This window comes from Petromyzon marinus (genome assembly GCF_048934315.1).
Source record: "Petromyzon marinus isolate PM22_M1 ecotype Great Lakes invasive population chromosome 84 unlocalized genomic scaffold, UKy_Petmar_22M1.pri1.0 chr84_unloc.4, whole genome shotgun sequence".
In the NCBI taxonomy this organism is placed as follows: domain Eukaryota; kingdom Metazoa; phylum Chordata; class Hyperoartia; order Petromyzontiformes; family Petromyzontidae; genus Petromyzon; species Petromyzon marinus.
Genome location: NW_027422641.1, coordinates 1,468,137 through 1,540,225, shown reverse-complemented (window position 1 = coordinate 1,540,225; position 72,089 = coordinate 1,468,137). Strand labels below are relative to the sequence as shown.

Sequence of the window (72,089 nt, the reverse complement as noted above, 5' to 3'; positions counted from 1 at the left end):
ACATCAGCAATTTGGAGAGACAAAGGTGGCCGCGTGCATGGTGTTGGCCACATCACATTCCCACAGCGAATTTTGTCGAACCATCGAACAAAGGCGGTCGCTGCATCGCACTTTCAGAAGCGCTTCTGCGGCCGTCTCGAACGCTCTTCCTTCTGATATTAGAAGCCACTGGAGCTGTGCACTTTTACATCTAGATTGAAAACTCATTTCTTTAGAACTACTTTTTGTGCTTACTTTGTTGCCCTTCCCCTGCACCTCCGATTAGCACGGTTGGCTACGTACCGTGCAAAAGAAGTTCAACATACAAAATACATACCACCCCCTCGTGTGTTCCACAGCACAAGGCTCCACAACTTGCCCTAACATGTCTATTGAGGCTACTTTGGTGACCTGTGTGTGTGTGCATAATTAATTATCATTATTTTATTAAATGGCCTTCATCAACAAAGGACACGAGTCCATTGAGGGACGGGGACAGCGTGGGACCCTTCGTGGAGCCGATTCTCGCAATGGCGGAGGAAGAGTTGGAGGGATGCAGCAGAGGAGGGGGTGGCACCGCACGATGTTCGTGCTGAGAGTGAACGTGGCACTGGGGGAGGCTCCGGAGTTGGGCCTCTTCAGGGCGACTGGCGATAGAGTGGAGAAGTCGAGGTGAGAGTGACTCGGGGAATGGGGGTGAGGTGAGTGGAGGGGTGACTCGGGGAGTGAGATTAGTGGAGGGGTGATTAGGGGAGTGGACGTGCACCTGATTATGCACGAATGTGAGTGGACTGCCCATGCATTCATCATCATTATGGGCATCATCACCAGTGGTAAATCCACTGTTTGATGAAGGCCTCCCCAAACCAACGTCACTTCTCGTGACGCCTGCGCTGTGACAATCGGCCCCAGCACCTCCTGTGCATGAGCTTCCCACCTCCTCCCCTCCAAGTTACTCTTGATCATCAGCCATCGTCACTTCCAGAAACGTTTTCATCTGCGTGTTGCTCTTTCCTTCTCATCATGGTCAACATGAGGAGGGATCTTACCTCTGTGTATGTTCTCTCATCTGCGCGTTCCTCTGTCTTGGTGTAATTTCGAGCACACGTCTCTGCATGCTTCTCTGCGCAGGGTTTGTTCTGTACGTGTTTTTTGAGCTGGTGGCCGCGTCTGAACCGTGTCGTACCCGTCAGGATGCCACTCAATACAAAACAAATGGAAGGAGTGAAATTATCTTGGGACCACAGCCTTGTCTCAGTTCTTCACCCCTGGTGTACAAGTCAGCTGCTGGGACCATCACTGCTATCCATTAATATGTACGGGCTGCTAAGGATTCTCTTCATCTCTGGGTCTCTACCTCTAAATGATGACTCTGAGTATTGACCGCAGTGCATTTCTCAGCTCTATCGAGTACCCGGTAAGATCGAGAAACTCTCAGCTCACATGGTGGCTTCGGGTGATCATCCAGTGAATACATCAGGATGTGCACCCTCATGAATAACAAACGTGCATTGCGGAAGGTGCCGACTGACTGCCATACTGCATACTGCTGTATAAATAACCCACCCACACATGCACAAGCCTGTGTGGGTATGCGTATTATCCGGTAATTGTATAGTGTTTCGCGTATTGCGCTATGAACTTGGCAACACCAGTACCGATGAACTAAAGTGGTTTTGGGCTAACCCGAGGTCGACTCAGCCTCCAATGAGTACCTGGTGCGGTGTGTAAACATCACTACTCGGGAGATAAAGGTGGCCAGGCATGGTGCTGGCCACCCTCCCCATTGTGTACCATGCTGGCTTTCATAGTTGCTCGCTAAAAGCACTTGCCTCAAGAGTCCGTTGAGGTTATACAGACAACCTTTGTGTTTGTGTTTAATGTTTTAATTGGTGGCGGTGTAATTTTAAATGTAAATTTTTTTCATGGCCGACTTGCACTTTGGCCACTTCCAGACCCAACAAATAAATCTGTTCCTTTTCTTGGTGGCGGTGGTGGCTTTGGTGTATATTTATAGAGTGCCTTCTCTCTTGACATAACAAGCACAAGGCGGTGACAGAATGGAATGATTTAGATGGCAGGGGTGTACAAAGTTTGAGGAATAAGTGACAGCGATAGACAGCAATGGGATCGGAGAAGAGTAGGGACGAGAAGGAGTTGAGGCTTAAGGGGAGAGAAGAGGTAGAGAATGGGCAATGGAGAAGAGGTGGGGCTTTATGGGAGGAATGGAAGAAGGTTAAGTAGATGGACCATAAATGAGGTTTGGCACAAAGAGGAGGGACAGAGACATAAGATTGGGAACAAAGAGGACGAGAGAGGACATGGAAGGAGATGAAAGAGGCAAAATTATGTAGGGCAAGTCCATGGAGAGGTTTAAAGACCAGCGACAGGTATTTTAAAAGACAGTGGTAGTGAACGAGAAGCCATTGGAGTTGAAGGAGGAGAGGCAAAGTGTGAGAATTAAAGGGGAGATAGAAAATAACTCGTGCAGAATATTTTTTTATTTGGTGGAGGGGAATGAGGGCAGATGCGGGGAAATCAAGAAGAAAATTACATTTGTAATTAGAGGTAGCTCTGTTATATCAACTTCTGTGGGTGACTGTCTAATACATATGTGGTTCATAAAGCAGTGCGCCAACCACAAATAACTCTGTCCGCGTGTGATTTTTTTCTCACAATTTAAAGGATTTCAACTGCACGGCAGTGCGTACAGCTATAGACCCCTAAGTCGTATGCGCTGTGCAACTTTTAGGCCTTGTAAATATTCCCACACACATCTTCTTAATGCGATGTTTTTTTCAATTGTAGAGGATTATCATCGTTAAAATGTTTACTCAGGCACGTGTATATGCATAAACACGATTTGATCAAGACTTGTCACACTAGACTTTTGCGACTACAAAGTAAAGCATGGTGCTGTTTTTGTTTTATTTTAATTACTTAGATTCGCTCGGGGAGGGTACATGCGGAGTGTTTTTGTATCTGAACGTGTAAACGTGACTTTACCGTAAAAAAACAAGTATACTATTTTCACTGATACCATTGTGAAATCTATTGTTTCCAGCCTGCATAATTTATATTTGTTGTGATTGGTTTTCTCATCATTTACAGATTTGATTACTGTTACCTTTAGACAACTGTCTATGGGGTCACCATAGTGTAAAGGTCATCTCCATATATGGGGCTGCCAGAGGCATATGGCAAGAGAAAGTATTGATTACCATCCTGCACTAATGAGTCCTAATTAGACGAAACCGGTCCACAGTTGTCTTTGTCTTACTGCTGCCTGTTGCTGGGACGGCCACGTGTTCTCAACGCTTTGAGTCTGTGGTCTAAACCAGGGGTCGCCAACCCCCGGGCCGCGGACCGGTACCGGTCCGTGGCCTGTTAGGAACCGGGCCGCACAGCAGGAGGCGAGCGGTGGGTGAGCGAGTGAAGCTTCATCTGTATTTACAGCCGCTCCCCATCGCTTGCATTACCGTCTGAGATCCGCCTCCTGTCAGATCAGCGGCGGCATTAGATTCTCATAGGAGCGCGAACCCTACTGTCAACTGCGCATGCCAGGGATCTAGGTTGCGCGCTCCTTATGAGAAGTCGGAATCCGTAACTTATTATAGTCTGTGCGTGGCCTGCCCATTATTGTATTTACCACTTCCGTTCGCGCCTCCCTCCCACACTGCGCACTTGTCTCAGTCACAGTTTTGGTATAAAGCCCACAAGCTAACCCTCGTCAAAATGAGCAAAAAACAAACGTCGCTGGAGAGTTTCTTTGAAAAGGGGGAAAGGCCCAATGATGACCCCCCCTCCAGTCCGTAAAAAAATGTCTTCCACGAAACCGGTCCCTGGTGCCAAAAAGGTTGGGGACCGCCGGTCTAAACGACAACTTGGTCACAAATTCAGTTTTTCTGAGCTGTTGGTCTAGATAAGTTGGAGAGGGTGGGTGCATGCATGCTGCACACCTATGTATGATTTTTCATCTAATATTACTCCCCGTCCCTTCAAATTCCGTGAATCCTACACGTGGAGGGTGATGGTGGTAACGATGGTGTGGGTGGTGACGTTGGTGACGGTGGTAACCATGGTGAAAGTGGTGACGGTGGTAACGATGGTGTGGGTGGTGATGATAGTGACGGTGGTGACGATAGTCACGGTGGTGACGATGGTGACGGTGGTGACAGCGCTGACACTGGGACGCCTGCACGGCGCGACTGCCTCTCAAAGGCAAAGCTGGGCCACGTGGTTTGCGAGGAATGCAATCCCCTTTGCACTTCTAAAGGGCACCCCCAGTGGCAACGGTTTCTTTTTTTGCACAATAAGAAGGCGACTCAGCATTTCACCTGCAAGCGGCTTTGCTCTGCACGTAGGGGTGCTGATTGCTCGATGTAAAATACAATTGAGTAATGTCCGATTATCACGGTTGGCTAAGCACGGTGCAACAGAAGGTCGACATACATACAAGGATCTTATTGCAGCCTCGTAATTTAATAACACACCGATCCACATTCTCGCATTTAGCCACAAACACACGCGCAGTTGAGCACACCCACAGCTAGACGATAACGCGTGCTTCTCTCGAGTTATCTGCTGTCATCTGGCTCTCGTGATCGCCGGCCTTGCCTCGCCACAGCTGCTGTGGAGTCGCCTTTGTGCAGAATATAAATTACAACGTAGAAACGCATACAGCCCCTGTCTACTGATCTATTTTATCATCTGTAAAACAAGTAATCCTGATTTGTTTACAGATGTTTTACTAACTAAAAGTCTATCCTCCCAAGAGCGGGTGAGTGAGCGGATGGGTGTGGGTGGGTGAGCGGATGAATGTGTGGATGGGTGAGCGGGTGAATGTGTGGATGGATGGGTGGGTGAGCAGGTGGATGTGGGTGGGTGGTGAGTGGGTGGATGAATGGGTGGGTGGTGAGTGGTTGGGTGGATGTGTGAGTGAGTGGATGAGCGAATGGGTGAGTGGGTGGGTGGTTGAGCAGGTGGCAGGTGTGTGAGTGGGTGGGTGAGTGAGCAGGTGGGTGTTTGAGCACTTGGGTTGGTGAGCGGGTATGGTTGGTGAGTGGGTGGGCGGGTGGGCAGGAGGGTGGTGAGTGAGTGGGTAAGCGATTGGGTGAGTGGATGGGTGGGTAAGCAAGATGGTGGGTGTGTGAGTAGGTGAATGAGCGAGTGAGCGGGTGGGTGGAAGAGCGGGTGGGTGGGTGGGTAAGCAGATGGCAGGTGTGTGAGTGGGTGAGTGAGCGGGTATGTGAGTGGGTGGGTGAGTGGGTGGGTAGGTGAGCGGGTGGGTTGGTGAGTGGATGGGCGGGTGAGTAGGTGGTTGGTGAGTGTGTGAATGAAGGAATGGGTGGATGGTGAGTGAGTGGTTGAGAGCGTGGGTGACCGAGTGAGTGGGTGGACGAGTTGGTGGACGAGTGAGTGGTGAGCAAATCGGCGAGCGAGTTGGTGAGCCGGTGGTGAGTGGGTGAGCGAGCAAGCGGGTAGGTGTATGAGTGGTGGGTGGGTTAGGAGGTGAGTGGCTGGGTGAGCGAGTGGGTGAGCAGGCGGTTGAGTGGTTGGGTGGTGAAGGGGTAGGTGAATTGCCGGATGGTGAATGGGTAACTGGCTGGTGGGTGAGTGGGAGGGTGAGTGAGTGGATGAGCGGGTGGGCGAGTTGTGAGCGAGTGGCAGCGCTGCTCGTGAAGCTGTGAGTCTGTGTGTCTCTGTTTAAGCCTCCGTGTCTCTGTGCGAGTCTGTGAATCATGAGGTGAGTTTATTTGCGAGTCTTAGCGTGCATCTTTGTGCGAGTTCACGAGTCTCCGTGTCTCTCTCAGGACCCCCTGGATGCGTTGAGGCAGCTCTGATCGCGTAACTGTGAATCTCTCAAGGCGGAGTTCTCCAGCGGCGAGTCTCGCGTCTCGTCCTGGACTCGCACCCAGGAGTCCTTCGCCCAGGAGCTCCTGGATCTGCTCCACTGCCAGGACCACTGCGTGCATCTCCACGGCAACCGCCGTAGCAATCGCGGCAACCAACATCACCGCGATGGTCACCGTAGAGACCGCCATGATTATAACAACTTCCATCGCCATAGCAGCAACCACCATCACCACAGTAATCACCGTAGTTACCACCATCACTGCCGCAGCAACCACAGCGTAGAAACCACAATCAGTCTAGCAACAACCACCATCACCACAGCCACCAATATGGCAATGACAACACAGCAATCACCATCAACATAGTTGCAATCACAGCATATAAACCACATTCACTCTAGCAGCAAACCACCATCACCACAGCAATCATCGTAGTAACCACCGTCACCAAAGCAACCACCATAACTGGAACCCAATAGGAATGAGTCATTATGTTGATGATGTTGACGATGATGTTTTTGTTGCTGCAAGTTGCCAATCAACTTTTTTCTAAACTCAAATGAAGAAACACCATCTCTACCCCCCTTTCCTCGCGCTCGGTTGCCTAGCGACGCCGTGTGTGCTGTAAGTACCAATAATAAGTTCATAGTTCATTTATTTGGTATAGCCCTGTGAGCCATTCGGCTCTTGAATCGGGTGCAACCGCAACAAACAAAAAACATGAACAAGAAAACGTCTTAAAGTGATTATGTGACTGTGCAAACAGAAAATACAGGAAAAAAATATCAAAACATTCCTGAAATAGCACCGTACACCAACGCTGTGCGCAAAAATCCCAGTGGGATGCAAGTCAAAATAACAACAACAACAACCACAAGACAACTAAGATTAAGGCCATCAGTCAACTCCATACTACAATAAAAAACATGGCCAAAACAAAAAAAAACATTTCGAAATCACCAAAATAAAAGCCATAAATCCAATGTAACAGTGATCATAGGGACTGTGACCGAATTTTTTACAATAAACTACATAAATTAATTATAACACCAAAATCTAGAGCCATATTTTAGGCCACTGAATAGCAGTGGCAGCTAGGGTTGTACAACTCCTCTAGAGCAGTTTTGAGTGAAGATCTCATAGGTAGTGATTCAAGTTGCAGTTTATTGGCAATAGCATTCCAGACCCTACGGGCATCAATAGCAAAGGCCCTTCCTCCAGTTTTAGTACGGCAATAGGGAATGTGAAGCTGGTAAATAAACACCGAGTTGTCTCCAAAGTCCGTGTCTCCGCGATCTCTCTCCCTGCTATACTAAGGTTTTTAAATTTTCCCCCCCTGATTCTGCTGAAGATTTCCTCTTCATACTTCCTCGTCTCCTTGTTCTCGAGTGCCTCTTCTCATTGCGTTCTGGATGTCCATTTTAATTTTAGTCGTAGGTTGCATAGTACCAACCACTGAGGCATGGACAGTCCTAAACATGGGATTGGAAACTGCAAAACAGGGAGTAACTCTTCTTTTGAATAAAACAATGAATGCGGTGTGGGAAGCTGCGAATCTCAAGTAACGGTGGGCTCACCTCCCCATTATCGGGAGTCAGGTAATGGTGGCTTGGTCACAGGAAGATGCGCTTGAGAGTCTTCCACTCTGGTGGTGGGTGTCCATCTCGGACCCCATTAAAACCGACAGTGGCCTGGTTTCAGCCAGCTGATGAAAGTTGTAATACATAATTTCATCATCGCTTGCAGTTGGGGTTGGCATCGTCCCCCTCTCCTACTTATGCCCATCCATCCTGGGTTTAACCAGGCTGGATTGTGAGCTCACATCACGTGAGCTCTTCCAACGGGCAATGCTTGAGTTGACTGGGTCATCTAGCCAACATACCCAGCCTCCACATGCTCAAGTAGCTTATGTTGGGGCAGATAGAGAGTTATAAACGGACATCACACAGGCTGGAAAAGAGATGGATTGATGCAGTAAAGGAGAATGTGGAGCCGAGTGTATTTGCTAAAGACGGCGCTCAGGGGAGAGCTGCATTTTGGGGACATGGGTGTTACGAGATAAGAAATAGGCTGAGCCATTTTCCCAAAGAGCACTTGACTCTAGAGCCTGTATGGCTATTAGGGGTTCTTTGTCTCAGCTTTTTGTGTGGAGGAGAGGGAAAGAGTGCTCTTAGCAGAGAGAGAGAATTTCAAATATGATAATAACAATGTTGTCCATCTATCTGCGATAACATCACCGGCATCCCAAGACTTTTTTTTAAGCCTGCCCTGGAACGGCTGACCATTTCCATGAAACAGGTGTTTGGCTTTGTGTGGGAGGGAACCGGAGTACCGGGAGAAACTCCACCTTGCACATGAGAGAATAACACTCAGTTCTGCAACCAGATGGAATTCACAGACCCACTTGCTGTACTGCTAGATAAAGGCCTTCCTATGTATTATCTGTAGTAATGCTTTTTTTTCTAGATTTGAAGCTTTCGTGACTGCAAGGATCCATACTCTGGTTCAATTCGGTAAAGTCACGTAGGTAAAAAAGAAAATAACAAAAATCACGACGTTTCGGCCACAACACAAGTGGCCTTCATCAGGTGAAGGGACCGTGCTGTCATGAGGACAGCGTTGGAGTGAAAACAGCCAAGCCCAGGTCGCGTCATTTAAGCTGTGTGGGAGGAAGAAAAACGCTTGACAAAGGAATTAGCATAAAAATGAGCATGATGTACGTAGGAGGTGCATGGGCCATGATGGACCAGCACCGTGGGGGGGAGGGGGGGAGTAGAGTGAGTGAGTGGAGTGAGTGAGTGAGTGGAGTGAGTGGAGTGAGTGAGTAAGTGGAGTGAGTGAGTGAGTGGAGTGAGTGAGTGGAGTGAGTGATTTAGAACATCTTTCCAATGATTGCTTAATTTGAAACCATCCTCTTGGTTGAAATTGTGTCTGTGTTTGTAAATCTGAATTGCCTCGTGGACAAATCTCTGATAAAAACCCGTGGGTTTGCAGAGAACCTTGGTATCGGAGAAAACTATATCGTGATCACCCACAGCATTGTAACAGTGGTCAGCTACGGCAGAATAATGCGTTCTGCCGTGTTTCAAATCTGATTTGTACTCGCGAATTCTGTCAGACATGTCGCTTCGTCTCCCCGATATAGCAATCACCACAAGTGCAGCTCAATTTGTAAACCGCGGGGTACTGTAAGTCAGGAACGACATCCTTCACGGATGGGATCAGGTCACGGATTTTGTGCACTGTATTGAACCGGACCAGGATCTTGTGTTTGTTTGGAATTTTGGAGAACTTTTTAGTAACGCCTGCTATATATGGTAGAGTGATGGTTTTGACCGGAGTATCAAGTGGTTGTTTCTGTATGGAGGGAGAAACAGCTTGGCGGATGGTATGGTCAGAGTATCCGTTTCTCTTGAGGGCCAGGTGTACATGTTTTAATTCACTGGTCAGGTGTTGTTGGTCCGAAATGCAATGTGCCCTGTGGTATAACGTTTTGATGAGATAATTATTTTGATCTGGGTGGTGGTGGGAATCAGGTTTCAAGTAGGAATCTGTGTGGGTGGGTTTCCTGTAGACAGAATGCCCCAGTGAGCCATCAGGTCTCCTCTCAAACAGAACATCCAAGAATGGTAGCTTGCCATTTTTCTCCACTTCCATGGTGAATTTGATGGCGGGATGTCTAGAATTGATGTGGTGTAGAAAAAGGTTCAAAGCTGGGAGGCCATGAGGCCAAATGACGAAAGTGTCATCCACATATCTCTTCCACAGGGAAGGTCTGAGGGTGGAAGTCTGGATGGCGTCTGATTCAAATTTCTCCATGAAAACATTGGCTATCACTGGTGATAAGGGAGAACCCATGGGGGTACCCTCATTTTGTTTGTAGAAGCTGCCATTCCAAGTAAAGTAGGTAGGTATTGGTGAGGCAGTGTCTAATCAGCGCAGGTGTATCGGGGTCTAGTTCATGTTGGACCAAATTTTCAATTATTTCAATAGTATCAGGTACCGGGACCTTGGTGAACAGAGAGACCACATCGAAGCTTGACAAGGATATCGTCAGGGGACAGTACAACGTCTTTGACCATAGAGACCAAATGAGCTGAGTTAAGTACTGCTGAGGAGGTCTTGCCAGTGAAAGGTAGCAAGGTATCTGACAGAAAACGTGCTAGCTTATAGGTAGGGGAGTTGATCGTGGATACGATGGGTTGTAGTGGAGTGCATTCTTTATGAATCTTGGGGAGACCATAGAATCTAGGGGGTCTTGCAGCAGGTTTTAAGGAGGGACGTTTAGTTGGTTCGATTAGGGAGGTCGAACTTGTTGGTTTTTATAGTTAGGCTATTAGTAGGCTCATTTTTAATGTTTGAGTAACTTCAATCGTTGAGTAGGTTCTGGATTTTGTTGTTGTACAATCTTTATCCATAATTACAGTAGCGTTGCCTTTGTCGGCTGAGAGGATGACTATATCACTTCTGGTTTTTAAATTCGCGAGTTCAGAGCGTTCATTTTTGCCTATGTTGCTAATGGGTTTCTTAGCATTATTCTTAGCTCTTTCGGTAAAGTCACGTTGAAGGGAAACAATAAATAATAAAATATATATAAAACAATAAAAAAAATTCTCACGACGTTTTGACCATAACACAAACGGTCGTCATCAGGGGTGGCGGTTTGCATAAATTTATTTATTTTTAAACGGTGCATTTATATATTTATAAAAAAAACGTCAGCGCCACGCGCAGCGATTTGGCAGTTTATTTAGAAGGAGTAGTCCATCTATGTTCTGAAAAGAGGAGGGGGGAGACGAACAATTAATGTATGCTGTCTGAAAGCCACTGTAAGCGTGAACAATCAATTAAGACCTGAAATGGTTTATCAAATCTTTACAATGATTGCTAAGCCATAATCCATTTTCTCGGTTGAAATTGTCTCTGTGCTTGTATATGTGGATAGCCTCATGAACGAATCTCTCATGGTAGCCAGATGGCTTACAAAGAACACCGTTTAAAAATAAATAAATTGATGCAAACCAACACACCTGATGACGACGGTTTGTGTTATGGTCGAAACGTCGTGAGATTTTTTTTATTGTTTTATATATTTTATTGTTTCCCTTCAACGTGACTTTACCGAAAGAGCTAAGAATATGAATTACTGCAGGCACGAAAGCTTTAAATCAAAATTTCTTAGCATTCTTAAGAATAGTGGCTATTTCAGCTCTCGCAACGTATGCTTGGATATGTCCTATGCCTTTAAGGGCCGCATCGACCTGAGAGATGATATCTACAGGAATATGTTTCGGGGTGACAGCAAAATTTAGCCCTCTAGCCAGTACTGTTTTCAGATTGTCCGAAATCGGGGTGCTACTCTGATTAATGACGATTTTGTTAACGTCTAGTTTTGTTATATGTGGGACTGGGTTCTTCTTCGATAGGTGGTTGAATTAAGAAATCAGGTTAGCTTTGTATTTGACTGAAAGTGAATCGGCAGAAGAAGCAGTCATGTTGTCTACGTGGTTCCAATCAGCAGGTGACATTTTTTGTGTTAGCGTTAAATGAGCTTGTAGGAGAGTCCTGTCTAAAGTATCGAGTCAAAACGGAGTAGTCTTATCCTCTCTGAGATTAAAGATAGGCTGGCCTTAAACAGAATCTGTTTAGAATTCGGTGAGGATACAGCAGCAGATGTTAGTGTGAAAGCGATGGGTATTACCTTGTTTTCGCGGAATCTTTTGAGGAAGGTCAGCGTCTCGATGAGCTTTGACTTATTGTCCCGTTGTCTGTTGAAAGCTCTAACAGATAGGTGAAAGCCCTCCCCGTAGAGGTTATCAATTCTAGATTTGAAGCTTTCGTGGCTGCAAGGATCCATACTCTTTGGCTCTATTCGGTAAAGTCACGTAGGTAAAAAAGAAAATAACAAAAATCACGACGTTTCGGCCACAACACAAGTGGCCTTCATCAGGTGAAGGGACCGTGCTGTCATGAGGACAGCGTTGGAGTGAAAACAGCCAAGCCCAGGTCGCGTCCTTTAAGCTATATGGGAGGAAGCAAAACGCTTGACAAAGGAATTAGCATAAAAATGAGCATGATGTACGTAGGAGGTGCATGGGCCATGATGGACCAGGAGCGGGTGGGGACCATGACGGACCAGCAGCGGGGGGGGGGGGAGTAGAGTGAGTGAGTGGAGTTAGTGAGTGGAGTGAGTGGAGTGAGTGAGTGGAGTGAGTGAGTGGAGTGAGTGGAGTGAGTGAGTGGAGTGAGTGAACGGAGTGAGTGTGTGGAGTGAAATAAGCAGCTGTGAAAGTTTGGAATACCACTACTTGAAGAAAAAAAATTACTGTACCATTGAAAATTAGTTTAATGTGTGGTTTGATTTAGAACATCTTTCCAATGATTGCTTAATTTGAAACCATCCTCTCGGTTGAAATTGTGTCTGTGTTTGTAAATCTGAATTGCCTCGTGGACAAATCTCTGATAAAAACCCGTGGGTTTGCAGAGAATCTTGGTATCGGAGAAAACTATGTCGTGATCACCCACAGCTTTGGCAGAATTCGTTCTGCCGTGTTTCAAATCTGATTTGTGCACGCGAATTTGGTCAGAGACAAACATTAAACTAATTTTCAATGGTACAGTATTTTTTTTCAAGTAGTGGTATCCCAAACTTTCACAGCTGCTTATATCTCTCCACTCACTCCACCCACTCACTCTCCACCCACTCCACTCTCCACCCACTCCTCCACTCTCCGCCCACTCCTCCACTCTCCACCCACTCCTCCACTCTCCACCCACTCCTCCACTCTCCACCCACCCACTCCTCCACTCTCCACCCACCCACTCCTCCACTCTCCACCCACCCACTCCTCCACTCTCCACCCACCCACTCCTCCACTCTCCACCCACCCACTCCTCCACTCTCCACCCACCCACTCCTCCACTCTCCACCCACCCACTCCTCCACTCTCCACCCAGCCACTCCTCCACTCTCCACCCACCCACTCCTCCACTCTCCACCCACCCACTGCTCCACTCTCCACCCACCCACTCCTCCACTCTCCACCCACTCCTCCACTCTCCACCCACTCCTCCACTCTCCACTCTCCACCCACTCCTCCACTCTCCACTCTCCACCCACTCCTGCACTCTCCACCCACTCCTCCACTCTCAACTCTCCACCCACTCCTCCACTCTCCACTCTCCACCCACTCCTCCACTCTCCACCCACTCCTCCACTCTCCACTCTCCACCCACTCCTCCACTCTCCACTCTCCACCAACTCCTCCACTCTCCACCAACTCCTCCACTCTCCACTCTCCACCCACTCCTCCACTCTCCACCCACTCCTCCACTCTCCACCCACTCCTCCACTCTCCACCCACTCCTCCACTCTCCACTCTCCACCCACTCCTCCACCCTCCACTCTCCACCCACTCCTCCACCCTCCACTCTCCACCCACTCCTCCACTCTCCACTCTCCACCCACTCCTCCACTCTCCACCCACTCCTCCACTCTCCACCCACTCCTCCACTCTCCACTCTCCACCCACTCCTCCACTCTCCACTCTCCACCCACTCCTCCACTCTCCACTCTCCACCCACTCCTCCACTCTCCACCCACTCCTCCACTCTCCACCCACTCCTCCACTCTCCACTCTCCAGCCACTCTCCACTCTCCACCCACTCCTCCACTCTCCACCCACTCCTCCACTCTCCACTCTCCACCCACTCCTCCACTCTCCACTCTCCACCCACTCCTCCACTCTCCACTCTCCACCCACTCCTCCACTCTCCACCCACTCCTCCACTCTCCACTCTCCACCCACTCCTCCACTCTCCACTCTCCACCCACTCCTCCACTCTCCACTCTTCACCCACTCCTCCACTCTCCACTCTCCACCCACTCCTCCACTCTCCACTTTCCACCCACTCCTCCACTCTCCACTCTCCACCCACTCCTCCACTCTCCACTCTCCACCCACTCCTCCACTCTCCACTCTCCACCCACTCCTCCACTCTCCACTCTCCACCCACTCCTCCACTCTCCACCCACTCCTCCACTCTCCACCCACTCCTCCACTCTCCACTCTCCACCCACTCCTCCACTCTCCACCCACTCCTCCACTCTCCACTCTCCACCCACTCCTCCACTCTCCACTCTCCACCCACTCCTCCACCCTCCACTCTCCACCCACTCCTCCACTCTCCACTCTCCACCCACTCCTCCACTCTCCACCCACTCCTCCACTCTCCACTCTCCACCCACTCCTCCACTCTCCACCCACTCCTCCACTCTCCACTCTCCACCCACTCCTCCACTCTCCACTCTCCAGCCACTCCTCCACTCTCCACTCTCCACCCACTCCTCCACTCTCCACCCACTCCTCCACTCTCCACCCACTCCTCCACTCTCCACTCTCCACCCACTCCTCCACTCTCCACTCTCCACCCACTCCTCCACTCTCCACTCTCCACCCACTCCTCCACCCTCCACTCTCCACCCACTCCTCCACTCTCCACTCTCCACCCACTCCTCCACTCTCCACTCTCCACCCACTCCTCCACTCTCCACTCTCCACCCACTCCTCCACTCTCCTCCCACTCCTCCACTCTCCACTCTCCACCCACTCCTCCACTCTCCACCCACTCCTCCACTCTCCACTCTCCACCCACTCCTCCACTCTCCACTCTCCAGCCACTCCTCCACTCTCCACTCACTCCTCCACTCTCCACCCACTCCTCCACTCTCCACCCACTCCTCCACTCTTTGAACAAGGCGAGAACTAAAGCGACAAGGATGAGTTTCATTTGCAAGAGAGACCTGGATCACCCAAATTACCAAAGCTAAATAAAACACAGAGTTACAGTAATTAAAGCAAATATACTATTTTCTTCTTTCGATAAAGCATATATAAACAATAGAAAGACAACTGCTGTCTCATGAAAAATCGACGTAATGGAGCTAAGGGATGATAGAATGTGAGTAATGTGCGACATGGATGTCCTCTGCCCCCTACACGACTGAACATTTTCTTTGACTACGTAGTTTGAGACGATTTCCATGGATGTACCAGTAGAATTTATCTGGTATAGATATAATGGGAGGCTGATCGATGCTTGAGCCGGTCATGGTATGGCTCTCTATTGTTAAACCATATTATGAATGCGGATGATCTGGTGATTACTGCCCACTCTAAGGAGAAGTTGGAGACACTACAGCTAAACATGAAGCATGCTACTAAAATATGGGCCGTTACCATCAGCCCCACGAAAACAAATCACCTCCCTGGGTATTTTACATCATAAAAATGCTCCCTTCCTCAATTCCTCATGTATTTGGGGCACCTGAGGAGAGAGTGGAGTGGGCAGTGTGCTGATGATCAAGTCCGTTTTGGGAGCCGAGGTCTCATTTAAAATAATTCGAGCAGCATTATATTTTCATCAGCTGCTCAACAGTGTGGAAGCTACCTGGCATGTCACTCCATAAAAATCTTCATGTCTTCTCGGCCACAGTTATACCCTCCCTTATCTCTCTCGAAAGGAACATTAAGGTTAGCTTGCCCACGATCTATTCAGGGTTTAACCAGACTGGACTTTGTAAGCTCACAGATTCCTAGAATATCTGGACAAATGCCCATCTGTGGGCTCCTCCAGCAAGCGAGGCTGCGTTGATTGTGTCATGCAGTCCGTATGCAGTCACGGCATCCCCAAGCAGCTTCAATTTGGCTGGATAGATGGTGCTAAATGGGCGTGGTACGGGGTAGAGAAGAGATGGACTGATGTGGTGCAGAAGGATGTGGAGCTGATTGGTCTTATTGATGACTGGTATCAGCAGTGTCACGATCGGCTTCTGTGGAGGTTCATGAAAGGCGCTGCTGGGGAGGTGGAGGCAGTTGCCCTCCAGCAACAGCATAGGGCAGAGGAGCGAGGCTCAAAACAACGAGCAGAGCGCCAAACAACTGACACAAATAAAGTTGGCACAGTGGGGAGCACGGCTCTTGCATCTGCCCATCATCTTCCTAAGTCAATCCATGGCACCTGCGTCTATTACATGACCTCCTGCCAGCCAGCCTTCGACACTTCACGTGGCCTCAAAATGCACCGAGCATGGCACAAGTGCTGTGGTGATGTCACCGCCACTTAGGGGTGAACGACGGTTGTTGCGTTGTTGTTGTGCGTGTGTGCACGGACGCATGTACGCCTGTGAGTCTCGTGTATGGAGAGATAAAGAGGCAGCCGGGCGGGGTGCTGGCCATTCACCCCGTGTGCCATTCAGAGCTTCATAGGCGCTTGCCCCAACATTCTGGTAAGGCTATACAGCGGATGATTGTCGCTGTTGTGTGTGTGTATGGACGTTCACCCCCCTGCCACCGCCCCCGTGTGTGCAGAGACTCATTACGCCCCCTCCCGACAAGCAGACCGGCATCCGGACTAAAGGTAAGTGACAATAACAGATTTTTTTTCCATTTAAGTAACTTTATGTTTTGCTCACAATACAGTATTTATTAGAGTGTTGCATGCAAATGTACGATATTTTGTCTTATATATGACTTTGTTGATGTTCTATGGGGTATGTTTGTCTTTCTGAGTAATGTTTTAATTAGGGTGGTGTCATTTTCACAATTTCCCCAATATTTTTAAATGGCCGACTTGCGCTTCAGCAATTTTCGGAACCAATGGCTAAATCTCTTCATCTTCTTGGGCTTGGTGGTGGTGGCAGAAGTGGTGGTGGAAACGGTTGCGGTGGTGGAAGCTGTGGCAGCGGCGGTGGAAGTGGCGTCGGTGGTGGTGGCATCATTGTACATTTGAGACACGGTCCATATTAGCTCTTTCAGCTGGCTACGGAGATGCAGGTTCTCTTCTTGCAGCCTCTTTTCCCCATGCCACATGTCCTCGTGACGCACCAGCTTCCCGCGCAGCCTAAACTGTTCCTGCCCTCTCTGCGGATTCAGGAAGTTCAACTTCCTCAGGTGGGCATGCAGCGACCTCCGGAGATCTTCGTTTTCAGAGCGCAGCGACATTTGCCGCTGTGCTGCATTGCAGTCTCGGAGAAAATCCGCATGGAGAGACTTGCTCTCCCTGCAAGGCACTCTCGTGGGCTCCAGCTCCAACTGGCGCTCTTTAAGCTGTTGAACCAGGCTCCTGATCTCTCTCTGGAGAGTCTCTCGGTTCTCCATGAACTCCTCCAGCTGATGCTGTAGCTCCAGACGGAGCATCTTGCTCTTCTGACAGAGCTCCACATTCTGCAGGCCCATCCTCTCCGTAGACAGCGTCGTGGTCTCATGGTCAAAGTCTGAAATGGAAAGCGTAAAAAGAAGATATATGAAGATCCCCATCCCAAGCATGGCCAAGACCAGAACGCCAACGATCAGCAGCACCATGCTCAGTTCGAGTTGACGGCACGCGGGACAGAAGCAAGTGTGAGACACGTCATGAAGGGGCGTGTTATTTATCGTGACGTCATTACCGGATGTGACGTACACTATGACGTAACAGCCATCTCTGCCCACTTATTGTCAATCATTGCCCACCACGTGACTCCACGGCCCTGCCCCTAACCACACAGCTCCTCCCCCATACTCTTCTTCCGCCTTCCCCACGTGACGCGAGCCAATCACGCGAGAGGCGGCGCGCGGTCGGCCCCGCGTCCGCTTCCCGCCATTCTTGCAATGGGCGGCGGGGCCGCTCAGGGTGGGGCGCGGGGCGCGGGGGCGAGTTCACTCCACGTCGCGAGTCGGGAGGAGGGACGAGGGGGAGGGGCCAGGAGGGACGAGGGGGAGGGGCCAGGAGGGACGAGGGGGAGGGGCCAGGAGCGGGAGGGGGGGGGAGCTGAGAGCTGCGAAAGTTTGGGGTACCACTACTTGAAAAATATACTGTACCACAGAAATGAGTTTATGTTTAGTTCGATTTAGAACATCTTTCCAATGGTTGCTTAATTTGAAACCAACTTCTCGATTGAAATTGTGTCTGTGTTTGTAGATCTGAATTGCCTCGTGAACAAATCTCTGATAAAAACCCGTGGGTTTGCAAAGAACCTTGGTATCGGAGAAAATTATATCGTGATCACCCACATGGTTGTAACAGTGATCAGCAAAGAATTCGTTTTGCTGTGTTTCAAATCTGATTTGTGCTCGCGAATTCGGTCAGAGACATGTCGCTTTGTCTCCCCGATATAGCAATCACCGCAGGTACAACTCAATTTGTAAACCCCAGGGTACTGTAAGTCAGGAATGCCATCCTTCACGGATGGGATCAGATCACGAATTTTGTGTACTGTATTGAACCGGACCTGGATCTTGTGTTTGTTTAGAATTTTTGAAATCTTTTTAGTAACGCCTGCTATATATGGTAGTGTGATGGTTTTGGCCGGAGTATCAAGTGGTTGTTTCTGTATGGAGGGAGAAACAGCTTGGCGGATGGTACGGTCAGAGTAACCATTCCTTTTGAGGGCCAGGTGTACATGTTTTAATTCACTGGTCAAGTGGTGTTGGTCCGAAATGCAATGAGCCCTATGGTATGAAGTTTTGATGAGAGAATTCTTTTGGGCTGGGTGGTGGTGGGAATCAGGTTTCAAGTAGGAATCTGTGTGGGTGGGTTTCCTGTAGACAGAATGCCCCAATGAGCCATCAGGTCTCCTCTCAAACAGAACATCTAAGAATGGTAGCTTAAATTTCGATTTAAAGTTTTCGTGACTGCAAGGATTCATCTTCTTTGGTTCTTTCGGTAAAGTCACGTAGAATGAGAATAAAATAATAAATTGATAAAATAAAATAACACAATAATATTCTCACGACGTTTCGGCCACAACACAAGCGGCCTTCATCAGGTGAAGGGAACGAGACTGTCTGGAGGACAGCGCTGGAGTGAGAAAGCCACGCTGAGATCACGACCTTTAAGCTGTGTGAGAAGAAACAAAGCGCCTGACAAAGGAATTAGCATTTAATTTAGCATTGAAATGGCTGAGTGATTAGCTTGTGACTGGTCACAGAAAATGCTATATTAAAGTTAAAGCATACACATCCGCAAAGGCACCCCTTGACAAAGGAATTAGCATAGAATTTAGCATTGAAATAGCTAAGTTAAAGTATACACATCCGCAGAGGCACTCCTTGACAAAGGAATTAGCATAGAATTTAGCATTGAAATAGCTGAATGATTAGCTTGTAACTGGTCACAGAAATAGCTATGTTAAAGTCAGAGCATATACATTCACCGAGGCACCTAGTACAAATCAAACAGGAGAATTTAGCATTGAACTAGGCGAATTTAGCATTGAAATAACTGAGTGATTAGCTTGTGACTGGTCACAGAAATGGCTGTTGAAGTTAAGGCCTACACATCCGAGCTATTCACTGTAACTGGGTATACAATACAATATATAATGAATACTATATCATGAACCAAAAAAAATACTAAAATATAAATTACCTCAATGTTATCAATAAACTCTATATTCTCCAATCAGCTAAGCTACCAACAATAAGTCGTTATATATCACAATGCTATATGGCGAAAAATGGGTGGATTCTTACCCTCAACTTTAGCAACACGGATAGCTTAACCGTGGTTAATGGTATGGTTTACAACATGGAGTATAACAGCGCCTCGCAGCTGTCTCTCTCCCCCTCCTCTGTTCCGACCATCGATGAACTCGTCCGTCTGAACGGGACCCGTAGCTATCCGTGGTGCTAAAGTTGAGGGTAAGAATCCACCCATTTTTCGCCATATAGCATTGTGATATATAACGACTTATTGTTGGTAGCTTAGCTGATTGGAGAATATAGAGTTTATTGATAACATTGAGGTAATTTAAATTTTTGTGTTTTTTATTGGTTCAGTATATAGTATTCATTATATATTGTATACCCAGTTACTGTGAATAGCTCAGATGTGTAGGCCTTAACTTCAACATAGCCATTTCTGTGACCAGTCACAAGCTAATCACTCAGTTATATCAATGCTAAATTCGCCTAGTTATTTCAATGCTAAATTCTCCTGTTTGATTTGTACTAGGTGACTCGGTGAATGTATATGCTCTGACTTTAACATAGCTATTTCTGTGACCAGTTACAAGCTAATCACTCAGCTATTTCAATGCTAAATTCTACGCTAATTCCTTTGTCAAGGGGTGCCTTTGCGGATGTGTATGCTTTAACTTTAACATAGCCTTTTCTGTGACCAGTCACAAGCTAATCACTCAGCCATTTCAATGCTAAATTATGTTAATTCCTTTGTCAAGGCGCTTTGTTTCTTCTCACACAGCTTAAAGATCGCGATCTCAGCGTGGCTTTCTCACTCCAGCGCTGTCCTCCAGACAGTCTCGTCCCCTTCACCTGATGAAGGCCGCTTGTATTGTGGCCGAAACGTCGTGAGAATATTATTGTGTTATTTTATTTTATCAATTTATTATTTTATTCTCATTCTACGTGACTTTACCGAAAGAACCAAAGAAAATGGTAGCTTACCATCTTTCTCCACTTCCATGGTCTTGTTCTTCTGACAGAGCTCCACATTCTGCAGGCCCATCCTCTCCGTTTGCAGCGTCGTGGTCTCGCGGTAAAAGTATGAGATGGAAAGCTTAAAACGAAGATAAATGAAGATCTCCATCCCAAGCATGGCCAAGAGCGGAACGCCAACGGTCAACAGCGCCATGCTGAGCTCGTGTTGACGGCACGCGGGACGGAAGGAAGTGTGAGGCACGTCACGAAGGGGCGTGTCCTATAGCACCGGATGTGACGTACAGCCATCCCTGCCCACTTATTGGCAATCATTGCCCACCACGTGACTCCACGGCCCCGCCCTTTACCGCGCAGCTCCTCCCCCATACCCTTCTTCCGCCTTCCCCACGTGACGCGAAGCGAGCCAATCACGCGAGAGGCGGCGCGCGGTAGGCCCCGCGACCGCTTCCCGCCATTCTTGCAATGGGCAGCGGGGCCGCGCAGGGGGGGGCGGTGGGGGCGGGGGTGGCGGGGCTGAGTTCACTCCACGTCGCGAACGGGAGGAGGATTGACGAGGGGGAGGGGCCAGGAGGGACGAGGGGGAGGGGCCAGGAAGGACGAGGGGGAGGGGCCAGGAGGGACGAGGGGGAGGGGCCAGGAGCGGGAGGGGGGGCGCCGTGGCGCCGCTCTTGGGCCGCGAGGCCTCCCCCTGGACCCGCGGCGCCACGCGGAGACCGCGACAGCAGCAGCAGCAGGAGGTGGTGGTGGTGGTGTTTGTGGTTGTAGGCACGGGAGAGGTGGTGGTGTTTGTGTTTGTAGGCACGGGAGAGGTGGTGGTGGTGTTTGTGGTTGTAGGCACGGGAGAGGTGGTGGTGGTGTTTGTGGTTGTAGGCACGGGAGAGGTGGTGGTGTTTGTGGTTGTAGGCACGGGAGAGGTGGTGGTGGTGTTTGTGGTTGTAGGCACGGGAGAGGTGGTGGTGGTGTTTGTGGTTGTAGGCACGGGAGAGGTGGTGGTGGTGTTTGTGGTTGTAGGCACGGGAGAGGTGGTGGTGGTGTTTGTGGTTGTAGGCACGGGAGAGGTGGTGGTGGTGTTTGTGGTTGTAGGCACGGGAGAGGTGGTCACGGACTGGTGGTGAGTGCCGGGTGATGGAGGGGGGGTGAGGGAGTGGATTGCAGGGTGAGTGAGTTAATGAGGAGAATTAATAGGTGAGGAGGGTGAGTGAGTTGAAGGGTGAGGTGAGTGAGTGGGTGAGTGGTGAGTTCACGACAGGGAGATTGGGGCTGAGTGAGTGAACGCAGCGCACGGTAAAGATCCCCTGAGAGCATTCGCAAGAGTTGGACATTGAGTGCCGCTGTCAGGGTCCACACGCAAATTACTCACTTGGCATGATATACAAATTAACCATTGTAAACGATAACTTTAAAAAAAGTCCGCTATTTGTCAGAGCTAATGCGATGTGCGTTTTGCATATTTGTAGCACGTTATAACCATCGTCAACATCGTCATTTAGAGTAACCATTAGTCCATACGTGTCACTTGCTAATAGTCCCCGGGTCAATCACAACTTTGCCGTGCGTGCAGGCTTTGTCTCTGGCTGCTCGCTAGGGCTGCGATGCCTTTCCATGCCACAAGATGACGTTCATTGCTCCTTCCACACCGCGACAATATTTACTGCAGTGTTCTATAACGCGGCAGTTGCGTTGCTGAATAACACCGCGTTGTGTAAACTCCCTCGTTACAATGACTAATACAGGGTAAAGCACAGTCCGTGATAACAGCGTGAGATGCGTGTGTCGGCTGAACAAAGACTGAGGCGCGTGGGGAGCATCAGGAAGCATCCAGCAGCATCCCAATGCCTCGTGTGACGCTGTGCCCAGGCAGCCGTACAACCGCACATTCCTACTCGCGCGACGTGGTTCTGTTGACTCAATCGCGTTATATCCATTTAGCATCTGCGTTATAAAACGTGTTCCCTATTACATCCATCGTTCCATATCCAAATGGCGTTATGAAAACACGCGTTGAGGCAGAACGAACTCTATAAACTATTTTTATTTTACCAGGTGAGACCCACTGAGCTATGTGGCTGTTTTCCAGAAGCGACCTTTCCACAAATGATAGATCAGCTAAATGGCTAATCACGTTAGAAATGTGTAGCACCAGCCACAAATACTCTAGACATGGGATCCCCTTTGACAGGGTCAGTGTCTACTTAGATTCACTCACTCCGCCTATTGTCATGCGGCATCCGCAGCTGCGTCGCGACACTTGGTAGAGTGCTGTCTTTGAGGCAGAGAGCTTTACAACCGTGTGCAGTGGTTAATTTGCTTAACAGCTTTACACCGAACTCCTTGCTTGTGGTAAAACATGTTTGCGACTTTGCTGATCGAGAACTATGCAGATTTAGATTTATAGTAACATGTACTTAGTGTGAGATGAACTTCCAAACAATTTCCTTTGCTCAACATCTTGCAATTAATGTCTTTTTAAATGGTCAGCTTAAGTGATTCCGTGATGGTTATGTAACTTGACCATTAAGATAATCTATGGAGCACAATTATTTCAGTATTATTTGTCATAAGTAAACTTTAAACTGAACCCATATGTGATATTATATTGATTGATTATTTTATTTTTTAATGTAGTCTACATGCTCTTCTGGGGATATTACCCCACATTTACCATTCATTGATGTTCCCTTTGACATTGGTAATTGGCATTGTCACACCATAGTAATTCATGGGCAATTATGTAATTCCCTCTGTGTCTATCTCTCTCTGCATCTGTCTGTGTGGGTGTCTCTCTCTGCCGGTGTGTTTTTCTCTATATGCGTCTCTCGTGTGTCTCTTTGTGTGTGCCTCTCTCTGTGTGTGGATGTCTCTCGGTGTCTGTGTCTCTCTTTCCTTTTCCACGATGTGGTGTTGTATTTACATGCAAATTCTACCTCTAGCCCCGCCCACTTACCCTTGGGCTGAGCTTATCTCAAGCCAATATAACTTTGTGTTTCAGCAGCTTTCTCGCTATATTTTTTCACCTGATGATGGTTGCTTGTGTTGCGATCGAAACGTCGTGATCTATTATTTTTTTCTACCTACGTGACTTTACCTAAAGAACCAAAGAGTATTGTGATTTTGATAGTGATTGTTGTGGTGGAGGTGGTGATATTGATGGTGGTGTTAACGATAGCGGTGATTTTGGTGGTTGTAATGGTGGTATTGATGGTGGTAATGGTGGTTGACTATTACCCCTCTCGTGTCCTTACTTCCACAACCAGGTTTAAGAATCTGCTGGTGTCTGTGCTGGAGGTGGACGTCGGATATCTGTGCGGTCTGGAGCGGTGGACAATAGACTCCTGCAGCTCAACCAGGTGGACGCACTGGACAGGGGGCAAGATGGTTGTGGCCTTAGAGACCCACTTACTCCCACAGAGAGCCATAGACTCACTCACAGAGTACACTCACACAGAGAGCCAAAGTCTCACTGACACAGAGCCATAGGCTCACTCACATGGAGACACATAGACTCACTCACACAGAGAACCATTGATTAACTCATTGGTTTTTTCGGTAAAGTCACGTATGTAGAAATACCATAAAATTATATTAAAATAAATCAATCACGACGTTTCGACCGCAACACAAGCGATCTTCATCAGGTGTAAAAACAAATAGCACATAGGGTGACATCAGCGCAACACATAGAGAGCGTTAAACTGCACGGAGGTAAATACAACAAGAAGATGAGAGACGAGAATTCAAAAAACCTAAGAAAAATTTACGTGATGCAAAACCAGTCGGCCAACGACACAGTTAGACACCTGCCTGGCAGACCACGAATTTCAGAAGAGTGCTAAATTTCGTGTTCATCCTCTGGGTTGAACATACCAGCATAGACAGAGTGAACAAATACGAGGTATAAGATAGCAGAAATACATATACAGGGACACAAGAGGTAAGAAGAGGAAAGACGGACAGAGAAGCAAGAAAAAAGGGGCCGGAGGGATGAACAGACAGAGGCTTAAAATAAGTAGTAGAGGTGGGGGGAGGGGCGGAAGAAAGCAAGGGGCACCCCACCCACCCCACCCACCCCACCCCACCCACCCATCCCCACCCATCCCCACCCATCCCCACCCATCCCCACCCATCCCCACCCATCCCCACCTCACCCACCCACCCCACCCCACCCACCCCACCCCACCCACCCCACCCCACCCCTCCCACCCCTCCCACCGATCCTCCCCCCAACCCTCCCCTCAACGCTCCTTTCACTCCTCCCGTCACCCCTCCACCCCTCTCCTTTCTGCTGCGTCAGGGCCAGAGGCTGAGAGCACGGGAGAGGAGGCTACACGGGGAACTGGGCCGCGTCAGGGGCGAGAGACGCGGGGCGACTCGACACTTCACAGCGTGGGTGAGTGTGGGGAGTTCGTGGTGCATGGGGGACGGTGGGTGGTGTGGTCCAGAATATAAATCACCTGTGTAGGATACACGGGGGATTTTTGATTGGTGCTTAAATGTGTGTGTGTGGAAAACGGTGTAGTGTGTGAGTGTGTGTGCGGTGGGGGGTAGGGAGGTAAATGTGTGTGTAACGCAAATTAGTATCTGGGGCGGTGTGTAAACATCACACATTGGGGAGACAAAGGCGGTCCGGCGTGGTTCTGACCACTTACCATTTCGTGTACTATGCCAGCCTTCATAGGAGCTCAATAACAGCACTTGCCCCACTAGTCTGTGGAGCTCCATGGGGGATGTTTGTGTTGGAGCTCGTGCTGTAGGTGTAGACGACGCACGACCGTGGATCCTCTGTAGGGAGCGCGCGTCTGCTGTGGGTCGCATGGAGCTGCACAAGCGGACACCGCCGCAGCGATTCCCATACCGAGTCACGAGATAGGCGCTGGGAAACACCACCATGGTGTGCTTGCCTTGTATGGTCAGTCGTGTGACTGATTATTATAATATATTAATTCACACCTGTGCACCGTGTCATGGCAGTTTCTCTGTTTTCCTTCATTGCATTTTTATTTCAGAAATATTTCACCTGCAAAATAGATTGAGTTTGAATATCTCATGCGAAAGGGTGCCCAGGGCATGTGGGGTCGTCCAATTGCACAGTGTTTAGCGCACATCACTACACACCCATGGACTAAATCCAGAGGCGAGTGACAAATGAATCAGTTCTGCCCCCCTCGCTTCACCAACCCGCACTAGTCAGCATGGTGAAATATGGTAAAAAATCAACACGACCGACAGGGCATAGGGTGCCCATTATCCAGAAGTGCTTTACTTTATGATCACATCCACATCTAATGTGGATTTGGTTATTTTTCTTTAGTTTTCTTTGTTGCATAAATACAACTTGACAAGATGTGTACTGCTTCATTCTGGTACATTTACTGTTTTTCAGTGCATTTCAGCACTGGGTGTGTTTGTTGGATTTATTGTTTGTCACGTGAGGTTAAACACTAACAAAATATTTTATGAACCAGGCAAAGTTCACTAAGCTATTAGATTTTTCATTGAACTGACAGATGCTGTAACCTGGTCCCTTGGGTACCCAGGCCTTCCTATAGTATAACTCCAGGAATCGGCAGATTTTTATTTTATTGTACCAAGTAAGGTCCACTGAGCTATATAGCTGTTTTTCAAAAGCAACCTGGCCACAAATCGTAGCTCAACGATGTGGCTTATCACGTGGAAATTTGTAGCAGCCAAATACTGTAAACGCATATTTCTAAATGTGGAGGGAAAAAAAACTCGAGGATCCAGAGAAAAACCCACGCCACCACGGGGAGAATATGCAAACTCCAAAGATCCAGGCGTCGGGGTTGGAATCGAACCCACGACCTCCTGCATTCCAGGCGAAGGGGATAACTTGTTGCCACCACTGAGCCCCTTGTTAATCTGATGTGGTATACTGGTACAGCCCCTGGTGGCCTCGGTCACTTTACTGACCTTTGCACCATTGTGTAGTCGGTTCAATTGAGTCGCAGACATACTCTTTGGAGGCAACAAATTTATTTATACCAACACGAAGGGGTAACTTCCCTTTTACCAGATAACAACCTATGGTGGTGGACCACCAGGCTATCTGCGCTAACACTCTGGGATAGCTACAATGAGCAGGACTCCAGCTTGAGTCCTGCCCATGTGTTGGTGACTCTTCACGGACGTTGAATGTAGATCTTTCAGAAGACAACAGCAAAGCTGAACCCCGGTCCCTCTGGGGACCCGGTTTATATGCTCACCAGTCGTGGCCGGCTCTGCTCTTGGCCACGACTACCTTCTCGATTCCTATTGCAAGATCTCGCCCTGATACGTGACTACCCACTAGCCCCAACTTGGGGCCCCTGTGTAGACTTTACCCGTCATGTACCTTCCAGGGTCAACCAGAGTGCAATGGCCCACATTAACCTCATTCATGGTTGACACTTTCACACCCCTCCTATAGAGAACAGCACTGCACGCCACACGTGGTGCCACTCAGCGCCATGACTCAGCGCTCACCAAGCCCCACTAGGGCTGGTACTACACCCACATATATGGGGTGTCGGTGATGTAATTACATCGCACGCCGTGCCTCTCAGGCCGGCACTACACAGTGGCATTCCCGATGTCACTACATTACCCCCCCCCCCCATTCGTAGCATTCAGCCGTCCTGGCTGTCAACTCCCCCTTAAAACTAACCAAGTGAATAAGTTCTAGATTTGAAGCTTTCGTGACTGCAAGGATCCATACTCTTTGGTTCTATTCGGTAAAGTCACGTAGGTAAAAAATAAAACAACAAAAATCATGACGTTTCTTCCACAACACAAGTGGCCTTCATCAGGTGAAGGGGACCGTACTGTCATGAGGACAGCGTTGGAGTGAAGACAGTCCATCCCAGGTCGCGTCCTTTTAAGCTGTGTGGGAGGAAACAAAATGCTTTGACAAAGGAATTAGCATAAAATGACCGTAACGCACAAGAGGACCGGCACGGAGGGGGGGAGGGGGTGTGAATTGGAACGTAGAGGACCGGCACGGGGCGGGGGGGGAGTTTACAAATGTAGGTGTGAAGTGAAATAAGCTTCTATGAAAGTTTGGTATATCACTATTTGGATAAATACCATTGAAAATTAGTTTAATGTTTGGTATGATTTAGAACATCTTTCCAATGGTTGCTTAAGTGAATAAGGTGATAAAAAGCGAGTAAAAGTGACTAAACGCTATGTGTGCCTCAATAATTAACAATAACAAATAGCATATAAATACCCAAGCCCACCTATACAATATATACACTAGCTACAAATGTACAGAACAACACGAGAAAGTATAAAACGCGAATGCACGGAATCCCCTCCATCACCAACAACTCCCATCCTCACTGTGTAACAATACCCATAAGCACAACAAAGGCTAGGTTCAGCCAATAACCGATATGGCCTACTGAGTGTGACAAGCAACTGATGGTGTGGGAGTGTGTGTGCATGGGTGTCACAAAATCCGAAGAGTTTTTGAGCGAGTCCTCGTGGCTGGGTCTCCAGTGGAGGTGGGCTCACTCTCTCTGGAGGTCCCAGGGGGAATATGCAACTGTCCAGTCGAAGAGCAGTAGGCCGGGTCGACGGGTTTTCCTCTCCCGAATCAAGTGAAGACAGCGCAGGCGGCGGCTTGGGGGACATCAGGCGCGCGGCACCTGAGGGAGGAAGCACACGACTCCGCTGAGGACCAACCTCAACGTGCACACATGCCAGCTCGCCGGACACATCTGTCCCTCGGCGCCCACAGTGTGGAGATGGAACAAACTCACAGGGAGCAATAAAGGGCTTAGGGCAAGAGGAGTGTACAAACCAACTCCGCCGCCCCAAGCGGATCTGGACACACTGCAGTCGAATGACCCGAATCACATCAACCAGCCCTCTCCAGGGTTTGAGCAAATTGGGCGATGTACCCAACGGTACCTGTGGACAGTGCAACCAAGCTCTGTCCCCAGAGCTTGGTTGCACTGAAGTACGGAAGCCCCTCAGCCATTCATTGGCCAATCGGCACAAATCAGAATTTACCCTGGAAGTCTCCCGCACTTCGCAGCACACGGAGTCAGAGATTTAAGATTTTGCCTTGTTGGGTGCGGCTTGTAACTGAACATGAATCAGGGGGTCGTGTTCTCGCTGACCTGATGACTCAACATGGAGGTCAGAGTCCTGTGCAGCCACCTCAACCATACCATCCGTCTGCGGATTGTGCGGTGACATGCGTACTTTCTTGGTTCACAACTAACGCACACCTCTTGCAATAATTTTGAAGAAAATGTTTTGCCCTGATTGTTCAGAAGACGTTCGGGAGCACTCTTGTCCATAATGTAGTGGGTAATAAACTGGAGGAATCTTACTCTGAGGCAACACATTTATTATAACATTAACAGGTTATTACACAATGGGGTAATGGCCCCTTTCACCCGATACTCTATGGAGGTAGTCCCTCCAGACTAGCTTGCCTCTCACTGGCTATCACGGCATCTATACTGCTGGGGCTTGAGTCTTCCCTTGAGTCTTCACGGGTTATCAGCTGGAGCTTTCACTGGTATAAGCTCGAGCCGACCCTAGCCAGGGGTTCTGCTCTGCCCATTGGGCTCTTCTCTTCAGGGCTCCAGGATGCTCTTCAGTCTTCGGCCGGACAACAACTGCTGGGACCGCTCAGGGACCTGACTTATATATAGGCTCCTGGCTCACTCCGTCCCTGGCCACGCCTTCCTTCTAGGACCGTCTCCGAGGGTCTGGAGAATGACATCATCTCCCCAGCCCCCTTCCCGGGATCTGGGGTCCCGACCGTTGGTCACGATGCTCCCCCAGGGATTGCCTTGGCCAACGGCCCGTCATCATTAATCCAGCAGGTTCAGCCTCCCCTCTGCTCCCTACTGACACAAGCTAGTACTGACGGCTATGATTAGTGGCGATCATGTTCAACCATGCCACTACAATTACGTAGCCATTGAGGAATGCCTCAGTGATCTTTGCCGCCAACTGTTTGGGAAGCGGCCAGGCCACAGGCCATCATGAGAAATACTCGACTCCCACCAGAAAATATTTATTCCCACAAGCGGCTTCTACCGCGTGCACTGCACACACCCCTTCAACAAATTGGCAGCATCCTCAGCCATGCCAGGCCAGAAGAAATCCGACTTACGTGTGGCCAATGCTAGTTTATGCACACCCAAGTGCAACAGACGCTCGTGCACCACCCAAATGACCTTACTCCGCAGGGCGGTGGGCACAATAATGTTGGAACATCGCATCTCTCCGCCCCAATGCATGAGCAATCCGCCTCTGAGAATGAAAGAGGCGACACCCCATCGATCCTCGCCCCCATCAGTCTCTTTGACACGGCATCGCAATTTAAGCAGGGAAGCGTCCTCAACCTGGAGGCACCCCCATTCGTCGTGGTCCAATCCAATGACAGCATCACGCGCCACTGGATCCCCAGCCCCCTCAGATGTTACAACCTCGGCCGATGCCGTAAGGGTAGGGGGCGAGTTTTCGTTGCGCGGCTTACAGCGACCGGAGCCCGAAAAACTTGCGCAACTCTCGTTCGTGGGTAATCGCGACAGGGCGTCCGCGTTCGTGTGATGGGAGCCTTTGCGATAGGTAACCTGAAAAGAGTAGTCCTGGAGGACCTCCAACCAGCATGAAAGTTCGCCAGATGGCTGGTCAACCTGCAGCGCGTACTGCAGCGCCGCGTGGTCCGAGCGCATCTCAAAGTCTCTCCCATACAAATATGGAAGATACTGTTGCAAGAAAAACACGATAGCTAACAGTTATCAGCGTGTGACACAGTACCGCTGTTCAGCCGGAGACAGCACTCTGCTTCCTTATGCGATAACACTCTCGACGCCATTGACAACTTGAAACAGAACAGCTCCAATGCCAGTGTTACTAGCATCTGTATCAAGGACAAACGGCAAGGAAAAGTCGGGGTAGTGGCAGGGAGGGGCGTTCACCAAGCCATCTTGGAGTGCAACAAATGCGGCCTCCTCATGGGTGGTGCCGATGTCACAAGTCGAGGAGACTGAAGTGCTGTGACAAAAGGGCCATTGCCTGAATCGTCTCTTACTATAAACATTTCATTTCAAAGCGGTGTTATCGAAGAAGTTTTTTTGGAAGATAAATAACATCGCTATGGGGGGAGGGGGACATAGCGGGATTGAGGGGGAGCGATTAGGGGGGTTATAGAGGTGGGTGTTGAGTAAAATAGTATCAGTGTCTTGTGCTCGAGCCTAGGGGCTATGCCAAGGGGCTAGGACATTCGAATGAACGTCTCATCTTGCCACATGCTTTTTTTACTATCTCCATCAGTAACAAAATCAATCTACAAAGCAACGCTGCTTCTAAAATCGGTATAGTACTCTGAAGCATGTAAAAATGGTAATGTACTGTCAATAGTATTTTAACAGGAGCATTGTCTCTTTAAAGGTCACGGTTTTTGTTGTTGACATGAACTCTATTGGCTTCCACCTCCCTGTTCACAGAGATCGTCAATAGAGGCTGAAGTCTGTTACTCGCGCACAGTCAGTCGAGGGAGTGATAGCCCCCACTGTGCCCTTCAGCCCGTGGCGTTGCCTATGGGACTCATTGTCCCGTAACATCCCGAGTTCACAATGTCGATTAAAGCGACACCTTTGTTTAATAACGATCCATGAAATGAGTGGGACTTTATATAGTGTGACAGTCTTGTCTTTGGGAATACTGTACTCATGTTTGTTTCTGTTGCCTGGTTTTTAATTGGTAAAGCTGTGATCGTGTTTGATCCCTCCACTGGTATCCGATTAATTTCTGCATCAAGCACAATATCCCCTTTGCTGTCTTCAAGTTCCACCATGGACACGCTCCTGTTTGCCTCTCCCATCATCTCATTCCCCTCCCAATGTTCTCCTATATCGTCCCTACCATCTCGCTTTACTCCCCTTCACTCATTCTCCGCCCAGCAACCAAGGCTTCCAGTGGGAACTTCTAATCAACCTTTACTCATTCGGAGGTCACTCATTCCCTTTTCTTTTGATGCAATTATTTGGGCCTGTCACTTACCATCCACAGATTTCTCCTGTGATCATCACTGTATGTTCTCTCTTTAGAAATGTAGGCTGAATGTACACCACCTTGTTCCCAATGATGATTGTATCTCACTGATGTGCACATCACCTTGACAGAGGCTCTTTTTAAAGGCACTCTAATTGATTATTTCTCATTTCACAGCCTCCACTACACTACTCAGCAGATTATGCCCCACTTTGTTCGTCAAGACTTGCTTGAGGCAAATATAAGCATGGTCCAACAACCTCTATGACTGACACGGCACGAGTAAGACTGCCTGCAGTCCAACCAAAAAGGCTGCATCATTGAAAGCTGGTTTCAAGCCTGCCCTCCACGTGTGTTAAAAGATCTTACTCACCCATGTGATGATAGTTGAGCCTCTGGGTGTCAGCATTTCTGCTCTGATATTGCAAGTGTTGGATACTAGTGATTTCTTTCATTTTTCTTAGGGTACCTCTCACTTTATACTCAAATGGCTCAATGCAGAAAGTGTAGGGTCTTTGGTTGCTGTGGCTTGCATGAGCTCTTCAAAGGGATATGACGAAGAGCGATTCTGCATTTGGGAGCATAATTACTTCTAGCATGCTAGTTTCTGCCTTCAACTGCTGAGGAGCTTGCCACTGGCATTTGTAATTGCGCAGGAAATATTGAAGTAGGCTCCCCTGAGCTGACTGAAGTTTGCAAAGTCATCCTTTATTTGACTGAGAGTTATTATTCAACTGCTGCAGCTTTTCCATCAGGCCCCCTCTGTTCATGCCAGATCTGAGTTTTGCATTGCCTTCTTAGGCCCTTGTAGCAGTTTTTACGTTCTTTTTTCAATTAAACACCACGTTTAATCACTAATCCATTCATTTCCAATATTGCAACAGGTTGTTGGGCAGGTCTTGGCGGCGTTGTTTACATAATCTTGAAATTGTCCCAAACTGTTGGTTCCTCATTAGACAGGAGTGTGCATTACCACTGCCCACCTCCACATTACAACCATCCCCACCATAAGAATTATATCCAGTATGAGCTGGAGAAACTTTTGTTGAACTTCGAGAGTACTACTAAGAAATGGGGTTTACGTTCATCCCCACATAAAACAAAGCACCTGCCTGGGTATTCTGTGTCATTGTATTCTCCCATCCCTCCACTCCCCATGACCAGTGGGGCAGTTTTTGACAGAGCAGAACAATTTTCCATACCTGGAAAGGGTGCATGTGACTAGCTCGAGTTTGGCAGCAGAGGTCATGCTCCGAATCGGTTGAACATAATTATCTCAGCTGCGTAACACACTGTGAATGCTGCATTGCCTGTCGCTCCATGTAAAGCTCTGGGTCTTCTCAGCCAGATATTCCCTCCCTTCTCTACATTTGAGAAATTTGGATCCCTTTTAAAGGAACATCCACACTGGTTTTGCATATCCAAGTTGTCTACGATCCACCGTGGGCTTAACAAACTAGATTATGTGAGCAGCTTAGATCCTTGAATGATCTGGACAAATGCCCATCAGTGAGATACTAAGGCAGGTGAGGCAGCATTGGCTGAGTCATGTAGCCCAAATGCCCAGTCACTGTGTACCCAAACAGCTTCTGTTTGTCCAGATATAAGGGGCTTATCGCTATAGGCAAGAGTTTGACTGCTGTGTAACAGAAGGATGGTGGAGCTGTTTGGGCTTGCCAACAGCTCGACCAGTGGTTTCAAGATCAGCGTCTCTGGAGGAGTTTTGTGAAGGATGTCCGCCTCCAGCAATAACGGAGGGCGGAGGAGTGATGCTCACAACAACGAGCGGAGTGCAGAATGAGTAAAATGCAGCAAGGTGGAACAGTAGGGAGCACAGGTGGTAGATCTGCCAGTCATCCCTGTCACTCAACCCATGACACCTTTATCTATCCTGTAACCTCCTGCCCATGAGCCTTCGACAGTCCACATGACCTCAATGTGCACTTAGCCTGGCACAAACACTTTGTTGACGTCACCAATTTTGAGTGGCGAATGGCTTTTATTGTTATTGTGTTTATGTACCCACCCCTTCATGTGCCGTACTGGCCTTCTTAGGTGCTCGCTAGCAGAACTAATCCCAATAATGTAAAAAACGATATGGGAGATTTTTCTCATTTGTATCTTGTATGTTTGTGTACATCGCCTATGTGTGTTTGTGGCGAGCCATGCTGCACAACAAACTCAGCCACAGTTATCAATAGCACGTGATATCTACACTGGTTTTGGGTCCTCTAGGTTGTGTCTGCATTAAATGAGTGCCTGGTACAATGGGTAATCAGTATAACCTATGAGACAAACGTGGCCAGGTGTGGTGCTGGCCATTTCTACCCCACTTTGCGTGCGGGTCTTCAAAGGGGCTCACTAACAGCACTTGACCCACCAGTCTGTGGAGCTACATGGGGGATGTTTGTGTTGAAGCTCGTGCTGTCGGCGTAGAAGACGCTCGACAGTTTATCCTCTGTAGGGAGCACGCGTCTGCTGTGTGTAGCGTGGAGCTGTACGATAGTGAAACCAATAGAGTTGTTGCGCCTTGGGCGTAAACATCAATGTATGTCCATTTGCCAGGTGTTATTTTTTTCATTTCCTGTGGAGATGTGTGCTTTATGAGAGAAAAAGCGACTAAGCCCACGCCCTCACCCCCTTCTCCCTATTACATTATCTCCTCGTACTCTTTGACTACTCATAAAATCATACGTATATAGTGACACCCCAGGGATAAATTAATATTGCTTGTTATAGCACATTCTTGTAAAAAGAACGCTGGTTAAGTCAGACCGGCCTGTATATGTACAGTATAGATATTTAGTTTGCAGCAATGCAATACACACAGCTCAATACACAAAGAGTTAAATGTATAAATATCTCATACTAAAGAATGGATTACTTGGGTTTACAAACATGATGTACAAAACTCGTTATAGTCTCATGCTCTGCATGCTGTTGTAAATGCACGTGGTGCATACTCACTGACCAGATGCTTCGTTATTATTGATACTAATAAAAAATGTTAAATTAAGACTTTTTTTCATTAATTTCTCACGTTAAACAAATATAGGGAGGCGTTCATTCAGCGGTAGAGAGACAATGGCTGCTGATGATGATGTAATGTGCCGCTCATTTTGAAGGATTCCTAAGAGACAATGTAGGTGGAGATTCAAAGACGTAGGAAGGTGGCTGCACAGACGCATGGACCACTGCTGTCCTGTATAAGTGATTTATTTAACATAATGAACATTACAGTAACATTGACGCTGCCTCATGTGTGTACTTTAAGTTTTGGCTTTCCCACACAAACACTACCTCCACAAAAGGTCATGTTTACTCATTTCCGTGAAGCGTATTCAAGTTTTCAAGTTTCATTTATTAGGTATAGCCCTGTGAGCCATGCGGCTCTTAAGTCGGGTGCAACCGCAACAAACAAAATATGAATCTACATTGCAGAAAACTATTACACCACAACCAGACCAAAATAAAGCTAAAAAAACAATGTAACAACAGTAATCATAAGAACTGTGATTTTAAATTTAACAACGATATACATAACACGTACGACAAAACCTGCAGCCATAGCTGGCAGCACGACACTCCCAGTGTATGATGTGTGAGTGAGTCAGCAGCAGCGTGAGTGAGTGTATGATGTGCGAGTCAGCATATGATGATTGAGTCAGTATTAGGTTGAGTGAGTGTATGATGTGCGAGTCAGCGTATGATGAGTGAGTTAGTATTAGGTTGAGTGAGTGTATGACGTGTTAGTCAGCGCATGATGAGTGAGTCAGTGTATGATGTGTGAGTGAGTCAGCGGCAGAGTGAGTGTATGATGTGCGAGTGAGCCAGCACACGATGAGTGAACCTGTGTATGATGAGTGAATGGGTCAGTGGTTGTGCGAGTGTATGATGTGTGAGTGAGTCAGCGCATGATGAGCGAGTCAGCGCCTGATGAGCGAGTCAGCGCATGATGAGCGAGTCAGTGCATGATGTGTGAGTGAGTCAGTGCATAATGTATGAGAAAGTCAGTGTCGGCTCCCTCTGCTCGCGCCATCGCCCCCCCCCGCCCCCCGGCTCCATCGCCCCCCCCCTCGGCTCCGTCGCCCCCCCCCCCCGGCTCCGTCGCCCCCCCAGCTCCGTCGGCCCCCCCTGGCTCCGTCCGGCCCCCCGCCCCCCCGGCTCCGTCGCCCCCTCCTCCTAGCTCCGTCGGCCCCCCCCTGGCTCCGTCGCCCCCCCCCTCCCAGCTCCGTCGAACCCCCCCTGGCTCCATCGCCCCCCCCTGGCTCCATCGCCCCCCCCTGGCTCCATTGCCCCCCCCCGGCTCCGTCGCCCACGCCCCCCCCCCTGGCTCCGTCGCCCCCCCCGGCTTCGTTGCCCCCCCCAGCTCCGTCGCCCCCCCCCCGGCTCCGTCGCCCCCCGCCCCCGGCTCCGTCGTCCCCCCCCCCCCCCCGGCCCCGTCGGCTCCCTCCGTCAGCTCCCCCGGCCCCCTCACAAACGGCCCCGCCAGCCGTTGCTGGGAACGCGGTATGTGACGTCATACCACTTCTAGACAACCTCAGAGCACCCTCTACCCATACATTGAGAGCATGGGAGTGCCCACTACATAGGGACTACCCAAGATCAAACCTGGCTCCCACCCTCTAATCGTCACTCAACTAGAGGTGACGCTATCTCCATCATTGCACATTACAGCGCAATTCGCCGTCTGCGTGGCATCACGATGGTCGAGGCAGTGAGCACGTGGTGTCACACAGCTGCTTAATCTGCTAAACCTGTGTGGTGTTTTGAATTAGGTTTACATTTTACTTTTTTTATCGTAGTGTTGTGTTCATGTGAATGTTCAAATGCTTGTACTGAAGAGTGTTTTGAGATGCCTAAAGTGTTTCGATGCAATTTTACGTATTTCTATATATTCCAATAACAATTTTAAGCTTTTATTACAATTTAAATAACCCAATGTATTCACGATCAAATAGCTAGAGTCACAATTGTACCTAACCGAGACCTCTTAGAATTTAGTAGCAACATTTTATTTTTATAATTATTATTTCTTTTACCTGGCTAAAATTACATGACTATGCTTACAGGTGACACGTGGTTTGTTTTCATTTTCCTCAGGTGACTCGATGCATTGGTCGTGATGGCATCAAATGATCCTGCATATGAGATTATTAGAACCAACAAAGTGAAACTGCAGGAATACCTCCAGGCGAAGTCTTCAGAAGTGCTTGACCATTCCTGTCAAACAGAGATAGTCCTGTACGGCGAATACGCGTCCCTCAAAAACGAGAATGACCCCATTGTGCGAACACGGCACCTGGTTGACCTGGTGCTCGGCAAGGGAGAAGAAGTGTGCATGAGATTCATTGAAGCCGTGCTGGTGCCGCTGAGATCCGAGATCCCTCTCATGGATCAGTGGATATCACAGCATGAGCAGCAGCTCAACGTGATGGGTGTCGATCTGAGCTGAACTGCGGGTAAAGCCATCCCTGGAGCAGCTTCTCGTGAGTGATGCTAAACTTCACATATTCATTTGCATGTCTCTGGCAAATTTAAGTGAAATAATTGCTTTGAACTGATATGAATTGTCATTTAATATTAGCAAACTGCACCACCCTTGCATGACAACATTCCTCTCAGAAGGAGGACATTAATATTCCATTCCATAGCAGGGTATGTACAAGGAATCAGCAACTTGGAGGAAAGGATGGATGGATAATGGAAATGTGTGTCAGTATCAAAACATTACATCCTCACTGGACCCCAACATTCCTGAATTTCTGTCCTATCCTACACCTCATTTTCCTTGCAAAAGACTTAAACATGGTGATTTTCTCTCACCTCTTCAGACACAGACATTTTATTTCAGCTGGAAAAATGTAATGAGCTATGAAGCTCTTTCAAGTGTCAAGCCCAAGATGTTTGGCCATGGCAGCAAACCCATCTGCTGCCATGGTCTCCATGACTTGGTACAATCTGGATTCCACCAAGGCCATGTCGTTGAAACTGCAGGGTGAATGACCACCTCTCTTAAATTATGGAAGCTGCTTCTACTCCATCCTCTTGAATCGGCATTGGTACGCAGGCATCTCTCACACACTTCCCCACTGCTTCTGCTTCACCCTCTAAAAGTGAGCCCTATTTTTTCCAAGCAATGACTGCCTTCCGTTCAGAAGCCCCCATTCTATGGTGTTCCACATGGCTCCGTCCTTGGCTATCTGCTCTTCTCAGTACAATGTCTCCTCCTTTGTGGACATTTTTTACTCCTATTTTTTTTTATATTGACTAGCTATCACTGCTATTTCTAAGGACACCCAGCCTTTTATTGCCATTGACTCATGAAACGGAACCTACTCTATCCTCTTAACTCTTTAAAAATGTTGACACTCCTACTGATACTCCTGCTGTTATGGAGTGACTCATGCAGCCAGCTATGGCTGCAAAGTTTGGTAGTACATGCTATTTATATCGTTTATTGTAAAATTTCAATCAGTTCTTATGATCACTGTTCCATTGCTTTTATAGCTTTCTTTTGGTGATTTCGAAAACGTTTTGGTTTAGCCATATTTGTTTGTTGTAGTACAGAGTTAGACTGATAACTTTACTCTAAATTGTCTTATGGTTGTTATTGTTTGACTTGCATCCCACTGGGATTTTTGCACACAGCATTGATATACAGTGCTTTTTCTGGAAGACTTTGCTGTTTTTTCCTGGATTTTTCTGTTTGCGCGTAGTCACTTTAAGATGTTTCTTTTTCCTGTTTTTATTTGTTGCGGTTGCACCCGATTCAAGAGCCGAATGGCTCACAGGGCTATACAAAATAAATGAAACTGAAACTGGATTGGTTATAATTCACTCCAGATTAAACGTCAAATTTGTATCCCTCTCATTTAGAAAAAAAGTCGACGTGATTAAATGACTCTGAATATATGATTCCCGAGAGATTAAAATAACATCAGATACAGAGGTATCACGGTTCTTATGGTCAACATTGCCCAAGTGGTGCGCCTCTGGGTTCAGTGTTTACTTGGAAAGCAGATGGAAGTTGTTGAGCAAATTTGCTATTGGAAATCGACACTCCCCAATGTAGTGGATGCCACAGTGCTTGCTGATGATGCAGTAACCAGATTATTTGAAGTTTAAGTGAACCTACGATGCAACACGTGGGATGCTACGAATTCTGTAATTCATGTGGCTGTTGTGGAGGTGAAAGCACTTCATCTTCTCTGCTGCTAGGACCGTGCCTGGTGTACTGCACTCAACCACAGTGTAGCCCCCTTGCTAGGTGATGTAGGCCAGCTTGAAATGGAAAAGGAAACACAACCCCAATACCAGTGAAATATAAAAAGTAAAATTCAACATCCTAAACAACAAAAAATAATAATTGTAGGACAAGGCAGCAGTGCATTTTAGACACAAATTGATAGCATTAGGTTGGGATTATGCTGATGTACATCGTAATTTCAAATGTGGTGGTACTATCTTGTTTCACATGCAAAACAAACAAGACAAGTGGTGGTAAATTTTTGTTGAGATATGTAGAATACACATCGGGAAAATGTCCACACAATAATTTGTGATGTACATGATGGCAATACATTTTCCATGATGAAATATGCTTTTTTTTACATAGTTTATTTTAAACATATTTGTCTGTTATAGGAATGTTTTTTTAGTGTAAATGAAACTAATTTGTTTTTTAAATGATTTGTTTAATTTAGATAACCCTGGTGATGATTACAGAGAATTCTTGCTGAAGCTGACATCATTAACACGAGACTACAACGCACGACCTGGAGAACCTGCAGTATTTTTGCTGGAGAGAATGGTGAAGCCAATTCTGGTTCCCTACTACCGCCATCAAGAAACCAAGCAGCACGAGTTACTAGCGAGAGGCAAACAGCACAAGGAGCTGATGAAGAGAGCACAGAGAGAAGGGATGACTTACAATAATATCTTTGATCTCATTGGAAAAGAAACACACCCCCGACTGGTTATTGTAGTTGGAACTCCAGGCAGCGGTAAAACCATGTTGAGCAAATTCATTGTGCACAGCCTGCTGTCAGGTGAGAGAGTGTTTGCACGACGCTTTGAGCACATCGTGCTCATAACGTTCAGGGAGATAAATGATGTTGGAGAGGTGTCACTCGCAGAGCTGTTTTCTGTGCTGCACTCATGTTTGGGAAAAAAAGCGGATGAGGTTTACGCAAACCAAGAGAGAACCTTTTTTGTTATGGATGGGTTGGATGAGTTTGGAAAGTGCCTTCACTATGCCAATGCTTGCACTGATCCACGTAAGACGGCAACAGTAGAAGGCATCATTGCTGCACTAGTGAATGGAAACCTCTTGCCCAAGGCCTCGGTCTTGATAACGACCAGACCTATTGCCATGGCGCAGCTGAGTGGAGTGAATGTTGATCGAGCTGTTGAAATTGCTGGGTTTTCCCATGAGGATAAAATATAATTTTTACGCAATTTTTACAAAGATAGGAATCTAGCAGAAAGAGTACTCAAGCTCCTGCAGGAAAATGAAACAGTGAATACATTGTCCCAGAACCCTTCATTCTGTCATATAGCAGCCATTACACTGAAGGAACATTTACAAAAGTCTGATCATTCTGAGATTATCCTCAAATCAATGACCGACCTCTTCACACAATACGTGTTTGGGCTCGTAGAACACCATGGACGTGGCAGCCACGGAGCCAAGGAAATTTTATTGTCTCTTGCAAATATGGCTCTGAAAGGGGTTCAGCAAAACATCCAGGTGTTCAGCCAAAAAGATCTAGAAGAGTGTGTTGTTAGTTCTTCTGAACTAGGAAGTACATTCATCAACAAAGTGTTCACATGTGAGGGCATTAAACAAGGGAGTTGTTTTGATTTAAAGCTTTCGTGACTGCAGTAATTCATATTCTTAGTTCTTTCGGTAAAGTCACGTTTTATTATTTTGTTGTTTCCCTTCAACGTGACTTTACCGAAAGAACTAAGAATAAGGGAGTTGTTATTCGTTTTCACACTTAACAATCCAGGAATTCTTTGCAGCAATAGCCATGCATTTGACACATTCAACACGGCCAGTGAGTGACATAATCAAAGCTATTGAGGACAGCAAAGATGGGAGGTTTGATGTGTTTCAGAGGTTTTTTTGTGGACTAGCATCAAGCACTCCATGGATGTTCTTTGAGGGTATCTTGGATCCTCCATCTGCAGATTCTCAAAAGGAAATAATCGAGTGGCTCAATCACAACATGGAAAATCAGAAGGTTGACAAACACAGGCTCATCAGTCTCCTCCACTGTGTGCACGAGCCGCACGACCGCAAGTCCATGAGTGATGCCACTCGGTCCATGACTGAGATAGACCTGTCATTCACAAGGCTGTCCCTGCCAGACTGCGCTGCCATCACCTCGATCCTGCTGCATCGAGAGGAACCTGTGGAGACACTCAACCTGTTTGACTGCGGCATTGGCACCGAGGAAATGAAGAGGCTTCAGCCTGGACTGCACAGATGTAAAGAGCTAGTGTGAGACTTGCACACCTCGCATTCACTACTTCACAAATTGTGTGTGCATATGTTCGTGTGTGTAATGTTTGTAGACCCCTTCATTTCATGTCCTCGCCTTCCATACTCGAGGTAACTTATTTCACGTATGTGTATAAATATATTTAGGCTCGCTGGTCTCGTCATGAAATTGCAATGAAAAAGCACCAGAGGAGGCAGCTATAACTGAGGGGGACGTGTCTAACACGCACCCCTCAGTGAGGCCACGCCCCCCTCCGTGAGGCCACGCCCTCTATGTGAATCTGGCTCTGACACTAGCCAGTGCCTCCCCAGCCATTGACCTCACCGCACATCACTGGTGCGTACATAGAGGTGTGTATCACACAACATGCACATATCCTAGCCACTTTACGTTTGACTTCGATAGTCACCCTATGTCTGTTTAAAATGTATGTATTTTAACTTTCAATTGGTGTGTCTGCTGCAGACATCGTGCTGCTCGCAGCAGACATCGCGGCTATCGCGATTGTCACGTGAAGACGGGCGCTTGTGTTGCAACCGTAATGTGATTTATTTTGTTTAATTAATGATTGTTTCATATTCTTGGTTCTTTCGGTAAAGTCACGTAGAAGGGAAATAATAAAATAATAAAAATTTAACTTAAATTCTCACGACATTTCGTCGTGAGAATTTTCCCGAAATAACCAAGAATACGAATCCCTGCAGTCACGAAAGCTTTAAATCGAAATTTAATGATTGTGGAATGTTCATTTCTTGCATTAAAGTTGTTTTTGCTCTGATTTCTCTTTGCTTCATTGCTCTAATTTATTAGTTTTATTTTTTGGTGTCAGGTCACACTTGCAAATTAGGCTATCCAGGTAAAAAAAACAGGTTAAAAAATACACCTGATATTTCAAATTTCTATGTCAACATATATCTATATACCGAATAACAGCACTTCAACAGCCTCGGAATGCTTAACAATGTATCAATAAATTTCGATTTAAAGCTTTTGTGACTGCAGGGATTCATCTTCTTGGTTCTTTTGGTAAAGTCACGTAGAATGGAAAAAAATAATAAAAATAAAACATAATAAAATAAAATTCTCACGACGTTTCGGCCACAACACAAGTAGCCTACTTCAGGTGAAGAAACATAACTGTCAGGACGACAGCGCTTCAATGAACACTGCTAAGCTTGGCGGCGTCTTTTAAGCTGGGTGGGAGGAGCAGAGCGCCTTGACAAAGGAGTTTACATATCAACAGAAGAATTTATCATTGATCTAGCTGTGTTAATGTGTTGGATTAGCAGAGTGTTAAAGTCAGAAATTAGCATGTAACTGGGAGATTAGCATGTAACTGGTCACGGAAGTAGCTATGTTAAAGTCAGAGTTTACATATCAACAGAGGCATTTAGTATATTGACGCTAAAGAACTGCAACTACCCAACTGTCATACAATAAGCCGATGTGAAAGAACTAAGAATAAACTACATCAATATAATACATGTACTCAATATATTCTTCAATAAGTTGAGCTATTAACGTAAAGTAACTGGGTATGCACTACACTGTATAATGAATACCAAATAGTAAACTGATAAAAAACTAAAATATAAACTACATCAATATTCTAGATTTGAAGCTTTCGTGACTGCAAGGATCCATACTCTGGTTCTATTCGGTAAAGTCACGTAGGTAAAAATAAAATAACAAAAATCACGACGTTTCGGCCACAACACAAGTGGCTTTCATCAGGTGAAGGGACCGTACTGTCCAGAGGACAGCGTTGGAGTGAATACAGCCAAGCCCAGGTCGCATCCTTTAAGCTGTGAGCTGCACCTGTGGTGACTGCTATATCGGGGAGACGAAACGACATGTCTCTGACCGAATTCGCGAGCACAAATCAGATTTGAAACACGGCAGAACAAATTCTTCTGCCGTAGCTGATCACTTACAACGCTGTGGGTGATCACGATATTGTTTTCTCCGATACCAAGGTTCTCTGCAAACCCACGGGTTTTAATCAGAGATTTGTCCACGAGGCAATTCAGATTTACAAACACAGACACAATTTCAACCGAGAGGATGGTTTCAAATTAAGCAATCATTGGAAAGATGCTCTAAATCAAACCAAACATTATACTAATTTTCAATGGTACAGTATATTTTTTCAAGTAGTGGTATCCCAAACTTTAAAAGCAGGTTATTTCCCTTCACACCAACATTATGTAAAATCCCCCCCCCCCCCCTCCCCAACCGTGCCGGTCCAGTACATCATTTTATGCTAATTCCTTTGTCAAGGCGTCTTTTGTTTCCTCCCACACAGCTTAAAGGACGCGACCTGGGCTTGGCTGTCTTCACTCCAACGCTGTCCTCTGGACAGTCCAGTCCCTCACCTGATGAAGGCCACTTGTGTTGTGGCCAAAACGTCGTGATTTTTGTTATTTTATTTTTACCTACGTGACTTTACCAAATATAACTAAAGAGTATACATCAACATTATCAATAAACTCAATATACTATCCAATCAGCTGAGCTACTAGCAATGAGTTACTATACATTACAATTCTATGACGAAAAAAGTAGCGGTTTCTTTTCAATGTTAGCACCACGGAAAGCGGCAAGCTTTGTTCAGTCGGACGAGTCCATCTATGCTCGGAACGGAGGAGGGGGGAGAAAGAGAAACAGCCATGATGCGCTGCTCTATCCTGTGTTGCATTACAACTATGCTATAAACTAGACTACTATACATTACAACCTTCCAATCTAAACTACATTGTATAATATCGTATATACAGCCCAATGTAAGCTCTAACATTATGCATTATATTGATATGCCTCCAATTAAACTTTTTTTTATATATATTACACGACTATACACCGTAATATACACTGCCATAGACAAACCCTACCATTGAATTATACAATGCATTACTATACACTACCCTATACTTTAGACTATAAAATATTAGAGTTGTAATATTACACTATGTATTATTCTACCAACCCTACTCTATACAACACTGCTGTATATTCACTATACAATTACGATACTATATATTGCCTTATGAATTATGTTAAACATTACACTGTTATACTATTTATTATTATACAACATGCTAAAAACCATACCATTGACCGTCGTGTGAAAGGTACTAAGAGGCAGTGCCAGCGAATGGACTGCGGTCTGAAAGTCACCGTAAAATACAATCAATCAAGAACCGAAATGGTTTATAACGTCTTTCCAATGGTTACAAAGCCAAAATCCATCTTCTCGGTTGAAATTGTCTGTGTTTGTATATGTGGATGGCCTCATGAACGAATCTCTCATGGTAGCCGGATGGCTTGCAGAGAACCTCCGTCTTGGAGAAGTCAATGTCATGTGAGCCCACTGAATTATAACAGTGATCTGCCACGGCTGAGGTATTCGTCCTACTGTGCTTCAAGTCTGCTTTATGTTCACGGATGCGGTCCGAAATATGTCGTTTGGTTTCTCCAATGTAGCTGCTACCACAGAGGCAACTTAGTTTGTAGACGCCCGGGTACTGTATGTCTGGAACCACATATTTTACAGACGGAACCAGATCACGGATTTTATGTACTGTGTTGAATCGGACCTGGATCTTGTGTTTATTCAGGATCTTTTTTGTGACCCCCGCAATGTAGGGTAAGGTGATGGTTTTGAATGGCTCCTCAAGAGGATCCTTCTTCTTGGTTGGAGTGATGGCTTTGTGGATTGTGTAGTCGGAGTAACCATTAGCCTTGAGAGCTTGGTGTACGTGCTCGAGTTCACTGGCAATGTGTTCCTGGTCGGAAATGCATTGGGCTCTATGGTATAGAGTCTTGATGAGGGAATTCTTCTGGGATGGATGGTGGTGGGAATCCGGTTTTAAGTAAGCATCCATATGGGTAGTTTTCCTAAAGACGCTGCCAAGCTTAGCAGTGTTCATTGAAGCGCTGTTGTCCCGACAGTTCTGTTTCTTCACCTGAAGAAGGCTACTTGTGTTGTGGCCGAAACGCTGAGGGAGAATTTTATTTTATTGTTTTATCTTTATTTTTTTATTTCCATTCTACGTGACTTTACCGAAAGAACCCAGAAAATGTACCAATAATTAAATTTAAATGTACAATTTTATTGGGAGACTGTCATTGTCTCGGTGTGGTCTGGAAATGTGTATTGCTGTTGTTTTACTGCCTTTCCAAAGCTTGGGATCTGATGTAATTTGGACTTGCATGCTATTATGTATTATTAAGTGACGCCACGGTGGTGTGATGCTATCTTCCTCGGCTGGTATGCAGGAGTTTGGGGGTCCGACCCTGATACCTGCTGTACATGTGGAGTGTTCAAGTTCTCTCCGTGGACACATGGAGATTTTCTCTGGGTCCTCCAGTTTTTCCCTCCACATTTAGAAACATCCGTTTAGATTATTTTGCTACTATAAATTTCAAGTGGTAATCCACTTCCTCGAGCTATTATATGTGGCCAGGTCGCTTCTGAAAAACAAGATAATAGCTCTGGGCCTTACCTGGTATGATAAAACAGAGTTTATTTTGTTTCCATATTTTTAAGTGATTTGTTCACCTTTACTATAGTTTGCACTCTTATCGTGTATTTATATTGGTTGATGTAACTTCCTGTCCTGTCTTGACTCCACTCATTGGATTACTCCAGTATAAATATTCAGATTCTGCTTTTAGTGTGTATATTCAGCCTTAACCGAGTACCCATCGCAGTGTGTAAACATCAGCAGTGCGGAGACAAAGGTGGCCGAGCATGGCACTGGCCACACCACACCCTCGTGTGCCATGTCAGCCTGAATAGGTGCTCACTAACTGCACTTTCCCCAACAGCCTGTGTAGACTACATGAGGGATCTGTGTATGGTTTCCTTGTGTGTGTGTACTGTATATGGGGGATTTGTGTTGTATTTGTGTCTGGGGGTAGCCGTGATGTAGGTGGTGATGATGAAACACGGAAACAGAGAAGAGACTCCCAGTGACCCCCACTCCTGCGCTCTCAGTTTCAGCGCATTGAGCTTTTGGTGCAGGAGGTTTAGTAAATTTCCATATGGCTCACTCCACTTCCTTCTCTTGCTTGTCAAGCATTCAAACTTCTCGCATGCACTACGTGCTGGAGAATACAAACTCGGTGTAACTCACAAGAGGACTCTCCTGGTTACTCATGCGGCGTTGCCATTTAAAGGTTTCAATATTATTGCATATTTTTGATATTGTACCCAATACTTTCATCGACCTACTAATGGTGTCACGAGACTAATAATATAATCTGTTTGGATATATCATGATGCAGTGCAAGCATTTGTGTTAGAAAGTGGCCCACAAAAGTGGATATCACAGGGCTTACCAGTCAAATGCCTTCCACTGACACTCAGTTTCAGACAGACCCATAAACTCACAGAGATCCACAGACTCACATTGATATATAAAGACGCATGTTGATACAAAAAGACAAACAGCGAAATGTACTCGCACTGAGCTAGACGTACAGGGTTGCATAGACTCAATAACAACCGCCATTCGCCACTAAGTGGCGGTGACATCACCACGACGCTTGTGCCAGGCCATGTGCATAGACTCGCACAGAGGCACACAGACAGTCTCGCTTCGACAAACACACTCACAAAGAGGCTCGTATATCAACTCAAAGCTACAGACTCACGAAAACGTCCAGACTCGTACACAGAGCCACTCCCCCACTAGCCCCGCCCACTCTACCACTAGAGATGCCCATTCCCGACTAGACCCGCACACTCCGCGACAAGGCCCGCCCACTTCCTCAATTAGTCCAACCCACTTCACCACTAGCCCTGCCCACTCCAGTCGTAGCCCCCACTCCACCACTAACCCAGCCCACTACCATTTAGATCCGCCAAATTAATAACTTGCCACGTCCACTATATCACTAATACCTCCCACTATTATCCCACTGCTAGTTCATTTTCTCATTTTTAACCGTCTGGACCACCAATTCTCGTCGTCTTGGTCTCCCTGCATCAGCCCTCACTCCCCTCCAACAAATAAAAAAGACTTCCCATAAGTTATTTTCAATCTCCCATTTATTCTCACACTTTGCCTCTCCTCCATCAACTTTACTGGCTTCCCGTTCACGACCATTGTCTTTTCAAATGTCTGATGCTCATCTTCAAATCTCTCTATGGCCTTGCCCCACCTTCTCTTGCCTCTCATCTCCTTCCATGTCCCCTCTCGTCCTCTCCGTTCCCAATATTCTCTGTTCCTCCATCTCCCTGCATCCAATCCTTCTCCCTGCACACCTACACTGGAATAATCTTCCCCAGCACATTAAGTAGTCCCCCTCCTTAACCTCATTCTGTTCCTCTCTTAAAGCCTCACCGCTTCTCCATTTCCCATTCTCTACCTCTCCCTCCCCTATCATTTCGTCTTATTCTTTTCGTATGGCTGATATAGGTGCAGAGTAACAAGTACAAACTCACATTCAGGTGGTCAAGCCAGATAACCACGTCAAGAGTAGAGCAGTGTGTCCCTGTCATGTTTCCTTCATATTTGGAATCGGGCATTGCATCATTGTATGTTGATTGGTCTGTTCTGGATGACCACAGTCGCACACTGGATAGTTTTTCATTTTCCATTTGTACATCCGGTATCCGCATCTGCCATGGTTTGTGCAGTGGATGCGGTTTAGGGTGGACCATGAGCTTCTTGTAAGATCAAACCCAGGGATCTGCCTTGGGTCTTTCACAAGGTGTTAGTTAACATCTCGCCACCAGATGAAGTGAACACCACTATGGTGTGCTCGGCATGGGTGTTCAGTCGTGATCATTTTAATCCATTCTATCTCACACCTGCCCACCGTGTCGTGGCAGTTTTTCTATTTTTCCTGCATTGCATTTTTCATTTCAGAAAATATTTCATCTGGAAAATCCATAGCGATAGAATATCTTACGTGCAACGTTGCACAGGAATATCGGGTGGAGCAGCTGCAGTGCTTAGAGCACCGGCACTAGAAACCCATGGCCTGAAATCAGTCGAGTGACAGAAGAATCGGTCCTGCCCCCCTCGCTTCACCAACCCATAATGGGGGTAAGGATGAAATATAGCAAGAAAGCATTACTACAGATAATATGTAGGAAGGCCTTTATCAAGCAGTACAGCAAGCGGGTCTGTGAATTCCATCTGTTGCAGAACTGTGAGTGTTATCCTCTCATGTGCAACGTGGAGTTTCTCCCGGTACTCTGGTTCCCTCCCACACAAAGCCAAACACCTGTTTCTTGGAAATGGTCAGCCGTCCCAGGGCAGGAATTTCTTAAAAAATTAGTCTTGGGATGCCGGTGATGTTTTCGTAGATAGATGGACAACATTGTTATTATCATTATATTTGTAATTCTCTCTCTCTCTATGCTAGGAGCACTCTTTCCCTCTCCTCCACACAAAAAGCTAAGACAAAGAACCCCTAATACCCATACAGGCTCTAGAGTCAAGTGCTCTTTGGGACAATGGCTCAGCCTATTTCTTATCTCGTAACACCCATGTCCCCAAAATGCAGCTCTCCCCTGAGCGCCGTCTTCAGCAAATACACTCGGCTCCACATTCTCCTTTACTGCATCAGTCCATCTCTTTTCCAGCCTGTGTGATGTCCGTTTATAACCCTCTATCTGCCCCAACATAAGCTACTTGAGCATGTGGTGGCTGGGTATGTTGGCTAGATGACCCAGTCAACTCAAGCATTGCCCGTCGGAAGAACTCACGTGATGTGAGCTCACAATCCAGCCTGATTAAACCCAGGATGGATGGGCATAAGTAGGAGAGGGGGACGATGCCAACCCCAACTGCAAGTGATGATTAAATTATTTATTACAATTTTCATCAGCTGGCTGAAACCAGGCCACTGTCGGTTTTAATGGGGTCCGAGATGGACACCCACCACCAGAGTGGAAGACTCTCAAGCGCATCTTCCTGTGACCAAGCCACCATTACCTGACTCCCGATAATGGGGAGGTGAGCCCACCGTTACTTGAGATTCGCAGCTTCCCACACCGCATTCATTGTTTTATTCAAAAGAAGAGCCACTCCCTGTTTTGCAGTTTCCAATCCCATGTTTAGGACTGTCCATGCCTCAGTGGTTGGTACTATGCAACCTACGACTAAAACTAAAACGGACATCCAGAACGCAATGAGAAGAGGAGGAGGCACTCGAGAACAAGGAGACGAGGAAGTATGAAGAGGAAATCTTCAGCAGAATCAGGGGGGCAAAAATTAAAAACCTTAGTATAGCAGGGAGAGAGATCGCGGAGACACGGACTTTGGAGACAACTCGGTGTTTATTATTGGTACTTACAGCACACACGGCGTCGCTATGCAACTGAGCGCGAGGAAAGGGGGGGGGGGGTAGAGATGGTGTTTCTTCATTTGAGTTTAGAAAAAAGTTGATTTGCAACTTGTAGCAACAAAAACATCATCGTCAACATCATCAACATAACGACTCATTCCTATTGGGTTCCAGTTATGGTGATTGCTTTGGTGACGGTGGCTACTACGATGATTGCTGTGGTGATGGTGGTTTGCTGCTAGAGTGAATGTGGTTTCTATGCTGTCATTGCAACTATGTTGATGGTGATTGCTGTGTTGTAGTTGCCATATTGGTGGCTGTGGTGATGGTGGTTGTTGCTAGACTGATTGTGGTTGCTACGCTGTGGTTGCTGACAGTGATGGTGGTAACTACGGTGATTACTGCGGTGATGGTGGTTGCTGCTATGGCGATGGAAGTTGCTATAATCATGGCGGTCTCTACGGTGACCATCGCGGTGATGTTGGTTGCAGCGATTGCTACGGCGGTTGCCGTGGAGATGCACGCAGTGGTCCTGGCAGTGGGGCAGATCCAGGAGCTCCTGGGCGCAGGACTCCTGGGTGCGAGTACGGGACGTGACGCGAGACTCTCCGATGGAGAACTCCGCCTTGAGAGATTCACAGCTACGTGAGCAGCGCTGCCTCAACGCATCCAGGGGGTCCTGGGAGAGACACGGAGACTCGGGGACTCGCACAGAGACGCACGCAAAGAATCGCAAAGAAACTCACCTCATGATTCACAGACTCGCACAGAGACACGGAGACACACGGAGGCTTACACAGAGACTCACAGAGACTCAGCTTCACGAGCAGCGCTGCCATTCGCTCACAACTCGCCCACTCGCTCACCCACTCACCCTCACACTCACCCACCAGCCAGTTACCCATTCACCACCCAGCCATTCACCTACCCCTTCACCACCCACCCACTCAACCGCCCGCTCACCCACTCGCTCACCCAGCCGCTCATCCACTCGCTCACCCAGCCACTCACTACCTAACCGCTCACCCCCTAACCCACCCACCACTCATCCACCTACCCGCTCACCCACTCACCACTGGCTCACCAACTCGCTCGCCGATTTGCTCACCACTCACTCGTCCACCCATTCACTCGCTCACCCACGCTCTCAACCCACTCACCATCCACCCATTCCTTCATTCATTCACACACTCACCACCCACTCACCAACCCATCCGCTCACCTACCCCACTGCTCACCCACCCACCCGCTCACTCACCCACCCTCTCACACACCTGCCATCTGCTTATCCACCCACCTGCTCACCCACCCACCCGCTCACTCGCTCACTCACCCACCTACTCACACACTCACCATCTGCTTACCCACCCGCTCACCCACTCACACTCTCACCCACCCGCCTGCCCACCCGCCCACCAACCATACCCGCTTACCAACCCAAGTGCTCAACCACCCACCTGCTCACTCACCCACCCACTCACACACCTGCCACTCGCTCAACCACCCATTCGCTCACCGACTCACTCACACACCCACCCAACCACTCACCACCCACCCACTCACCACTCACCTGCTCACCCACCCATCCATACACATTCACCCGCTCACCCACCCACACCCATCCGCTCACTCACCCGCTCTTGGAAGGATAGACTTTTAGTTAGTAAAACATCTGTAAACAAATCAGGATTACTTGTTTTACAGATGATGAAATAGATCAGTAGACAGGGGCTGTATGCGTTTCTATGTTGTTATTTATATTCTGCACAAAGGCGACTCCACAGCAGCTGTGACGAGGCAAGGCCGGCGATCACGAGAGCCAGATGAAAGCAGATAACTCGAGAGCAGCACGCGTTATCGTCTAGCTGTGGGTGTGCTCAACTGTGGGTGTGCTCTACTGCGCGCGTGTGTTTGTGGCTAAATGCGAGAATGTGGATCGGTGTGTTATTAAATTACGAGGCTGCAATAAGATTCTTGTATGTCGAACTTCTTTCGCACCGTGCTTAGCCAACCGTGATAATCGGACATTACTCAATTGCATTTTACATCGAGCAATCAGCACCCCTACGTGCAGAGCAAAGCCAATTGCAGGTGAAATGCTGAGTCGCCTTATCGTGCAAAAAAAGAAACCGTTGCCACTGGGGGTGCCCTTTAGAAATGCAAAGGGGATTGCATTCCTCGCAAACCAAGTGGCCCAGCTTTGCCCTTGAGAGGCAGTCGCGCCGTGCAGGCGTCCCAGTGTCAGCGCTGTTACCACCGTCACCATCGTCACCACCGTCACCACCGTCACCACTTTCACCATCGTTACCACCGTCACCACAGTCACCAACGTCACCACCCACACCATCATTACCACCGTCACCACTTTCACCATCGTCACCACCATCACCCTCCACGTGTAGGATTCACGGCATTGGAAGGTACAGGGAGTCGTCTTAGATGCAGAATCATACAGATGTGTGCAGTATGAATGTTTACACGCTCTCAAACGTATCTAGACCACCAGCTCAGAAGAACTGAATTTGTGGCCATGTCGTCGTTTAGACCACAGACTCAAAGAGTTGAGGACACGTGGTGGCAGTCCCAGCAACAGGCAGCAGTGAGACAAAGGCAACTATGGGCCGGATTCGTCTAATTAGGACTCATCAGTGCAGGACAGTCATCAATACTTTCTCTTGCTATATGCCTCTGGCAACCCCATATATGGAGATGACCTTTACACTATAGTGACCCCATTGACGGTTGGCTAAAGGCAACAGTAACCCAATCTGTAAATGATGAGAAAACCAATCATAACAAATATAAATTATGCAGGCTGGAAACAAAAGATTTCACAATAGAATCAGTGAAAATAGTATTCTTGGTTATTTCGGTAATGTCACGTAGATAGAACATAAATACATAAATAGTAAATTTTAGGAACATTTGTATTTAAAATAATAAATTGAAAATAATAAATTGAAAATAATAAAAGCAAAAAACCCACGAAGTTTCAATCGCAACACAAGCGGTCTTCATATTTTTTTATTTTATATCTACGTGACTTTACCGAAATAACCAAGAATATTAAGTCCTGCAGTCACGAAAGTTTGAAGTCAAAATTCGGTGAAAATAGATTTGTGCACCAGCAATGCACACCCTTTTTGTGTTGTTAAACGTATTTGTATCCAGCCTGCGTTGATGTTTCTGTTGTGATGGGTTCTATTGTTATTTGCACATTTAAATGACAGGCAGTAAACAGCTCGGATGGCACGGAAAGTGGATTTCTGGATATTGAGGACAGCAGCAGAGAATGAGTGCCCAGCCAACATGCAATCGTTGTATGTCCACCAGGTGGCGACCGGCTCCACACAGTTAAATTACGAAGAAATGTCTGCTTCATATAATTCATGCTCATTCTGTTTAAGTATTAAAACAGATTTGTATGGAACTAGGATACATATTATTCAAGGGACGGTCCTTGTCTTTACCATCTGGAAGTTCCCCAGCGATGATTCAAGCCACCCTAACTCTGCTGATGGGATACTGAATGTCGAAACCTGTCCAGAGTTTGCTTGTACTGAATCAATTCTGCTGATAAGATGCGCTTCAGAATAACGTGGGGACAATGGGTTCTGTAAAAAGAATTATGTTTTTATGAATAAATACGCATATATGACGGAGACAAAGCTACTTATATCTTCTGGGCAGTAGCACCCGCACTCTTACCCAAAGTTATTCGTCTGTTTCATCTTTCAGTAATAACGCATTCTCCGTTTTTTTATATTCCTGTGTCTCGTTAACGACCATCAAATACCTCGTTTCGTTAGCTGTGCAATACCCCTTGGACTCGTTATCTGCAATCTTGATGGTTTTGTCTGTTTTTTTCGTTGCTGTGCTCACGTACCACGGATCTACTTTGTAAAATAGGCGGCAAAATTGCTGAACTCAGTGATATTTTAGTGTTCACGGCGACACTCAGTGATTTATTTCAGCCGGGTCACTCCGGAACAATGTTCCAGGAATAATTTTGATCACGCCACATCCATGTCGCAGTACTGTGCCCTCTTGCTTATAAGCATCTTCATATGATTATAAGATGGAAGAACAGAGTACAATCGCATAGGATTATTACTAAAAGACGTATCTTGTACTCTAGTGGTAGTACCTTATGCCGATCACCCCTACTACTCCAAGCTGGCCCATCAGCTTTGCGGAAAATATCGAGTGAGCAATGAAGCCCTGGCAGGCGTTACAATGGCTTTACATCACGCTTTAGCTAAATTGTAATTGGCGTTTGTCATAGGAAGTCAAGCGAAATGTGGGAATAGTGAAGTTGCCACAGCACTGCGGTGTCTCTGGCGAGTGCACTTGTGTGCGAAGCAGTGCCGGATTAAGCTCGTGCGAAGCCTGTAGCAAATGTTATAAAGGGGCCGTAAATAAAAAAAAGACCTAAACATTAAAACACAGATTTTTAACTTGCATAGTAAAGTTATTGTATCTTTTCATTTGCTATACAGTAAGATAATACGACAAATCACTAAACTTAAACACCCAGTCGTTCACAAAAGTTGAAGGCAGTATAGTATGATAGTAATAGAGCAAGTGCAGAATCGCTGGACCGGAATTGATAGCTTGAAAGCATTTCGCGCGGGGTTCTTGAAATTGCGGGGCCCGTATCATTTGTAGCTACTTGTGCTACTAGGATCGTCCGGCACTGGTGCGAAGGGGAGTCTCGAGACTTAATTCAGTTGCAAAAATGATGATCACGTGTAAAGGACCACATGCACCATGCACACACGGGTGAACAAACCACACGCACATGTGCACCCTATAATTGAAAGGGGTATGTATATATAGCGTGCATTTAAAAACGACATACCAAATGTCTCTATATAAATTGCTTGTTTGCGGAGCAGTAGTAGAATGGTCAGCGCATTGTCACTAACCAGGATGCCCAAGTTGAATGTCCACTCACGGCTAACATCAGTGACGAACATATGAAACGGCACTGAGCCTCCCCTAGGATGACCCGGCCTTAGCTGGTGCAGTGCATCAACGTCAGCACGTGGGAGACACAGGCGGCCATGCGTGGTTCTGAGCTACCCCTAGGTTGACCCGGCCTTAGTTGGTGCAGTGTATATATTGGTAAGAACCAAGAATATGAATCCCTGCAGTCACGAAAGCTTTAAATCAAAATTTAATAAGAGTTGTTAAGATGTTCTACGTGTCGATGTATACATTTCTCTTATATATGTGTGTGGGTGTGTGTACACAACCATATTTTATTGTTGTGGTTTTCACATCTGATGATGATTGCTTGTGTTGCAGTCGAAACGTCGTGAGAATTGTATTGTATAATATTTTTATTATTTTATTGTTTCCCTTCTATGTGACTTTACCGAAAGAACCAAGAATATAACTCTATTTATTGCTTGTGTGCTCACATGCATGCGTGTGGTATTTGACAATCGTGTACATGTAAACCAAAAACTACATACAGAATATGAATCCACAGCAGTAAACACGACAGGCGAATTTGTCAGACAGTGAGGGTGTGGAGGTTTGATTGGTTTCAGCCCTAGAGCTGCTCTGCTTTGCCACAAGTGTCGTGTTGAACCCTTACAAATAGTATGTCCCTGTTCTCAATGAACCAAGTAATTCACTTCCCGTTGAGTGTAACGGTGAAGCAGATAGATATCAGCTAATTAAGCAGTCGGTTAATTATTTCTACGTTTACACATTCAGATACAAAAACACTCCGCATGTACCCTCCCCGAGCAAATCTAAGTAATTAAAATAAAACAAAAACAGCACCATGCATTGCTATTCTACATTGTAGTCGCAAAAGTCTAGTGTGACAAGTCTTGATCAAATCCTTTTTATACATACACACGCACCTTCGGAAAAAATTTTACGATGATAATCCTCTTAAATTAAAAACATAATCGCATCGAGAAGATCTGTGCATGGGAATATTTACAAGTCCTAAAGTTGCACAGCACATACGACTTAGGGGTCCACAGGTGTATGCACGGCCGTGCAGTTGAAATCCTTTAAATTGTTATATAAAATCACGCGCTGACAGAGTTATTTGTGGTGATAAAGTCCCTGTGACATTTACACGTGATACTGTGTGTAAACGCGTGTGTGTGTACATCTGTGTATCGACTCAGCCACACACGGCCGAGCGTGGTGTTGGCCATCCACCCCCTCGTGTGCCTTGCCAGCCTTCAAAGGTGCTTGCAAATAGCAATTCGCAACAGTCTGTTTAGGCTATATGGGGGATCTTTGTCTTTGTGTTATTGTGTGTCGACTCAGCCTCAAATGAGTACCTGGTGCGGTGTGTAAACATCGCCATTCTGAAGATAAGGTGGCCAGGCGTGGTGCTGGCCACCAATCCGTATGTGCTCGCTCACAGTACTTGGTCACACAGTCTGTTATGGCTATACGGGCTACACGGGGGATCTTTGTATCTGTGTGTGTAAATTCGCGTGGGGAATGGTGGCGCAGTGGTTGGGGCACTGTTTTATGAACCGCAAATGTATTAGACAGTCACCCATAGAAGTGGATCTAACAGAGCTACCTCTATAGGAATAGGTTTTACCCTTTTGGCGTCTTCTGGTCCAACACCAATGGAGACTAGGCTCTAAAGAAAGCCGTCTCGGGTGTGGACCAATCAAATTCAAGGACAGTGCATATTATTATCAGAGGTGTCTTTTCTGTTTGCATTTTGACTGCTTGTGTTGTGGTTATTGCAAAGATGCCTTGAATAAAGGTGTCAGTTTTTGTGCCAGTTAAAAGGGTAAAACCTATTCCTATATCTTGTTACTGGCAAAGGAGGTCTCATAATGTAAATGCTCACTCCGAGCCCTCAATACTCTGATAGTGCGCTGTTTTTGAGTTGTACGCCTTTTGGCGTCTTCTGGTCCAACACCAATGGAGACTAGGCTCTAAAGAAAGCCGTCTCGGAAGTACGCCTTTTGGCGTCTTCTGGTCCAACACCAATGGAGACTAGGCTCTAAAGAAAGCCGTCTCGGGTGTGGACCAATCAAATTCAAGGACAGTGCATATTATTATCAGAGTTGTCTTTTCTGTTTGCATTTTGACTGCTTGTGTTGTGGTTATTGCAAAGATGCCTTGAATAAAGGTGTCAGTTTTTGTGCCAGTTAAAAGGGTAAAACCTATTCCTATATCTTGTTACTGGCAAAGGAGGTCTCATAATGTAAATGCTCACTCCGAGCCCTCAATACTCTGATAGTGCGCTGTTTTTGAGTTGTACGCCTTTTGGCGTCTTCTGGTCCAACACCAATGGAGACTAGGCTCTAAAGAAAGCCGTCTCGGAAGTACGCCTTTTGGCGTCTTCTGGTCCAACACCAATAGAGACTAGGCTCTAAAGAAAGCCGTCTCGGGTGTGGACCAATCAAATTCAAGGACAGTGCATATTATTATCAGAGTTGTCTTTTTTGTTTGCATTTTGACTGCTTGTGTTGTGGTTATTGCAAACATGATGCCTTGAATAAAGGTGTCAGTTTTTGTGCCAGTTAAAAGGGTAAAACCTATTCCTATATCTTGTTACTGGCAAAGGAGGTCTCATAATGTAAATGCTCACTCCGAGCCCTCAATACTCTGATAGTGCGCTGTTTTTGAGTTGTACGCCTTTTGGCGTCTTCTGGTCCAACACCAATGGAGACTAGGCTCTAAAGAAAGCCGTCTCGGAAGTATGCCTTTTGGCGTCTTCTGGTCCAACACCAATGGAGACTAGGCTCTAAAGAAAGCCGTCTCGGGTGTGGACCAATCAAATTCAAGGACAGTGCATATTATTATCAGAGTTGTCTTTTTTGTTTGCATTTTGACTGCTTGTGTTGTGGTTATTGCAAACATGATGCCTTGAATAAAGGTGTCAGTTTCTGTGCCAGTTAAAAGGGTAAAACCTATTCCTATATCTTGTTACTGGCAAAGGAGGTCTCATAATGTAAAGAGCTACCTCTAATTACAAATGTAATTTTCTTCTTGGTTTCCTCACTCCCCTCCCAACAAATTAAACAATTCTTCTGCACGAGTTATTTTCAATCTCCCCTTTAATTCTCACACTTTGCCTCTCCTCCTTCAACTCCAATGGCTTCTCGTTCACTACCGCTGTCTTTTCAAATACCTGTCGCTGGTCTTTAAACCTCTCCATGGACTTGCCCTACCTAATTTTGCCTCTCATCTCCTTCCATGTCCTCTCTCATCCTCTTTGTTCCCAATCTTCTCTGTCTCTCTCTGTCCCTCCTTCTCTCTGTGCCACATCTCATTTATGGTCCCTCTATTTAACCTTCTTCCATTCCTCTCATAAAGCCCCACCTCTTCTCCATTTCCCATTCTCTACCTCTTCTCTCCCCTTAAGCCTCCACTCCTTCTCGTCCCTACTCTTCTCTGATCCCTTCACCGTCTATCGCTGTCACTCATTCCTCAATCTTTGTACACCGCTGCCATCTAAATCATTCCATTCTGTCACCACCTTGTGCTTGTTATGTCAAGAGAGAAGGCACTCTATAAATATACACCACCACTGCCACCAAGAAGAGGAACATATTTATTTGTTGGGTCCAGAAGTGGCCGTAGTGCAAGTCGGCCATAAAAAAAAATACATTTAAAATTACACCACCACCAATTAAAACATTAAACACAAAGACAAAGGTTGTCTGTATAACCTCAACAGACTCTTGAGGCAAGTGCTTTAGCGAGCACCTATGAAAGCCAGCACGGTACACAATGAGGTGGGTGGCTAGCACCATGCCTGGCCGCCTTTATCTCCCGAGTAGTGATGTTTACACACCGCACCAGGTATTCGTTGGAGGCTGAGTCGACCTAGGGTTAGCCCAAAACCAGTTTAGTTCATCGGTCCCGGTGTTGTCAAGTTCATCGCGTAATACGCGAAACACTATACAATTACCGAATGATACGCATACCCACACATGCACACAAGCTTGTGCACATATCCTTGCTTAACGTGGGGGTTGCGTTGTCGAAAATTGCTGCTTAAAGCTATTTTACGTGAAGCAGAAAACTTTTCTACAAGGAATAACGGTAAAGGGGGAGGCTCCGTTTCAGCACAAACTTTTATTATTATTTTTAATTGAGAGTACAGTACACTGTTTTCTATGTTTATTTTAAATGTGTTGTGTATATGTAGAAGATCTATATTATAATCTTTATTTATACTGGAGGAATCTAAAAAGCCCTTTTTCACAGATTTCCAGTTGGGGTGGTACAGAAAGTTACAAGAACAAACGATGCAAAAACACAATCGAAGTGCAAAGTATAGGAAAGGTAAGCAAATGACCAAAAAATAAACTATTTTTTATCTTACCAAGTAAAGCCCTCTAAGCTATTAGCTTCTTTATCAGAAGCGAACTGGCCACAAATGATAGCTGAATGAAGTGGCTTATGACGTGGAAATTTATAGCAGCCAAATAATAATAAAAAATTGTGTTACATTCATCAATATACATACAAAGGACGTGAAAGGGAGATATGATGAGTGAAAACTATAAGGGAGTGAGTGAGATGACACTACACACATGCTGGAACAAAGGCTGAGGAAGAGGATGACACGCCACGTAACACAGCGCGCACCGGTACAGCATCAGCTCCCAGCAATACAGAACAATGCTGCCAAGACCCACACCACTCATGAGAGCAGTCCGTCATGTGCTACTCTGCTACTCGCGTTATAGTGGGTGTGGGGTGCGCTAAGCAAAACACATTACATAAAAAACGTGGATATACTGCATATGGTTCTCTGCGTGAGTGAGTCTATGTCTCTCTGTGCGAGTCTGTGCGAGTGACTCTATGGTTCTCTGTGTGGGTTAATCAATAGTTAATAAAGAATTAAAGCTTTCGTGACTGCATAAATTACTCATTGGTTTTTTCGGTAAAGTCACGTATGTATAAATACCATAAAATTATATTAAAATAAATCAATCACGACGTTTCGACCGCAACACAAGCGATCTTCATCAGGTGTAAAAAACAAATAGCACATATGGTGACATCAACGCAACACATAGAGAGCGTTAAACTGCACGGAGGTAAATACAACAAGAAGATGAGAGACGAGAATTCAACAAACCTAAGAAAAATTTATGTGATGCAATACCAGTCGGCCAACGACACAGTTAGACACTTGCCTGGCAGACCACGAATTTCAGAAGAGTGCTAAATTTCGTGTTCATCCTCTGGGTTGAACATACCAGCATAGACAGAGTGAACAAATACGAGGTATAAGATAGCAGAAATACATATACAGGGACACAAGAGGTAAGAAGAGGAAAGACGGACAGAGAAGCAAGAAAAAAGGGGCCGGAGGGATGAACAGACAGAGGCTTAAAATAAGTAGTAGAGGTGGGGGGAGGGGCCGAAGAAAGCAAGGGGCACGGCAGCAGCAGAAGAGGGAGGGGCAGGAAAATGTAAGGGGGCGCAATTAGTTTAGTACAGAATTGTAAAGGTAACTTCCCCGTAGAAGTGTGTTAATAAAGAATTATAGCTTTCGTGACTGCATAAATTACTCTTGGTTTTTTTCGGTAAAGTCACTAATGTAGAAATACCATAAAATTATATTAAAATAAATCAATCACGACGTTTCGACCGCAACACAAGCGATCTTGCAACACAAGATCTTGCAACACAAGATCGCTTGTGTTGCGGTCGAAACGTCGTGATTGATTTATTTTAATATAATTTTATGGTATTTCTACATACGTGACTTTACCGAAAAAAACAATGAGTTAATCAATGGTTCTCTGTGTGAGTGAGTCTATGTGTCTCCATGTGAGTGAGCCTATGGCTCTGTGTCAGTGAGACTTTGGCTCTCTGTGTGAGTGTACTCTGTGAGTGAGTCTATGGCTCTCTGTGGGAGTAAGTGGGTCTCTAAGGCCACCACCATCTTGCCCCTTGCCCAGTGCGTCCACCTGGTTGAGCTGCAGAAGTCTATTGTCCACCGCTCCAGACCGCACAGATATCCAGACGTCCACCTCCAGCACAGACACCAGCAGATTCTTAAACCTGGTGGTGGAAGTAAGGACACGAGAGGGGTAATAGTCAACCACCATTACCACCATCAATACCACCATTACAACCACCGAAATCACCGCTATCGTTAACACCACCATCAATATCACCACCTCCACCACAACGATCACAATAAAAATTACAATCACAATACTCTTTGGTTCTTTCTGTAAAGTCACGTAGGTAGAAAAAATAATAGATCACGACGTTTCGATCGCAACACAAGCAACCATCATCAGGTGAAAAAATATAGCGAGTAAGCTGCTGAAACACGAAGTCATATAGGCTTGAGATAAGCTCAACCCAAGAGTAAGTGGGCGGAGCAAGAGGTGGAATTTGCATATACATACAACACCGGATCGTAGAAAAGGAGAGACACAGACACCGAGAGACATCCACACACAGAGAGAGGCACACACAGAGCCACACACAAGAGAGAGACACATATAGAGAAAAACACACACCGAAAGAGAGACACCCAAAGAGAGAGACACAGAGAGAGATAGACACAGAGAGAACGACACAGAGAGACACACAGATGTTTCTGCAATACAATGATAAGAACTGTCAAATTATATATAAATTATTTGTATTATTAAATTAAGGCAATACATTTGAAAATGGTCCCCCATGGGTGAGTTTCCTAAAAATACCTGCTCGAATTACATAATTGCCCATGAATTACTATGGTGTGACAATGCCAATTACCAATGTCAAAGGGAACATCAATGAATGGTAAATGTGGGGTAATATCCCCAGAAGAGCATGTAGACTACATTAAAAATTAAAATAATCAGGCAATATAATATCACATATGGGTTCAGTTTAAAGTTTACTTATGAAAAATAATACTGAAATAATTGTGCTCCATAGATAATCTTAATGGTCAAGTTACATAAACATCACGGAATCACTTAAGCTGACCATTTAAATAGACATTAATTCCAAGATTCATAATAAAGGTTTTTGGGTTAGATCGCGTTTATTTATAAATGTGTCGTAACCCTCCACCACCCGACACGGCCAATCAGCAAAAAAAAAAGTGTCACGTTGACAAAAGACAAATAATTCACTACTTCAGCCCACCGGTGTGTTGAAGAGTTAATCCACATTTACAGTTTGAGTACGACGTTTCGCTGGTAAATACTTCCAGCATCATCGGGCAATTCGCCAGAATGGTAAAGCCCTCGCTTGCTCCCGGTTTTATATAGAGCAGCAGGGTGACGTCATCACTTAACTCATCAGGTGCAGTGATTAGAGGCGGAGGGGGGGGTAATGTAATTATATAATCGATTAGTAATCAGTCATTGGTTATGATTAGTAATGAGTTGTAGATTAGTAATTCTTTAAATCAAAATGTAATGTGTATTATTTAATAATACGCTTCCAGGCCGCACTAAGCCGGTAGCTGTCAGAGCGATTAAAGTTATTCTTGTTCCTCTCAATTTCAATGGATTCTCTAATTAGTCTTTGCCAGTAATAATTAGTTTTACACACCACTGCAACATTGTCAAAATCAATTGAGTGTCCTTGTTGACAAGCATGTTCTGCCACTGCCGACAGTTGTGTTTGAGATAATTTAATATTTCTCTGATGTTCTTTTAGTCTTACGCTGATGTTACGTCCCGTCTGCCCAATGTAGCAGCTGCCACATGAACAATTAATCCGATATACACCTTCTGTTGATAGTTTAGGTAATGCGTCTTTAGTGCAAGATACTAGTTTTTGAATTTTGTGTACTGTACCAAATCTTACTGTAATGTTTTGCTTTTGCAAAACGCGGGCTAATTTGTCAGTTACTCCTGACATATATGGAATTTTTATTGTTTTAACAATCTGGTCGCTTTCAGTAGTATTGCTTTGCGATCGTGATTTGGCATTCAGTGCTCTGTTAATTTGAGCATTATTGTAGCCATTCTGTCGTAGTGCGTCTTTAACGTGTTTAATCTCTCTCACTAGACTCTCACCATCTGACACTGTTTTCGCCCGATGTACGAGCGTCTTGATAAGAGAGGATTTTTGAGCTGGATGATGATGTGATTCTGCATTCAGATAGGCATCAGTGTGCGTTTGCTTTCTGTAAACGATGTGTGTTCTTTTACCGTTCAGGCCATGTCCAAGCAAAATATCTAGGAATGGGAGTGTGTTATTCACCTCCATTTCCATGGTGAACTGGATGGCCGGGTTTTGTGCCTAAACGGTAAAATAACACACAGCGTTTACCGAAAGCAAACGCACACTGATGCCTATCTGAATGCAGAATCACATCATCATCCAGCTCAAAAATCCTCTCTTATCAAGACGCTCGTACATCGGGCGAAAACAGTGTCAGATGGTGAGAGTCTAGTGAGAGAGATTAAACACGTTAAAGACGCACTACGACAGAATGGCTACAATAATGCTCAAATTAACAGAGCACTGAATGCCAAATCACGATCGCAAAGCAATACTACTGAAAGCGACCAGATTGTTAAAACAATAAAAATTCCATATATGTCAGGAGTAACTGACAAATTAGCCCGCGTTTTGCAAAAGCAGAACATTACAGTAAGATTTGGTACAGTACACAAAATTCAAAAACTAGTATCTTGCACTAAAGACGCATTACCTAAACTATCAACAGAAGGTGTATATCGGATTAATTGTTCATGTGGCAGCTGCTACATTGGGCAGACGGGACGTAACATCAGCGTAAGACTAAAAGAACATCAGAGAAATATTAAATTATCTCAAACACAACTGTCGGCAGTGGCAGAACATGCTTGTCAACAAGGACACTCAATTGATTTTGACAATGTTGCAGTGGTGTGTAAAACTAATTATTACTGGCAAAGACTAATTAGAGAATCCATTGAAATTGAGAGGAACAAGAATAACTTTAATCGCTCTGACAGCTACCGGCTTAGTGCGGCCTGGAAGCGTATTATTAAATAATACACATTACATTTTGATTTAAAGAATTACTAATCTACAACTCATTACTAATCATAACCAATGACTGATTACTAATCGATTATATAATTACATTACCCCCCCCTCCGCCTCTAATCACTGCACCTGATGAGTTAAGTGATGACGTCACCCTGCTGCTCTATATAAAACCGGGAGCAAGCGAGGGCTTTACCATTCTGGCGAATTGCCCGATGATGCTGGAAGTATTTACCAGCGAAACGTCGTACTCAAACTGTAAATGTGGATTAACTCTTCAACACACCGGTGGGCTGAAGTAGTGAATTATTTGTCTTTTGTCAACGTGACACTTTTTTTTTTGCTGATTGGCCGTGTCGGGTGGTGGAGGGTTACGACACATTTATAAATAAACGCGATCTAACCCAAAAACCTTTATTATGAATAATATTGGTCGCGAAAGCCTACGTGTTAAACTAATTCCAAGATGTTGAGCAAAGGAAATTGTTTGGAAGTTCATCTCACACCAAGTACATGTTACTATAAATCTAAATCTGCATAGTTCTCAATCACCAAAGTCGCAAACATGTTTAACCACAAGCAAGGAGTTCGGTGTAAAGCTGTTAAGCAAATTAACCACTGCACACATTTGTGGAAAGGTCGCTTCTGAAAAACAGCCACATAGCTCAGAGGGATCTCACCTGGTAAAATAAAAAGTTTATAGAGTTCGTTCTGCCTCAACGCTGTTTTCATAACGCCATTTGGATATAGCACGAAGGATGTATTAGGGAACACGTTTTATAACGCGGATGCTAAGTGGTTGAGTCAACAGAACCACGTCGCGCGAGTAGGAATGTGCGGTTGTACGGCTGCCTGGGCACAGCGTCACACGAGGCATTGGGATGCTGCTGGATGCTTCCTGATGCTCCCCACGCGCCTCGGTCTTTGTTCAGCCGACACACGCATCTCACGCTGTTATCACGGACTGTGCTTTACCCTGTATTAGTCATTGTAACGAGGGAGTTTACACAACGCGGTGTTATTCAGCAACGCAACTGCCGCGTTATAGAACACTGCAGTAAATATTGTCGCGGTGTGGAAGGAGCAATGAACGTCATCTTGTGGCATGGAAAGGCATCGCAGCCCTAGCGAGCAGCCAGAGACAAAGCCTGCACGCACGGCAAAGTTGTGATTGACCCGGGGACTATTATCAAGTGACACGTATGGACTAATGGTTACTCTAAATGACGATGTTGACGTTGGTTAACGTGCTACAAATATGCTGAACGCACATCGCATTAGCTCTGACTAATAGCGTACTTTTTAAAAAATTATCGTTTACAATTGTTAATTTGTATATCATGCCAAGTGAGTAATTTGCGTGTGGACCCTGACAGCGGCACTCAATGTCCAACTCTTGCGAATGCTCTCAGGGGATCTTTACCGTGCGCTGCATTCACTCACTCAGCCCCAATCTCCCTGTCGTGAACTCACCACTCACCACTCACTCACCTCACCCTTCAACTCACTCACCCTCCTCACCTATTAATTCTCCTCATTAACTCACTCACCCTGCAATCCACTCCCTCACCCCCCCTCCATCACCCGGCACTCACCGCCTGTCCGTGACCACCTCTCCCGTGCCTACAACCACAAACACCACCACCACCTCTCCCGTGCCTACAACCACAAACACCACCACCACCTCTCCCGTGCCTACAACCACAAACACCACCACCACCTCTCCCGTGCCTACAACCACAAACACCACCACCACTTCTCCCGTGCCTACAACCACAAACACCACCACCACCTCTCCCGTGCCTACAACCACAAACACCACCACCACCTCTCCCGTGCCTACAACCACAAACACCACCACCACCACCTCCTGCTGCTGCTGTCGCGGTCTCCGCGTGGCGCCGCGGACCCAGGAGGAGGCCTCGCGGCCCAAGAGCGGCGCCACGGCTCCCCCCCTCCCGCTCCTGGCCCCTCCCCCTCGTCCCTCCTGGCCCCTCGTCCCTCCTGGCCCCTCGTCCCTCCTGGCCCCTCGTCCCTCCTGGCCCCTCGTCCCTCCTGGCCCCTCGTCCCTCCTGGCCCCTCGTCCCTCCTGGCCCCTCCCCCTCATCTCTCCTGGCCCCTCCCCCTCCCTCCTCCTCCCGACTCGCGACGTGGAGTGAACTCGGCCCCGCCCCCACCGCCCCCCCCCTGCGCGCCGCCGCCCATTGAAAGAATGGCGGGAAGCGGACGCGGGGCCTACCGAGCGCCGCCTCTCGCGTGATTGGCTCGCTTCGCGTCACGTGGGGAAGGCGGAAGAAGAGTATGGAGGAGGAGCTGCGCGGTTAGGGGCGGGGCTGTCGAGTCACGTGATGGGCAATGATTGCCAATAAGTGGGCAGGGATGGCTTTACGTCATAGCGTACGTCACATCCGGTAATGACGTTTGTATAAATAACACGCCCCTTCGTGACGCGTCTCACACTTCCTTCCGTCCCGCGTGCCGTCAACACGAGCTGAGCATGGTGCTGCTGATCGTTGACGTTCTGGTCTTGGCCATGCTTGGGATGGGGATCTTCATTTATCTTCTTTTTACGCTTTCCATTTCAGACTTTGACCATGAGGTCACGACGTTGTCTACGGAGAGGATGAGCCTGCAGAATGTGGAGCTCTGTCAGAAGAACAAGATGCTCCGTCTGGAGCTACAGCAGCAGCAGGAGGAGTTGATGGAGAACCGAGAGACTCTCCAGAGAGAGAACAGGAGCCTGGTTCAACAGCTTAAAGAGTGCCAGTTGGAGCTGGAGTCCACGAGAGTGCCTTGCAGGGAGAGCAAGTCTCTCCATGCGGATTTTCTCCGAGACTGCAATGCAGCACAGCGGCAAATGTCGCTGCGCTGTGAAAACAAAGATCTCCGGAGGTCGCTGCACGCCCACCTGACGGAGTTGAACTTCCTGGATCCGCAGAGAGGCCAGGAACAGTTTAGGCTACGCGGGAAGCTGGTGCGTCACGAGGACATGTGGCATGGGGAAAAGAGGCTGCATGAAGAGAACCTTCATCTCAGTAGCCAGCTGAAAGAATTGAAATGCGCCGTGTCTCAAATGTACCATGATGCCACCGATGCCCCTTCCACCGCCGCTGCCACAGCTTCCACCACCACTTCTGCCACCACCAAGCCCAAGAAGAAGAAGAAGAGATTTATCCATTGGGTGCGAAAATTGCTGAAGCGCAAGTCGGCCAATGTAAAAACATTGGGGAAATTGTGAAAATGACACCGCCCCAATTAAAACATTACTCAGAAAGACAAACATACCCCATAGAACATCAACATACTATTGGGGAAAGTGCTGTACAATATATATGTATCTATATTTAACTTTCTTTGCATTGTATGTAGTCAACCATACCAATGGAAGGTGCTGTTAGCGAATAATACAACTTATCGGTTCCATTCCTGAGAACTGTCCGTAAGTCGAACGGTTCATAAGTCTGAATACAATAGTGTACTGTATTTAAATCCACATACTGTAAGTTTTTAAAGATGTTATCACGGTTCAGCAAAACATGGAAACATTGTCAAAGTCATATGTAAGACAAAATATCGTACATTTGCATGCAACAATGTAATAAATACTGTATTGTGAGCAAAACATAAAGTTACTTAAATGGAATAAAATCTGTTTTTATTGTCACTTACCTTTAGTTCGGATGCTGGCCTGCTTGTCGGGAGGGGGCGTAATGAGTCCCTAAAACTGCACACACGGGGGCGGTGGGAGGGGGGTGAACGTCCATACACACACACAACAGCGACAATCATTCGCCGTATAGCCTTACCAGAATGTTGGGGCAAGCGCTGTTAGTGAGCAGCGCCTATGAAGCTCAGAATGGCACACAGGCCAGCACAACGCACGGCTGCCTCTCTTTCTCTCTCCATACACGAGACTCACAGGCGTACATACGTCCGTGCACACACGCACAACAACAACGGAACAACCGTCGTTCACTCCTAAGTGGCGGTGACATCACCACAGCAGATTTAAAGCTTTTGCTGTCCTCCAGACAGTCTCGTCCCTTCACCTGATGAAGGCCGCTTGTGTTGTGGCTGAAACGTCGTGATTTTTGTTATTTTATTTTTTACCTACGTGACTTTATCCAATATAACCAAAGAGTATCACCACAGCACTTGTGCCATTCTCAGTGCATTTTGAGGCCACGTGAAGTGTCGAAGACTGGCTGGCAGGAGGTCATGTAAATAGACGCAGGCGCCATGGATTGACTGAGGAAAATGATCGGCAGATGCAACAGCCGTGCTCCCCACTGTGCCAATTTATTTGTGTCAGTTGTTTGGCGCTCTGCTCGTTGTTTTGAGCCTTGCTCCTCTGCCCTATGCTGTTGCTGGAGGGCGACTGCCTCCACCTCCCCAGCAGCGCTTTTCATGAACCTCCTCCACAGAAGCCGATCGTGACACTGCTGATACCAGTCATCAATAAGTCCAATCAGCTCCACATCCTTCTGTACCACATCAGTCCATCTCTTCTCTAGCCCGTACCACGCCCATTTAGCACCATCTATCCAGCCAAATTGAAGCTGCTTGGGGATGCCGTGGCTGTGCATCCGGACTGCATGACACAACCAACGCAGCCTCGATTGCTGGAGGAGCCCACAGATGGGCATTTGTCCAGATATTCCAGGATTCTGAGCTCCTCACAAAGTCCAGTCTGGTTAAGCCCTGGATATATCGTGGGCTTACCAAAATGTTTCACCCAGTGCAGATGTTCCTTTCGAGAGAGATACGGGAGGGCATAACTGCGGTCCAGACGACATGAAGGTTTGTATGGAGTGACATGCCAGGTAGCTTCCACACAGTATTCAGCAGCTGATGAAAATAGAATGCCGCTCGAATGATTCGAAGTGAGACCTCGGCTACTGAAACAGAGTTGGTCATCAGCACACTGCCCAAGTACGGAAATATCTCCACTCTCTCCACAACTGCCCCAAAACACATGGGGAATTGAGGGAGGGGAGCATTTTGATGATGTAAAATACCCAGGGAGGTGATTTGTTTTTGTGAGGCTGATGGTAACGGCCCATAATTTAGGAGAATGCTCCATGTTTAGCTGTAGTGTCTCCAACTTCTCCTTAGAGTGGGAAGTAATCACCAGATCATCCGCATTCATAATATGGTTTAACAATAGAGAGCCATACCATGACCGGACTGGGGCATCGATCAGCCTCCCATTATATCTATACCAGATATAGATTCTACTGGTACATCCATGGAAATCGTCTCAAACTACGTAGTCAAAAAAAATGTTAAGTCGTGAAAGGGCCAGAGGACACCCGTGTCGCACCTTACTCAAATATTCTATCATCCCTTAACTCCATTACGTCGATTTCCCATGTGACGCATCAGTTGTTTTGTATTATTTATATTTGCTTTCATTACTGTAACTCTGTGTGTTTATTTAGCTATGGTCATTTGGGTGATCCAGGTCTCTCTTGCAAATGAGACTCATCCTGGTCGCTTTAGTTCTCGCCTTGTTCAACTAAATAAACTGGTACTCACTCACTCCATTATGAACTCACCCACTTCCCTTACTCTATGACTTACATAAATGCTCCCTCTCCCTCCTCATGAGTCATATATTTACCTGATCATTCACACAATCACCTGATCATTCACTGTGTCAACCTCACTCACGCACTTTTTCATGCTCTCAAGAATGACCCACCCATCCTATCACTCACTACCTTAATCACCATCCCCTTATCTCATTGACCCACTGGTAAAATGAAAATACTCTACAGCAACAACACGTGAGATTGTACTCAGGCTTACACTCACATGTGTAAAGAAGTTCCTTTGCAGGTTCCAATTTCTTGATGATTTATTTCATGATAAAGTATTTACAACGCAGGAGTACGACTTTTACGAACCTTCCCCCGTAAAGTACCCTGTACCTGTCTCCACCCATCAACACTGACACCACTATAACCTTTGCCATCGAAGCGAAGGGAAGTAGATGACGATAGAGTTTGCTGATAGAATCTACCGGGGGCAAGTGCTGGAAGTTACCAGGGCGTGGCCGTAGGGGTATATAAGCGGGAGCGAGGCCCGCGAATGGGTTGATTCCTTGGGGACTGAAGAACAACTGCAGGTGGACGACATCGGGGCCGACTGTTGGAGATCTACATGGGAGAAACCATCAACAAAAACTGTTCGATATTACTCTATTAGAAACCACCAGGACTGCGGTAGTTATAGCCTTGTGAAACGTGTGAGTCGTACTCTCGCCTGTAAATATGTTATCGTGAAATAAATCATCATGAAAATGTACCCTGCGAATAAGCTTCTTTACACATGTCGGAATAGAGGACATGTTTCATCGCAGGCCGTTTTTTGTCTACAACAGACCTAAACACACGAAATATGAAAAATGGCATTTGATTAAGATTGCCACCTGCTACCCATTCTGAGATCGCCCAATTAGCAAAACCCTTCTTTCCATTATACCTAAGACTTTACATTTGTACATTCCGTAATTTCAAGACGACGAGTTGACCAAAGTGGCAATGTTATTTTGTCATTTTATTCACAGTAACAAAAACGGTATAGTTTTTTTCCCTGTTAACTTATGCATACGAGTATAACGGTCGCACAATGGTTGGCCATTGCAATATGAATCAGACCACTTTAGTTTGATTCTCAGTCATAGTTACCATCAAGCAAACTGGCCTTGAGCCTTCTCGTCATCAACCCACGTTGACAAGCATGATGGAGTATGGTCAAGCAATCTGCACGACTTATCCAGTATGGAAAGACTTCACCCATAAGTGGTATGACAAAGGGTAACAATTATTATTATTGTTGTTGTTTATTACCACCGAAGGAATAACTTCATATCTGTCAGCCAGCCTATATATACTCATAGATAAATGCTCTCCTAAACACCACCATTGGGTTGAAGCTGATTTGGTATCTTCCACTTTGAGAGCCTCGCCACAAGGACCATCATACTCGATCCAGCGGTGTATCAGCGCTTTGTCAGGAGCGAAGCAGTCGGCAGTATTCCGGCTGTGAGACGTGAACAACGTTAGAGCGTTATATCATCCCCATTAATAGTTCAGTCATGCTATCAGTCAAGAAGGCATGAAAACAGTAGCCAGGCAGCTCCAAGGGCAGAGCGCGAAGCTAGTACTGCCAATATCCTTCATCAGCTTCCTGTTATTGAGCGACTTTTCTAGTGCAGATATTTCATGGCCTCAGCCAGGTCATCAATGACTGCACAAATAATGAAATTACATTTGCATCTGCACTTGATCTTACTAAATGTCACATATACGAATAAAACATTGGCTTGCCGATGGTATAATGTGCATTGCTCTCTGTAGCAGCCTCGTTGTGCGTGAAATTTTCAACGAGATTCAAGGCAGGACGCATTCTCTTTTGAGCTAAAATTGGACAAAGAATGGAACTGACCAACGGCAAAAAAAGTTTTTTCCGTAAAAAATCCTATATATAAAACTAGCTAGATAATCACCTGCCAACTAGAGTTGGCAGGTGATAATCTAGCACATCAGATGTAAGGTCAACATTAACAATGCAATGGTGGCCAAATTATGGAAGGGAAAAAGGAAGCAGATTAAAAAATTAGTTGAGATGAGAAGATTTAGTGGAACACAGTGAATTAAGGTTGACAAGAGATTTCTGCATTCTCTAAATTATTCATCTGTTGTCTTCAGAAATGCTTCCAGTGGGCAGTTATTCGTTTGAACCATGTCATATTGTTCCAAATGATTTTGATGGCCATTGTCAATAGTTTTTGGAGGGTGAGGGGTCCAATAAGACAGAGAGCTAGCATTAAAGATAATAACTTAATATCTCGATAAGGTACTGAATCATCCTTTCATCCCTCTGGAGTTGATGAGTACCTCTTTGTGGGACATTAACATGAGCTATTCCTTGGAAAGTGCCAACAATGATAGGCATTCATAATTGCCATTGACCTGGTGCCACTGCCGCAGGCTCTTTTAAACAAAAACATTTCATTTTTAATATTTACGAGATGGTTACCCCTCCGATTGCCTTTTTTTCTCAATTACTGTATTTTACAGTATTGAACTGATACAATGTGTTTTTCTGTTCACTAAAAGAAAGGCCATGACCATCATGAACGTCATCAGTCGGATGTCAGAAGTCCTCCAACATGATAATGTCAGATTAGACATGAGCCTGAGAACATCATGCATAGTACTGGCTTCCCTCTACTTTAGAAATGGATGAGTTCTGGAAAAACACGAGTCAAACAAAATTTCGTGATCAGAAAATATTTTCCCATTATATTCAACACAAAAACTTAGGGATGAGTTTCAGACAATCATTCCACCCCACTCCTAACCAAAAATTGTTCACATATTGACAAATCAGAAATAATAAGAAAGTACATAAATGTTAAGAAGATTGAATAACAACTAATTTAAGACGAATAATTAATTCTAGATTTCAAGCTTTCGAGACTGCAAGGATCCATACTTTTAAGGGAACTCACCAAACGATCTGCATGTTGGAATGCCTAGAAAGGCGATGTGAGGCGTTACTGGTGAGCTGTAGGGATATACTGTGACAGTGTCGCGGATGGATGACGTATCCTCCTGGGTGCTTCTTCTTTGATGCTTTCATGGCGTGTGCCGTGTAAAATTTCGTTAACATGGAAATTCGATTTCGTAAATAGAAAAATGTCCATAATTTGTCAATTGCATGAACGCGAAATTCCGTAATCCGAACGTCTGTAAATCTATGGATATCTGTAGAGCCAACATCTGGAATACTCAGAATTTAATTGCTTCATCAGTTGGAGGCACTGTCTACTTCAACACCGTAGGAAAAATGTCACTGCTGTATTAAGGTGATGAATTTGCAATGATTATTTGACGGTGGTACCATGGATCCAGGATGGTGCAAGTGCACAGAGAAATATACAATTGTTCATAGCATTACCTGAACAGGATCACGAAAATAACTTATCATAACAAGGCTGGGAGAGGGTT

At 46.3% G+C, this 72,089-nt stretch overlaps 1 protein-coding gene and 3 long non-coding RNA genes across 5 annotated transcripts in view; 2 read left to right on the top strand and 2 right to left on the bottom strand.

The window, feature by feature from the left end:
* LOC142908493 (uncharacterized) overlaps positions 1-24 on the top strand; it is a 2,235-nt gene extending 2,211 nt beyond the window's left edge. The window contains exon 2 of the long non-coding RNA XR_012931810.1: positions 1-24. This exon is cut by the window's left edge and continues 62 nt beyond it. This is a non-coding gene — a long non-coding RNA (uncharacterized LOC142908493).
* Positions 25-12,837: 12,813 nt separating this feature from the next.
* On the bottom strand, positions 12,838-20,532 carry LOC142908492 (uncharacterized). 2 transcript variants are annotated; one of them, XM_076059203.1, is made up of 2 exons: positions 20,282-20,532; positions 12,838-17,109 (listed from the first exon to the last, which is right to left on the bottom strand). In XM_076059203.1, the coding sequence occupies exon 2, from the start codon at positions 14,622-14,624 to the stop codon at positions 12,984-12,986; it is 1,641 nt and encodes a 546-aa protein (XP_075915318.1). In that variant the 5' UTR covers positions 14,625-17,109; positions 20,282-20,532; the 3' UTR covers positions 12,838-12,983. The 2 variants fall into 2 exon arrangements, with proteins under 2 accessions (XP_075915318.1, XP_075915320.1); XM_076059205.1 differs by having other exon boundaries at positions 14,601-17,109.
* A 4,016-nt stretch (positions 20,533-24,548) lies between these two features.
* Positions 24,549-41,581, top strand: LOC142908491 (uncharacterized). The gene is made up of 3 exons (XR_012931809.1): positions 24,549-24,662; positions 36,398-36,783; positions 39,001-41,581. It is a non-coding gene; the product is annotated as an uncharacterized LOC142908491 (long non-coding RNA).
* Positions 41,582-49,080: 7,499 nt separating this feature from the next.
* LOC142908490 (uncharacterized) lies at positions 49,081-60,841 on the bottom strand. Its single transcript, XR_012931808.1, has 2 exons — positions 60,042-60,841; positions 49,081-49,786 (listed from the first exon to the last, which is right to left on the bottom strand). It is a non-coding gene; the product is annotated as an uncharacterized LOC142908490 (long non-coding RNA).
* Positions 60,842-72,089: the final 11,248 nt, after the last annotated feature.

Excerpts from the sequence above, each read along its gene's own strand:
- LOC142908492 (XM_076059203.1), bottom strand. The coding sequence starts at position 14,624 with ATGAAACTCATCCTTGTCGCTTTAGTTCTCGCCTTGTTCAAAGAGTGG.